This window comes from Babylonia areolata, chromosome 10, assembly GCF_041734735.1.
Source record: "Babylonia areolata isolate BAREFJ2019XMU chromosome 10, ASM4173473v1, whole genome shotgun sequence".
NCBI classification, from domain to species: Eukaryota; Metazoa; Mollusca; class Gastropoda; order Neogastropoda; family Buccinidae; genus Babylonia; species Babylonia areolata.
In genome coordinates this window covers 34,609,168-34,681,256 of record NC_134885.1, presented here as the reverse complement: position 1 = coordinate 34,681,256, position 72,089 = coordinate 34,609,168, and the positions used below count along the sequence as shown (strand labels likewise).

Genomic DNA, 72,089 nt, shown 5'->3' with positions numbered 1-72,089 from the left:
GAAAGATTACCTTTGACTACCGTCTGGACCAGCTACACCTTTAATCAAGGGCTTCATGTGAGCCAGGTGGTCGTTGAATTCCACCAGCATCAGGCTTTGACACACGATTGACTAAGCATGGTGGAGGAACGTGGTGAACTCTTTTTCTGTGCGCTGCTCCAACGAGTGTTCACAGAGTTATGGGAGGAGAAGGAAGAAGAAAAAGCAGAAGAAGAAGATGAGGAGAAGAAGGGGGAGAGGGAGGAGGAAGAAGAAGACGAGAAGAAGGAGGAGGGGGAGGAAGAAGAAGACGAGGAGAAGAAGAAGTAGAGGAGGAAGAGAAGAAGGAGGAGTACGGAGGAGGAGGAAAAGGAAGAAGAAGACTAGGAGGAAGAGGAGAAGAAGGGGTAGTAGTATATTCTGTCAGGTTTTGCCCCCTTTGTTTTTTAATAAGATTCGACCAGACGCTAAACTTACAGTGCTTTTGTCTTTTCTCATAACTATCAACATCTATTTGTTGATTAATTAATGGTTTTCGTGATCAACAAAGAAGCTTGTCTGTAGCATCATTTATATTGTTCCTTTTCTTTCTTTCTTTCCTTTTTTTTTTTTTTAATTTGCTTCTTGCTGTGTGCAGGCGAGAGGATGTGTCTGGGATACCACCAGGCGGAGATCGAGCTGTTCCTTTTCGTAACCAAGCTGGTCGCCGAGTACCGTGTCCGAGCAGAGGACCCCTCCAATCCGCCCCCCTTCGACACCCACATGAGGATCGTCCGTCGCCTCAAGCCTTTCAACTGCGTTCTGGAGCCTTGGGACACTTGAGGCAGCCAGTCATCGTCTGCAGAGTTTTTTTCCCGCCTTGATTTTGTTTGGTGCATGGTGTACCGAATTTGATTCTTTTCTCGGTACATGGTGTACTGAATTTATTTTTTTCAGTGCATGGTGTACTGAAATCTTTTTCAGCACATGGTGTACTGAATTTATTTTTTTCAGTGCATGGTGGTCCGATTCCCTGGTTGAGGGAGCCATTGCATGACAGGGAGCTATTGCAGAGTTTTGTGTGAGGAGATGGCGTTTCTAACGGCGATAGCCTTGTATATACTGTGCACGGGATGTCATGTCTCTGATGACTGCAGTATTTTGTTTGTATGGATTCCAAAGACTTTGAAGGACTTTTGTTGTTGTTGTTGTTAATTTTTTTTTTTTTGTTTTGTTTTGGGGTTGTTTTTTTGTTTGTTTTGTCTTTGTTTTGGTTTGTTTTTTTGTTTTGTTTTGTTTTTTTGGTTTTTTTTTTTTTTTTTTTTTTTTTTTTTTTTGTTGTTTTGTTTGTTTGTTTTGTTTTGTTTTGTTTTGTTGGTTGATGATGGAGTTGTTTACCTTCACTTGTTGATTGTTTCCCTTGTTGTCAGGACTGGACTGTATGAGGATCCCCTTTGGTCGAGTGCTACACTTTCGTACTGTTAAGAACTCGGTGTCTCAAGTTTATGAAGCTTGCCTAGTTAGGAGAATTTAACGCTACGTAAACTTAGCACCACTAAAATCGCTCATGCGACAAACCAGTCCTGGGTTTTGGTTGCATGGGTAATCTTTGCATTAAGAATGTTCATAACTCGTCGCTAATTCTGTACATTTATTGTGAAAAATCTGAACGATTTAAAGCACACTCGATCAGCTCTGCTGTGATTTCTTATGCAACGCAACCCAGAGACGGGTTGTATGATCGATCTTGGCAGCGGTAAACTTGCTCAGCGTTAAGAATGTCACGTTCCTTAGTCGATGGGATTAGAGTCAGGAAGATTCTGAATGCTGGGGAAAACTTTGCGCCACTAAGCAAGTACAACTCTCCAGCCAGAATGTTTTAAAATCAGGTTTTGGAGTTTGATGAAGGATTGTAATGATGGAAGAATTGATTGCCTGTACTTCATTTCTATCAGTATCATGTTCTTCTCTCTCTCTCTCTCTCTCTCTCTCTATCTCTCTCTCTCTCTACGCATGTAAACGTTGTAATGTAATCGAAGATGAAAACCATTTTATAAACAATTGTGTCCTTTACAATGACCTGCGGCAAAAACATCTGAACTCTGAAGGTCAATCGTATGTTCACTTGCTGAAGAATGGTTCTGTTTACAGTATTCGTAAACTATGCGTTTATATATTTAATGCCCTGAAGATACGACAGGAATTCTGTGACAACAATGATGAAAGTTAGAATTAATTTACAATGCACGAGAAGCACTTTTGTTCTACAGGTTAAGTTAGTACGTATTTTACATTTTGTTGTGGTTGAGTGATCACCATATTGTGTACTTTTGACCTCTTTCTAGGGGCCGGAGGCCTGGAGATTAAAGTTTTGTTCTTGTTCTTGTTCTTGTTCTCTCTCTCTCTCTCTCTCGATCTAAAAAAATATTTATTTGATTTTACCGTTTCCAAATTCAGATCGCCTTTCATTAGATTCAGATTTGGAGTAAACAAACTTAAAGTTTATGAGCGGTATAAGTATAGCCTGTACCTTTTGTGGATGGTACAAAGACTAAATTCATGTACTGGCAATTTGTCCACAATATGATATTCTGAAAAAGAAATACTTATCTAAGCATATACAAAATTTAAGGATTCCCATATTACCCCCACTTACTTCAAAATGTCAACAGCATTGTGTCAAGAGATGTAGCAATGTTTATTTTTTTATGTGTTAAAACAGAGAGCAGAAAGCGCTCAGTCTTAGATGAAAGATATGTTTATAACTTACCCATACTTATTTAGTTTTGTTATTTTATAAGTTTGTTCTTTCTAACATTTTGTTGTTCATCCAACTCGAGGTTTGGTTTTCATTTGTGTATATGTACAACATGTGCATTTATATGTATACAAGTCGGTGGCCTTACATTAAAACATTTCTGAGTTCTGAGTTCTCTGTCTGTCTGTCTGTGTGTGTGTGTGTGTCTCATATATATATCACTCTCAATGTCGCCTCCCTCCTCATATATTATGTATATATGAAAATATACAAGTGCAAATAAGCAACTTTCTTAATTCAAAATGCTTGATATACACTGTTATATACAAAGACTGTTAAGAAAGATTTTTTTTTAACCAAACATATTTGAAATAGCGTTGGCTGGCAATGGGGTAACAGTCCATCAAAGACAGCAAGTGAGAACCATCAGAATTCTAAGGGAGATAAGCATTTCTTCTGCGTCCCTGATGGGCCTGCAGTTATGTTCCCTGTTGAACCGAATTAATTTTCCCCCATATCCTTTTTATGTGAAGACTACTTTTTTTTTCTTTTTTTTTCTTTTTTTTTCTTTTTCTTTTCCTTTTTTTTTCTTCTTTTTAACCCATCACAAGCTGGAGCTTAAGCTAGCTTTTATAAAACAGCATTAAAATTTGTACATTTGTAAAACGTTACCATTTAATACATTCCAGTTTTAGTCAATTATAGGACTATGATTCTGCTATGTGTGTGTGTGTGTGTGAATACATTTTCTTCAATTAAATTGAAAATGATAAAACACAGTATTAAAATTTGTACATTTGCAAAAAAGTTACCATCAGTACATTCAGGTTTTAGTCTGTTACAGCACTGTGAGTTTGCTGCATGAGTGTGTGTGTATTACATTTTCTTTAATTGAAATGAAAATGATAAAACATATGACAAGACCATTGCAAAAACATAGCATGGCACTAACAGACCATAGCCTTAACAGACTGTAACATTAACAGACCCATAGCACTGGCAGACGATAGTGCTAACAGACCATAACACCAATAGACCACAGTATTAACAGACCATAGCATTAGCAGTCCACAGCATTAATGGACCATAGCACTAATAGACAATGATAGCACAAATAAAAAAATAAAATAAAATTCATCATTCTTGTTTCTTTTATCTTGGAGTTTTTCTCTTATTTATTCCTCTCTTTTTTTTCTCTTTTTTTTTTTAATTCCTTCATACTTGTTCTGCGATTGCTTTCCCAAAACAGAAATCCCTTCTTTTCGGTTGGTTATATAAAATCTGTTTTTCTCATGTCCAGAGTCTGTTTTGTGTGGCATGTCATTGCTGTTTATCAATTTTGCATTCTCTTGTCCACTTGAATATTGTGCTGTTTAATTTAGAATTGTAAATAAATTGAGGGAAAAAGACAGAAAATGTTTTTTTAATTATTATTGGAAGGAGAAATATGTCATGCAAATTGTTGAGTGGGCAAGGGGAAAGATATAGGAGAGACAGACAGACAGAGAGAAAGATGAAAGGTTGTGGGTGTGTCTGAAGTATATGCAAGATGTGCATGTGTGTGAACAAACATATATGCGACACATGCATTCAAACAGGCAGGCGGGCAGAGACAGAGAGAGCATAAGCTGGGGACACAGTGTGCTGTACCAAGTATAATACAATGTATTGTGTTGCATTGTATTGCATTGCATTGCATTGTATTGTAATGCAGTGGATTGAATTGGATTTTTTTTTTTTTTTTTTTTTCTCATCACAACAACAGATTTATCTGTGAAATTTGGGCTGCTCTCCCCATGGAGAGCATGTAACCCCAGTGCAGGTCACCATTTTTTTTTTTTTTTTTTTTTTTCCTGTCTGCAAGCACATTTGGTTCTCTTTTTTTTTCTTTTTTTTAAACCAAGAACAACCCTTCTGTTGTGAAGCGTTCTTTCACGAGCACTATGTGCATGCTGCACACACAACCTTGGTTCATCATCTCATCCATCACCCCAAACCTGTGACAACCATTTCTGTAAAAAAAAAAAAAAAAAAGTGATGACAAAAACAAAGAGAAACAGAAACAAAAACATTCTGCAGCAAGCTGACTCCATTCATTTTTCAAAATGTCATGGCAGTGTCAGGAGACTAGACACTGTTCATTGATCATCTCGGTTCAAGGGTAAACACCCGCACACACACACACCACAATAAAAAATAAAATAAAATAAAGTAAAAAGTGCAAGTGACAGATTAATCCCTTGACTGCTCTTCAAGATTTGCTTCACAGCACACTGATAAATTGACTGAATAACTCATGTTTTTTTTTGATTGTTTTTCTTTTTTTTCTTTCAGTACTCAGTGTTAGTGCCGTATTGTTTTGTTTTTGTTTTATATGTATGTGTATTTTCTGTGGAACATTATATACGTGTAATAACCATTCTGTTCTTTGTTTATTTTTATGTTTGACTTTGAACCATTCTTTTCTTTTTTTATTTTTATGTTCGATTTTGATAAAAACAGACAGGGTTTATCAGATCATGTACAGAGGGGTAGATATGAAATCTTTAGACTATAATTAATGTCTAGTCTTTCAATAATTTCAGCTAATGTTCAGGGCCTAGGTGACTTTCAAAAAAGACGTGATGTCTTTCAGTTTCTTAGACAAAAAAATACGTCAATATATTTCCTGCAAGATACCCACTTTGTAAGTAAACAAGAGAGACAGATAAGAGCTGAATGGGGATATGAATGCTTTTTTGCATCATATACATCACAATCAAGAGGCTTAGCAATTCTGTTTAATAATAATTTTGATTTCAAAGTAAAAAATATAATTAAGGATGTTCATGGGAACTATCTGATCATATCAATTCAAACTATGGAAAGAAATATCGCACTGGTAAATATTTATGGTCCGAATAGGGATAATCCTCAGTTTTATGTAGAATTAAGTAATAAGATTAAAGAACTGGAATCCGAAATAATAGTAATTGGAGGGGACTGGAATCTAGTTTTGAATCCACCATTAGATTACAGTAATTACAAACATGTTAACAATCCTAAGGCACAAACAGAAGTTATTAAATTGACAGGTGATCTAGAACTGGTAGATATATGGCGGGAAATAAACCCAGAAATACATAGATTTACATGGAGAAGATTAAATCCACTGCAGCAAGCTAGATTAGACTTTTTCTTAATATCCGAAAATTCACTAGCTAATGTAAAAGATGTAGACATTTTGTTCGGATATAGGAGTGATCATTCTTTTATTTCAATAAAGTTTGAGTTTAGAAAAGATACTCGGTCAAGGAATTTTTGGAAATTCAACTCATCACTTTTAAAAGATAAAGAATATGTAGATATGATAAATAATACAATTGAAAACATAAAAGAACAGTATGCTGCACTAGTATATAATAGATCAGAAATATGTAATATTCCCATAGAACATTTACAATTTACCATATCGGATCAGTTATTCTTAGATACCTTGATAATGGAAATAAGGAAAAAATCAATAGAGTATAGTTCTAGAAAGAAGAAAAAGGACACACAAACAGAAAAGCAACTTGAAGAAGAAATTACAAGCTTAGAAAGTAAAAGTTGTAAATCTGAGGAAGATTTACAGCAAATACAAGAGAAGAAGAATAGTTTAATTACACTAAGAAAAACTAAAATACAAGGAATATTGTTAAGAAGCAAAGCTAGATGGGCAGCGGAAGGAGAAAAGGTATCAAAATATTTTTGTAACCTTGAAAAGAGACATTATGTTAGCAAACAAATGTTTAAACTAGTATCTAAGAATGGTAGAAATTTAGATAAGATAGAAGATATGCTGCAAGAAACGAAAGAGTATTACAACAAATTGTATGAGGAGCAGGAAGTAAAAGACATTAAGTTAGAAAAGTACGTTAATAATTCGCCTAAACTAACAGAGACAGAAGCCAACTCGATAGAAGGTAAATTAACTTTGAATGAGGCATCACTAGCACTAAAAAATATGAAAAATGGTAAAAGCCCAGGAACAGATGGAATGACAGTTGATTTCTTCAAATTTTTCTGGAAACAGATAGGTGGTATTGTTGTACGATCTTTAAATGAAGGGTTTGAGAAAAAAGAGATGTCCATTACACAGAGAGAAGGTATCATAATTTGCCTACCAAAAGGAGATAAACCCAGAGAATATCTTAAAAACTGGCGTCCAATATCTCTGTTAAACGTAACTTATAAAATTGGCTCTACCTGCATCGCAAATAGAATGAAAACAGTCTTGGATAAACTTATTAATGAAGATCAAACGGGTTTTGTATCTGGCAGATATATAGGAGATAATCTAAGGCTTATTTATGATATAATCTATTACTTGAAGGAAAAAAATCTACCAGGACTATTAGTTTCAATAGACTTTGAAAAGGCTTTTGATTCAGTTAGTTGGAAATATATGCATAAAGTTTTAAAACATTTGGGTTTTGGTGAGGATATTCGTAGATGGGTAAAAGCGTTCTACACCAATATGAAATCCTCAATAGTAGTTAATGGTAAAGTATCTACAAGTATACAGATTGAACGAGGCTGTAGACAGGGAGACCCACTCTCGCCATATTTGTTTATTTTGTGCGCAGAGATAATGGCTTGCAAAATTCGTCAAAATACAAACATAAAAGGTATTAAGATATCAGAGGTAGAATTTAAGATTAGCCAGTTTGCTGATGATACGTCTTATTTTTTAGAGGGTGACAAAAAATCATATGGAGAACTGTTCAAAGAACTAGAAGATTTTGAAACAGTCTCAGGACTCAAATTAAATCACGAAAAAACATGCAATGTATGGCTGGGAAATAAGCGTAATTGTGATACAGTTTATTTATCAAATTTGAAAATGAATTGGAATCCACCACAGTTTAAAATCCTTGGGCTCTGGTTTACTAATGATTTAAGTAATATGATAGATTTAAATATAACTGATAAGTTCAATGAAACAAAAAAACTGTTTAACGTGTGGATAAAAAGACCAATTACACCTCTAGGAAGAGTAGCTGTCCTTAAGTCGATTATCTTGTCAAAATTAATTTACTTATGGATTATGCTTCCAAATCCACCAGATAACAGTATTCAAGAATTGCAAAAAATGTGTTTTAATTTTGTATGGGATAAAAAGAAGGACAAAGTTAAAAGATCAGTGGCAGTGCACAGTGTACAAAACGGAGGTATAAATATTCCACATATTCTATCATTTATAAAAGCTTTAAAACTCACATGGTTGAAAAAATGCTACAATATGTCGTATCGTCCAAAATGGAAAATTATATTATCAAAAGAATGTCCAGAAGTTGAAATGTTACAAGAATATGGCCCAGTAGTTCTTACAGTTGGAAGACGTATAATAAACCCCTTTTGGAAAGATGTGTTTCGTAGCTACACAGAATTTTATGACAAAACTGATATACATGTTGAGCAAGATATCCTGATGGAACCTTTGTTTTTCAATAACAAATTTAAGATTGATGGTAAAGTCTTGTATTTTGAAGACTGGGTCAGAAAAGATGTTTATTATGTGAGAGACATTGTGAAAGGGAATGGACATTTTTTCAATATTCAAGAAATCCAAGATAAAATTGAAAATCGAGTCCCAATGTTAGAATTCTTTGGTTGTGTTAATTCAGTTAAAAGTTTTTTAAGAGAAAAAAACATAACATTTGAAAACAATGATCACAATGGAATCAGCTTTAATAAAGCATACACTACAATGATAAAGGCACCAAGAGGAACAAAATGTTTCTACGAAATAATAATTGGAAAACCAGAAAAGCCAAATGCCTGTAAAAATTGGGACTTGATTTTTGAAAACAAGCTTGATTGGAAAAACATTTTTTTCAATACAAAAAAAATCCATGAAATAAGGTTGAAATGGTTCCAGATGAAAATTAATTACCATATTCTTGTGACAAATTCGGTTTTGATGAAGATGGGAATACTCCCACATAACATGTGTAATTTTTGTAAGGATGAAAGAGATACAATTCTGCATTATTTATGGGAATGTAACCATGTACAACATTTTTGGAAGGAGTTTGTGAGATATTTAAAAGAAATGTGTTTACATTGTGATAGACTTAACCTGAATGACACACTGGTGCTTTTTGGACATAACAAAATGAAAACTGATGAATGTTTCTCATATATCTTATTGACAGCTAAATTCTATATATACAAATGTAGAATCAACAAAGTAAAACCAACATTACAAATGTTCAAAAAGGACCTCAAACAGGCATATGAAATAGACAAGTATGCCTTTAACATAACTATGGAATATAACAAGTTTGTGGAAAAATGGGCACTTTATAATTGTTTGATACAAGATTAAGCTTTTCAATGATACCTTGGAACTTTGACATTGAACATATATTGTTTTGCTGTTATAGATTTGTCAGTACTTAGAACTTAATTATATGCCTACCCTATACTTTCTAATGCACAAAACATATAAATTCTGTATCTGTAAACCTTTGTCTGAATAAAAAATGTTGAAAAAAATAAAATAAAATAAAAATAAAATAAATAAAATAAAGTAAAAAGTGCAAGTGACAGATTAATCCCTTGACTGCTCTTCAAGATTTGCTTCACAGCACACTGATAAATTGACTGAATAACTCATGTTTCAGGGACAGGTTAGCGTTCACATTAAACAGTTTAAAACAAAACACAAACTGCTGAAATAAGACACTGCGTCATCTGATCATTAAATGATGTCATGATCACTTTGGGTTTGTTTTTACCCACGAAGCATCCACAGTTTACATACATGTTCCATTCTTTATCTCAAGACCTGAGTCTGCAACACTATCAAAAGCAACAAACTGAAATATCATTATTTCTTCTTTATCTTTTTGGGCCCGTCTTTTCACTGTTAGCCGCGCGAAATTTGGCCAAGCAGAGCAAACCAATAGGCCTAGTTTGCATCAGTTTGACATGGTAAGTATATTTAACACCAAACATGGAGTATAATACAAACTCCTCCTATTTCTTCTTTATCTTTTCTTCTCTCTCTTTTTTTTTTTTTTTTTTTTTTTTTCCAAGCAGGTGGTGTATGTTTACAAGGTAATGTACCCCACACATTTTTTAACCCACAAACACGGTTGGGTTTTTACAAGGTAGTTTACAGTAACTGCACTTTAGATTCACAGTTTACATTTTCTGCACTTCAGATTCACACACACTGACCTCACTTCACCAGTGTGTAGCAGTTAAGGGGTTAATGATCAATTCCACCCTGTTATAAAAAAACAAACAAACAAAAAAAAACCATCACCCACTGCCATTGTCTCCCTTCACAATGAAACGCATGTCCAGTTAATTCCAAAAGCTTTATTTCTCACAATAAAAGTTGCGTTCACACCTCATCAACACCAAGGTCTGTTGCATTACAAAGGTTACCGGTAACTCCTGCATGTCTGTTTCTTCACTGTTTGTCTCCTCTAGAACATGATTACTGACTGTCTAAAAAAAAAATTTTTTTTAAAGAAAGAAAGAAAAGGAAGGTGAGCTTCAAGACAGTATACATGAATACAACTGCTTTTGTTTAGTTTTGATTTGTTTCGCTTTTCGTAGCAGAAATGCACTGCTGTATGTATATGTCAAGATATGGATCAATATATACACGCCTCGAACAAAACCCAAATCATCACCAAACTGAACAAAAACCCAAATCATCATCAAATCATTTCCAGTCCCCTCTCCCCCACCCTTACCCCACCTAAAATCTATTTCATGAAAACGTTACAATGATAACAGGACAAAAGCATTCAACGGACTGTCATGCTGTGGGAATTTACCATTTTAAGAGGAAAAAAATTTAGTCAATTACCTGCTACAAACATAATTTCGTTGTTCAAATTTAAATGTAACTGATTACCAACTGAAACAGGGTGGGTGAATGGAATTCCAAGAGAACACCGTATTTGCAGAAAATGTGACATGAATACTGTTGGTGATGAATTTCATTTGATCATGGAGCGTCCACTTTTTTTCTGATATTTGTTTGATAAAATCTGTATTCTCATTTCATAAATTAGTTTCTGCATGTAAATGGGTTCTGTAAAATAATAATAATAATAATGAATTAATTAACACTTGCAATGTCACAGAGGACACTTCTGATGCTGATAAAGAAATATAAACCTTTATTTGATCTTAACTGATGTAAATGTTATTATCAAACCCAATTGTGTTTTTGATTATGTTGCTTTCTGAAATCCCTCATGCCCCAGATTAAAGAGGTCTAAAGGTTAATCAAATCTTGACTTTTGTAACCTGCTTCTTTCCATACAATACATGTGCTCTATCCTTCAAGCATGGCTGCTTATTTATCTCATACTGTGCAACCATTCTCACCTCCGCACCTCCACATCCTCCCACTTACACCTTTTTTTAAATTTTGAAATAATTTTTTTTTAGAGTCACACACACTGCTAGTAAACATTTCAGCAACATAAACCCTCATTAATAACATCTCCAATACCCATGCAACCATCATTTCTCAAAATGTCACATACGCTGTCAAAATCTCAACTGAAATAAACGAGAAAAAAAAGAAGAAATGTACAAGCAGTTTTCTCTATACACTGCAGGTGTAGAATATACTGCAAACAAAAGATCGAATTAAACATGTAAAGACGCAGATCATGTACTCAATGTACAAAATTCTATGCAGTTGTGGCTCTGCATAAAAATTTTAAAAAATTTAAGCGAAACAACAACACACACACACACAAAAAAAAAAAAACACAAAAAAAAACAGCAAAAAACGGAAAAGAGGTTGAGTGCCTAACCTTAAAACACTGTACCTCAAACCCAAACAATCTGAGTGGGGAAATTTTGGAGTAATTCGCCTTTTCCAAGCACAAAACACCGCGAGGAAACAAAGCCTTGAACTCGGATCACTGGATCGGGAGTTCAACACCAAATCAGTTCATCCACGGCACCTCCCACCAAACAACGCATGCATGCAAATTTGTAAGCAGCCATCAAAATTCTGCAAAGCTTCATCCTCCATCGCTGGCAAAATCATAACACACTCTTTTCTCCTTCTTCTTCTTCTTCTTCTGCGACATTTGTGGCATCAGAATTCTTACTGTGAATTGCCTTGTGGAATCATCATTCATACCGTGATTTGCCTTCACGTTGTTTTGTTGGTGGTTTTGTTTTGTTTTGTTTTGTTTTGTTTTTTGTTGTTGCTGTTTTTTTTTAATTAACTTGAGGCATTTGCCTGACATGATATTATTCTAGTCAGAGTGGACATTTTGCCCAAATCTGGTAAGAAAAACATCTTACCTCTCACTATCTTTTAACCGATCTCTTTACAAAGATAATAATATAAAACAACAACAACAACAACAACAGCAGCAAATCCTGCTGCTGAGAGATTTTGTTCGTGTTTACACATGCACATGATTCTGTCCTACGAATATCAAAAACAAAAAATTTATATAAAAAAAAAAGAAGAAAAAAAAAAGAAACAACCCAAAATCATGAACACACTTAACTGTCCAAAAACCAAGGAATGCCGTATGGAACATGCAAAGTGAAGCTTGGGAGTTGTTGTTGTTGTTTTTAACTTGAACCCTCCCAAAAATGTCTTCATGTATTAAAAAAAAAAAATTATACACAAAAAAGGGAAAGCTGGGAGAACTTAGACAAAGCAGTGTCAACTATGAACAAACAAAATAATGGCAAATAAGCCATTATGGATTTAAAAAACAAAACAAAAAACAGAGAGAAAGGCAGGAGGAAATGAGTGTCAATATTATCATATCCTATCTCCAAATATTCTTCTTTTTTTTTAAAGTCCAACAAAGATTGATTGAACAAACCCTTTCCAATATTGTTGTAAAAAAAAAATGTACTTGTTCTTACCTTCAATCAATATACATGCATTTGAAAAACAAACAAAACATTCCAGCAAAAAATGCACTTTTAAAAGTATTTTTTTAGCATAAAAACTACACAACATGAGCACGCTTTATTTCCAATAACCTTTTAAATTCTAACCAGAATGAGCTTAAAAGAACACATGATTGAATCTAACTCCAGCTGATACAAGAATGGTATAACATACCATTTTTCCTTACAAACACATGCACTGAAACCAGGAACATTATGTGAAGCTGTGAATGTGATGTGCAAGATTTTCTAAGTATGCAATCACATCAAAAAATGTTCCGCATGCTCTCATGATTAACAAATCTTGACAATACTAATCAATAGTCATTTACTTAACCTTTACGAATAACAACAACAATTTTCCTATATTCAAAACAAACAAACAAAAAATGATGATATGAAAATGGGGAGTTTTGTATTGTGCTCCCTGTTTGGTTTTGAGCAAAACGATAGCCTAGTTTTCACAAGATTGACATGATACAGTACATGACACCAAAACAATCTTTTATTTTAGAAATATGCCACTGAAAAGTGTTTTCTCTTCTCTCTCACAGACACATCAGTGAGCAATGTCTGAACATACTGGTGTATAAATGTCGCATGTCAAACGAACAACTTAACAGAGCGCAAAATATAAGAAAGCAAACCTGTCAAAAACGCTGAAAGCCATTCTAATCTATGAATAGCCATTCCATCAATCCCTTGACCTGTCTCTCATGCCTCCTGAATGGAAGCAAGAGTTTCGCAGGTTTCTGTCCCATGTGAAGTGATGGCCTAGAGGTAAAGCGTCGGCCTAGGAAGCAAGACAGAATCTGAGCGTGCTGGTTCGAATCACGGCTCAGCCGTCGATATTTTCTCCCCCTCCACTAGATGAGTGGTGGTCTGGACACTAGTCATTCAGATGAGACGATAAACCGAGGTCTCGTGTGCAGCATGCACTTAGCGCATGTTAAAGAACCCATGGCAACAAAAGGGTTGTTCCTGGCAAAATTCTGTAGAAAAATCCACTTCGACAGGAAAAAAACAAATAAAACTGCACACAGAAAAAAAAAAAAAAAAAATGGGTGGCGCTGTAGTATAGCGACGCGCTCTCCCTGGAGAGAGCAGCCCGAATTTCACACAGATAAATCTGTTGTGATCAAATAAGAAATACAAATACATTATTGCCAACTCTTCTGCGCCACCACACCTAAAGCAAATTTGACCACCTTTAAAAAAATCATGACATATTTACCTTTATTGCTCAACAAAAAGATGATACGTTTTACAAAGATTTATCAAACCTTCAAAGAATCACAAAATAAAAACAAACATCAACTGCATCATCTGTTGTTTTTTTCCTCTTCAGATGATTATGTCCGAGATACTGATGAATACTTTTCGTGGAGTTTTATAACAACTCCTTCTACGAATGTCGTCAAAATGGTAGAAAGGAAGTGAAATATGACACTGATACTTAAAAGACAAGCTGACCACACAGGCCCATGAGTTTGAGTGTCTGTGTGTGTGTGCGCGCGCGCACCCATGCATGCATGCACCTGCACATAAACGCACACATTCGTTTGTCTGTGCCTGCATGGGTGCTCAGTATACTGATTTCTTGGAAGATACATAGACGTTCACTACGTGGTTGAAGTAACTGTATGACATACGCATGTGGTAGTTATAGAAATTTTACTTGTGATTATGATTTGTGTGTAAAATGTTTCTCTTTATCTTTTGCTCATGTGATGTGTCTTGAGCATTAGTGCATTCTTATGAAAGGCGCAATAATTTGTATCATTATCATTATTATTATTATTACTAATTATATGAAGACTGCAAGAAAGTGACAAAAAACATTGTGTGGTGTGGATGTAGGTTGTTGGAGAGCTAAAGACTGCAAGAAAGTGACAAAAAACATTGTGTGGTGTGGATGTAGGTTGTTGGAGAGCTAAACTATTAAATATGAAATTTTAAAATTGAAATCAAAAGGGGTGGAATCATGCTGGTGAGGAGAAGGGTGGAGGTGGGGGTGGGGGAATAAAACAGAAACAAACTCTTTAATAAAACTTCTTCTTTGGGTGTGTGTGTGTTTTGGAGGGGTGGGGGGGGGTGTTTGTTTTTTTGTTTTTCAAATTTCCAGACAAGCCATCACACAATGAAAAGCAAGACTGCTATCAGTTTTCAAGCAAAATTGGAATACTGGTATTTTCAACATGGCAAAAATAAAACTGGCCAATGATTTTTTTCTCAAATGCAGTACTGGTATCTCTTGTCTAGATGTCCCAGACTGTATTATGTACACTCAAATTGTCTTTTGACCATCCATCCACACACACACACACACACACACACACACACCTGAACACACAAACACCTTAACACACACACACACACACACACACACACACACACACCTCAACACACACATACACACACACACCTCAACACACATATACCTGAACACACACACACACACACACACACACACACACACACTTGACTGAAGTCTTGAGAGTCTGTTTCTGTAGTTAAGTGTACAATAAGTTTCTATCATCACTCTTAGTCCAAACCCATTCTTTAAACCTTGAAGTTCCTACATCCTTTCACGACCATCAGGGCAGTGTACTATGGGGTTCAGCAAAGGAAGACAGAACCAAACCTTACCTTCCACCGTCTTAACTTTCCCCAATCAAAGTCAGGTTCCTATCCACACACCTGTCTGGAACGAGTAAAATCACAGCAAAGTGTCCTGTCTCACCGACACAGCACTATGCATGCTGAAACAAGGCACTTGAACTCTGATCGCTGGTGTGAACACTGGATCGGAAGTCCAATGCTTGATATATGATTCTGTCATGGCGCCACTAAATCCACTCCATCAAGACTTGTGTTAAAAAATAAAATAAAATAAAATAAAAAGTCTTTTAAAAAAATTTTTTTTTAATTTAATTGTGAGGTGAGATAGGTTTTGCTTTCACACACATCAGTCACTACACACACACACTCACCACCATCCTATCTCTCCCCCCACCCCCCATACCTTCCCGCTCCCCAACTAGTTCCCACCATGACGTATTTCAAAATCTAATACTCAGTGTCTTAACAACAGAATGCATAAACCAACCTTCTCCTAAAAAGAGAGACAGACACAGAGAGACAGAGAGAGAGAGAGAGAAAAAAAAAAAATCCTTGAGACAATGATGTAATCTACTGTTCATTTTAACTCAGAGATTGCAGGGTTTTTTCAATCTTGTTTTTTTTTTCAAATCAGCTGCCATGCAGACAACTTAAAAAAAATATATTGGGAATGTGTTGTTGTTAAAATGAAAGAAAGAAAGAAGTTGTTTCGATGGGGTTTTGAAAGCATACTTTTTTCAATCGTACAATTGTTAATACATGGAGTGGTTTTGGATGTACACACTGCATGTCTGCATGTGTTTATGTGTGCATGTGAGGGTACACTTGTCTGTGTGGTGTGTGTTGTAGTCTGTGTATCTTTATGTCTGTCTGTCTGTGCCTGGATGCATGTGTCTGTGTGTATGTGTATGTGTTTGTGTGTGTATGTATGTCTGTGTCTGTGTATGTGTACACATATGTACGCATGTGTGTGTGTCTGTGTATGTGTGTGTGTGTGTGGTGTGTGTCTGTGTGTGTGTGTGTGTGTGTGTGTGTGTGTATGTGTGTGTGTGTGTAGGTGCATGAGTAGTGTCATGAGTTCGTGTGTGTGTGTTTGCAAACCTGCAGGCATGTACTCTTAATTATACCACATTTTCAACCACATGTATTATCAAAATGAATGCATCAAGTGTTGATCACAGCCAGACAGCAACTACATTACAAACTGTCACCATCATCATCATCATCATCATAATTACTATCATCCTCAAACATGTTCCAAACTGAACACAAAATATCATCTCTACTCTTTACACAAGACTCTTTTTTCCCTCCCCAAGCTCTGAAATTTCTTAACCCTGTTCTCTCTGCCAAAGATAAATCATGCATCCACATACCGACATGTGTCTCTTACAAAATGAGTTTATTCATCAAAGCAAGCCGTACCATACGCTCCATGTCACTTTCTCCAATCTTTCTCCAATAAGCAGAATATCTTGGTCACCACTGCTAGCTTTCATACATTTCACACTCGACATTGTCGCTTTTCTGTCCAGCCAACTGAACAGGGCCATACATATCAGTACTGCCCAACTAAATATTTTTAAAAATCCAGCCACGTCAAACACAAAACTCTGTTACATATTGGAGAAAAAAAAAAAAAACAAAAAAAAAAAAACACCTGCAAAACAACACAATTCATGACATTTTGTCTTAACCATCAAGCTCCTTAAGACAAATATGATGAGGCTGTGCTGAGGATGTCAGCCCTTCCACTTGTTTGTTTCTTTTGTAATCATCCCCAGAATACAACAACAAAAATTGTTTAAAAAAAAAAAAGATATAATGAAATAAAATAAATACTTCAATACCACACCAAAAAATACATTAAAAAGGCCATGGCACAGGCAAATAACACTGCAGAACGGACAGTTAGTGCCTATCCCAGCGCTGACAATATCGCAACCTAATCACCAGAGCAAAACAGCACAGATAGTTGTACAACACAGACTGTACCGCCTTCACACAGAAAAAAAAACCCAACAAAACCACAAAAACGTGTCAAGAGACAGCTTAACCCATTCAACCCCTGAAGCGTCTACAGCCTCCCTGTCATACTGATACAGAAGAAACGCAGAGAACACACCGAAATCAACCAGGTTTTTTCCAGCCATATTGACACCAAGTGGACACAGCTGGAAATACTGTAAAAGTTAGTTCCCTTCACATACGTTGTTTTTGCATATATAGGAACATGGAAACAGCTTTAATGAAACGATTTCCAACGGCAGAGCAGTGCCCAGGTGCAGGGTTCAGGCGCTGGGTTCAATGGGTTAAAGCAGTAAAGCATCAGTCAACTGCCTCACTTGCACACCGTGTACTGGATCAAAAGAAAAAACCTTTGCAAAAAAATTTAAAAAATAAAAATAATAATAATAATAATAATGATAATAATAATGAAATAATTTTAAAAAGAAAAATAAAGAAAGAAAAGAAAAGGAAAACTGTAACACTTCTCAATCTTCCTCCTATATTAAGAAGCCCTGAAAAAAAAAAAAAAAAAAAACTTGTAAGATTTCAGTGGCATGCATTGTGTACTCTAAGGTCATGCATGGCAAGTTAGGACGAACAAAATTCACTTCATCTTCTTTCCATTTCTTGCAAAGTGGGCATAATAAATCAGATTTGTTATAATTATACTCTATAATGGTAACTATGTTCTGCAATTTCCGAAATGCCAAGTCTAAATCTAGTCATTGAATACTTAAAATGTTTATCAGACCCATCAGTAAATAGGTTTTGACATAAAAAAAAATAAATAAATTTAAAAAAAAGAAGCCCTGAAAACAGAATGTTTAATGATATAAAAACAAAACAAAAAATTTTTTACCAAAAAAATCACAATGTGCATTTTTCTTTTTCCCCAAATGGACTGTAATAGTGTACAATATTCTTCCCCATTGGATTGTAATATAAACATTACAATCTAAAAACAAAAAAAATCAACAAAGAACATTACACTGATACAATCACCAAAAAAATTACTACAGGTGTATTGTTGAATGTAAACCACCACATATACTTACAAGAGTGTAACAGCAATGTAGTGGATTGCTACATATTATTTAATCAGTACATAGGAGTTTCAATGGAAGCAAAACAAACCCCAAAATATAACTCTTGTACCGTGAATAAAGAGAAAAAAATCATTCTGAACCTGTAGCAACAGGCAACACTTATCTCGCACAAAACATTTTCGGATGTGAAAGCGGACAGTCCAAGGAATGATGCAATAATAATCATAATAACAATAAATGAATTTATATTGCTCTAAATCTTGTTCAGGGACAAATCAAGACACTAAAACATATGAAAAAGTCATAATGCCCTTGTTTTTCCTTCAAAATAACCGGTATTGAAGTGGGTTGGAATCACGCATGAAAACATTCAAACCATCATATTTCATCAGGCTGAAGTTAACAAATTAAAACAAACAAAGCACGTCATTTGTGTATCACTTAAATGCAGTTTGCACATTAATGATAAAAACAAATTACCATACATTTTACCAGTAACCTCCACAGCCCACAGAACAAAAAGGAGCCAAAAATTGCCAACATAGCACGCAGGCAAAGAAACACAATTTTTCAGTTAGTAAAAAAATAATAATAATAATAATAAAAAACTGCGACTTTGTATGCCAAGCGATATGGAAGGAATGGAAGCAAGTCTTCTCGATCTAATATTCATCTTGTTTCTACCTCCTTTACGTTTTGGCTTAATAGATATTCAAGAAGACAAGATTTCCAAATATCTCCCCATCCCCATCTTCTACTTATTTTCTTTTTATCCATTTTTTTTAAGCATGTATAATCATTCAGAGAGAGGGAGGGAGACAGAGAGACAATGTGTGTTCTTTTATTTGTCTTTCCACTTTTAGTGATTTTTGTATAGAGTGTGGGTTGGAAAGGATTTGGGAGGAGCAGAAGGGTGTGCATCCATCAGGGTAAAAAAAGAATATTGATGTGTGCGTATGCGTGTGTGTGTGTGTGTGTATGTGAGAGAGAGAAGGAGAGAGAGATATATATATTTCCTTTCTACCTGATGTTATATCTTATCATTAATACAGCACTGTTGAGAATGGTAGACATCATAATATTCTGTGTGATTTGTTTATTTATATTACCAGTGATGTGGGTGTGGTTGGAGACAAATTTCATTTTATCATGGTATCCCTGAAATTTGCAGTACCGGTACTTCGAAAGGAGTTTATTCATAAGAAATATTTCCATCCAAATTTGTTAAAAGCAGGGAGGAGAGTGTGTTTGAAAGTGGGGAAATTCATCAAAATGGGAAAGATCACAGGATGATAATAACAGATATGATCACTCTATATCTGCTTTTATCATTAATTTCAGTGTTTTAATTGCTGTTTATATTTTGATTTAGCTGTATAATTCCAATAAGTGTTACTTTATATTCTCCATGCCCCAGCAGGCTTCAAAGGATTAAATATTCTTGATTCTTGTATGTGGGATGAGGTAATGAGGGTGGGGGTGCGGGTTGGGTCTCATTGTGTCTGCATTATATGCAAGTAGGTCTATAATTTTCTCCAAATTCCTTAGGACAGTGGAAGTTCTACCATTCTAGTTCCTACCCTATCGTCTTTAAAAAAAAAAAATCAAAAAAAAATCACACACGTATAAAGACTAGACTTAAAACAACTGAAATTTCGGCAGATTTTGAAATGAGCCACAAATTCAGAGGACTGACATGATGCCCACAAGCATGCTCCGTTTCACACACACACACACACACACACACACAAACGCACACCTAAACACACACAAATGCATGTGTCCACAAACACATCCATGCTGACGCACACAACAAACACAATAAAATGAAATCTCACATACAAATCAGTCATCGCCTGCAATACAAAACACAACAATGGGAAAAAAAAAATGTCAGGACAAAATTTTAATCTGCTCCCACTCTCTAACTTCTTTCCCCGCCCACATCTTCAGAACACTGAAAGACTTTTTTTTTTAAACCCTCACACCGATTTTTGATTTTATCTACATCCCTTTAAAAATAACAAACATGTAAAAATAAGATCAACATAATAAAAAATCTAAAAAATCTAAATCAATACTAGTATCAATAACAATAATGGTAATACTTTTTAAGTGCTAAATCTAAATCAAATTATGTTGCTTTGAGCCTCACCAGCCACTAAGGCCATCTCAAGGCTATCACCATGTTAGCATCTACTTCAAGTAAGTGCTAAATCTAGTTTGAAAAACAAAAAAACAAAAAAAAATTTAGAAATAATGGTCATGATAATGTGTGCACGTGTACATGCTTCTTCATCCTGCATGGTGTGCTTGATGCATGCATATCTGCATAACAACGCCACAAGCTCTCTGCCTGGGAAGCAAACAGCATCAATCCACATTGCAATCATCAATGCGTTGCACACAAACTGACCATTTACAAGCACACACATACACATTTCAGCACGTTATCACCATCAGGTTCATCCCCACAAACAGTAGCTACATCATCTCTCAGTGCATCTGCACCAGATTCAATGCCAAGAAAACATACTTTGCACCAATAAAACAACAACAAAATCTTTCCATCTGATATCAACAAAATTAACAGACAGTGAAAAATGAAGGAATATTTCCATGGGTTTTTTTCGTTTTCTGGTTGTTTTTTCTATGTGTTTTTAAAGTATAGTGACACCTATCTTTGAAAGTCATTTCCAGTGACAAAACATCTACAGCCACACAAGAAATCTTACTGACAGCTGTCACTTTCAGGCAAAAATTCCTTGTTGAAAACAGACAAATATCATTCTGTCATGGGAAAAAAAAAAAGTTTCCTCTCTGAAGCACCTTATTAGTTAGACACACACATACACACACACACACACCAAACTCACAAAGAGACATACATCACACACACAAAACACACACTGGCTGAAAAACAACGAAAGTGGAGCTTACAGTGAAATGAGAATCACCGCAACAAGTTGTGTAAAAGATCACTTACTTTCTGTTCTTCTGTTTGGGAGAAGTCTGGAATAATTTCCTTTTTTTTTTCACTTTCATCTTCAGATTATCTTTTTTAAGCCAGCATAGTTATCCTATCATCTCATTACACCAAAAGCAAACTGTCTTTCTCCAAGTTTCTTCTTTCAAAAGCCACACCCCCTTTCAGTATGCCAACTTCAGATGAAAACGTCCATATTCAGCTACTCAACTCTATGCAAAATTTTAAAATATCACACATAAACACTCCAACCAATGCAAACAACAACAACAAAATAGTCGAGAGCCATGATATACTCAAACACATCTAATGGTACCCGACTTTGATAGCTCAAGCTCTTTCTACCAAAATACCTTGGAACTGCCCACAATCTTGCAAGTCAGCTAGGATAATTTTATCAAATCACTGGTAGGCTTGTTGGTTTCTCCTGCCTTCTGCCTGAATATGTAGAATGTTACGTTTGCTCTTTTCATTTTAGTTTTTTCTATTTTTAGAATTTTTTACTGGCATTTTTGATGCACGCATGCATTATGTTAGGGCTAGCTTCTAAGTTTGTGAGAGGAGTACGGTCTGAAGGTTTTCAGGCTTCCCTTTCACTCCTTTGCTCCCCCCCACAAAAGAACGACAAATACGTCCAAAAAATACTTCCAATAAATCCCTTACAACTGTGGCCCAACGGCAAAATATTAACCTCCCCCCCTCCATCCCCCTGATCCTCATATTTTTGTCAACAGATTCAAGGGCAATCCCAAGAGTTCCGGTCTTCTAATGGACAGGGCAGGACATTGTTACTTATCGTCCAGCCAACCTCCTCCTTCTTCTTCTGCGTTCGTGGGCTGCAACTCCCACGTTCACTCACATGTACACGAATGGGCTTTTACGTGCATGACTGTTTTTACCCCGCCATGTAGGCAGCCATACTCTGCTTTCACAGGTGTGCATGCTGGGTATGTTCTTGCTTCCATAACCCACCGAACTCCGACATGGATTACAGGATCTTTAACATGCGTATTTGATCTTCTACATGCGTTTTACACACGAAGGGGGTTCAGGCACTAGCAGATCTGCACATATGTTGACCTGGGAGATCGTAAAAATCTCCACCCTTTACCAACCAGGCGCCATCACAGTGATTCGAACCCGGGACCCTCAGATTGAAAGTCCAACACTTTAACCACTCGGCTATCGCGCCTGCCGTCCAGCCAACCAAATAAGGCCATATCAGGACTGCCTTACCAAACAGATTCAACCGCATAAAGCACAAAACTCAATCACTTCTGAAAGAAAAAAAGAAGAAGAAAAAAGAAAAAGCACACACATAATATCTTATGATATATGACAAGCATCATCATGAAATATTTACTTAACCATTAAGTTCCCCAGGGCATGTAAGACTAGGCGAAGCGGAGGACGTCAACCTTTCAGTTTAATTTCACAAGCCATTCAGCTTCCAAACCAAAAAAAAAAAACAGTATCATGCCACCATCAGCCAATCCTGGCAATGATAATGCTAAAAATGTTGTCAAACTAAAGCCATAATATGCGACTAGTTTCCACACAGGAAAGTAATCAGCCTACAACTTACTTGCACACAAAAAACAAAAATACCTGAAGTCATGGCATTTCGACATCACACGTCAAGCATTTTCAAAACACATAATTCATGATTTGTGGCATAAAAATACACTTTTACTTTGTCGTAATAATCAATAGTCCATCACCCGTGGCCTGTCGCGGATAGTTCTTCTTTCAACAGATACAAAAGACACAACATAGTGCATATGTCCATGTGCTGCGACCGTGTGACGAGAAAACACAACCTGCTGAATATTCCTCCCCAACACCCCAACCCCACCCCTGACTAGTTTACAAGAACCATTTATCTCATCAGTATCATTTCCCTCTAAACAGCTTTCGAACACACGCATTGTGCAATCCTATGTTTTATGACAATACTTCTTCTTCTTGTTCTTCTTCTGTTTTCACTCGTATGCACACGAGTGGGCTTTTACGTGTATGACCGTTTTTACCCCGCCATGTAGGCAGCCATACTCCGTTTTCGGGGGGTGTGCATGCTGGGTATGTTCTTGTTTCCATAACCCACCGAACGCTGACATGGATTACAGGATCTTTAATGTGCGTATTTGATCTTCTGCTTACATATACACACAAAGGGGGTTCAGGCACTAGCAGGTCTGCACATATGTCGACCTGGGAGATCGTAAAAATCTCCACCCTTTACCCACCAGGCGCCGTCACCGTGTTTCGAACCCAGGACCCTCAGATTGACAGTCCAACGCTTTAACCACTCGGCTATTGCGCCCGTCATGACAATACTTCAATCATCTATTCTTAGAAGAAAAAAAAGTATGTCAATCTGAAAATAGTGAAATACCACAATGCTTCATTTGTGCTTACATACACACAAAACAGCACATTATTTTATGACACACATACACGCATGCACGCACACACCCATGCTCACAAACATGTTCACACAAATGCACACTAACAGATACACATGGAAGGACACACGCACACACATACGCAAACACACACACAAATACAAACACACTAACACAAACAAAATTCTGGCAAATGCAGACATTATAGATGAGTAACGGTCATCTAATTAACCTACAAACAGCTCCTCAAATGTGGGAGGGGAGTGTGCCATTTTATCAGCCTACTTAAATCACAAAGACATGCAGGCAAGAACAGTTGTGGACAAACATCTGAAGTCACTCTGTGTCATGACTAATACAAGAAAAATCATCTTTTGTTTTTCAATAAACCTGGTTCCTTGAATCAATCTATCTTCCCTCTGTTGACCAAGCAAACATATGTATTCTCTCTCTTTCTCTCTGTGACACACACACACACACACACACACACACACACACACAGAACAAAGACATACTTGTTAGAAAATTTAAAAAATTAAAAACGTATAACAACCCCCACCCCCCACCCCCCTCCCCTCACACAAACCAAACAACAACAAAAAAACAAAAAAAACCCAGAAAAATGCGAGTTAGAGCATGAGGAAGACAAAGTACAAATTGTAAAGAAAAAAATATACCATTACCAAGCAAGGGAGAAATACAAAAATCAAGTATTAATACCTCCTCCAACTTCAACATGTATGGTCTCTGTGGTATCATTTCACCACTAGTCTTCGTCACCCATGATATCTAGGTTCGTTTCTTGTTGCTTTGCCCCCCCCCCTCTCTCCTCCCCCGCCCCTGACCAAATTCCTTTGTCAAGCTGATTCTGACCCCACCCACCTACCCCCACCCCTGCCAAATGTTCTGCCCAATCTCCTGCTTCTTTTCCATCCCTTTATACTCAAGGACAATCCACAAAGAAATGAGCGAAAATGTGGAGCATTTGGAGCAATGGCCTAGTGGTGTTGTACTGCACTGCACTGCATTGCATTGCACTGTATTGTATTGTACTGCGCTGCTCTGCACAGCACTCTGCTATATTGTATTGCATTGTATGGGTATTGTATTGTGTGGGTATTGTATCATATTGTATTGCACTGAACTGCTGTGCACAGCATTGTACTGTATTATGTTGTATTGTACTGTATAATATCACTCTTTTGTCACAGCAGATTTCTCTCTTGTATTGTATTGTATTGTATTGTATTGTATTGTACTGTGCTGTATTGTGTTGAACTGCATTATATTGTATTGTTCTGTACTGCACTGCACTACTGTGCACAGCACTGTACTGTATTGTGTTGTGTTGAATTGTATTATACTGTATTGTACTACTATTTTGCCACAGCCGACTTCTCTCTGTGTGAAACTCAGGGCTGCTCACCCTGGGGACGGCACACGAGAGCAAAAACGTATCCTTGTTTGCGGAGCCAACACAGGTAGATGGGACCAGTGTGTGCTTCATTCTTCGCTGTTCTCTCAACCCATAAAGGTAGAATTTTGTCTTCACTTCACCATGTTCAACAAATACACTGTACTCTTGTTTTCTCTATATCTTCAGCTTTTCAAATGCCATTTAGCTTCCCTGCTTAACTAAGACTGATAATGATGAAACTGAACACACAGTACAGATCATAAGAGCCGCAAAACCAACCATTGTACTGCCCGTAAAAAAGTTTTTTTTATTTAAATCTAAAAAAAATAAAATAAAAAAAAAATAAAAAAATCTCAAACATTCTCTCTATTCTTCTACCATTCTTCTGTCTCAAGAGGTCTGTTAAGATCAGCAAACGTACATACAAGATCAAATCATTTGGGGTCAGTTGAATGCTGACCTGTTTTTCCCACTATACACATCCAATTGTTCATGAACTGGATCAGATTTATTGCTGTTGTTGCTGCTGCTGCTGCTGCTGCTGCTTTCTACTTTAGCAAGTTTGGGTTTTCCTTTCCTCTGTACAGCTCTGTTTGTATGCATGTCCATGTGTCACAGGATACATATGGAGAGAGAGAGAGAGAGAGAGACAGAGAGAGAGAGAGAGAGAGAGAGAGAGAGAGAGAGAGCCATGCATGAGCAAGTATATGTGGATGATTGTTTAGATATGCAATGAACTTGTGTATGCATTTTGAGAATTTTACATTGTATTTGATGCACAAGTATTGTTAGCACACTTTAATTACTTATGTTTCATGTCCATTTTTTTTTTTTGTTTATCTGTTTCTAATCCTCCACACCCTTAAAAAGGAGCGACAAGGAAATATGAAACCTTGAACCTTGAGGTGTGATAAGAGTTCAGGCATGCCTTCATCGCACAAACTGCACACGCCGTGTAGTGTGTAGTATAGTAGCATACGCATGCCAGCGTTCGTCACCCACGTCCATGCAGCACATGCACATCAGGGCCCACAACTTCAGCAGCAGAACACAGGGCAGGGGACACCACCACCACCACCAACGGCCCTCCCTCCCTCCCTCTCCTCTCCTCCTCCTCCTCCTTCCCCACGTCAGTCAGCATCACTAGAAGTTGTTGGTGCTGAGGCGGGGGCGGGGTCTCTCCCCAAAGATGTAGCGGTTCTCATCAGGAATGCTCTCTGCGATCACCATGATGTTGTTGCAGATCGTGTTCATGTCCAGCGGCTTGTTCGGCTGTGAAGTATAAAACCAACATGTAAAACATGTATAGTAGTAATGGTTTGATTCATGTTGCACTCTTCTTTGTGAAACATGCTGAACTGCGCAGTACAGTGTAAAAACTGACGTGTAAAATGTGCATTTAAACACAAAAACAAAAAAAACTCACATGCAACTGTACAGCGCCACCCCAAGTTTTGCTAACATTAACTTATATAACCCATTCCATTTTAATTTACAGATATAAACTGACAACATGCACTAGTATACTGTTGCCGGTTTCAGTTTCGCAAGGAGTCACCACTGCATTCAGACAAATCCATATACACTACACCACATCTGCTAGCCAGATGCCTGACCAGCAGTGTAACCCCAACACACTTAGTCAGACCTCGAGTGTGTGCATATATATATATGTGTGTGTGTACATATCAAAGTCAATTTCTTCTACTGAATTTTGCTCAGAGGACAACATTCTCTTTGCAATGGGTTCTTCTTTCAGTGAGCCAAGTGTGTGTTCTGCACACAGGACGTCAGTTTTATGTTTCACCCAAATGACTAGATGCTCAGTTTGATTTTCCAGTCAAACTTGGGAGAAAGGGCGAGAGTGGGATTCAAACCCAGACCCTCACGGACTCTGTATTGACAGACGAGCATCTTTGTTCATTCTACTGACGGGCGCAATAGCCGAGTGGTTAAAGCGTTGGACTGTCAATCTGAGGGTCCCGGGTTCGAATCACGGTGACGGCGCCTGGTGGGTAAAGGGTGGAGATTTTTACGATCTCCCAGGTCAACATATGTGCAGACCTGCTAGTGCCTGAACCCCCTTCGTGTGTATATGCAAGCAGAAGATCAAATACGCATGTTAAAGATCCTGTAATCCATGTCAGCGTTCGGTGGGTTATGGAAACAAGAACATACCCAGCATGCACACCCCCGAAAACGGAGTATACACATAAAGGCCCACTCGTGTGCATACGAGTGAACGCAGAAGAAGAAGAAGAAGTTCATTCTACTCCAGGTACTAGTTTACTCGTACCATGATTACTTCCCCTGTGGAGCAGGTATGAGTATTTTTTGTACCAAGAGACTATTCAAATTTCGTTTATTCTTGCTTGTACGGTTCACATTCTAAACTGAGCCATTTATGGATTCCGGAAGTAAGAAAACAAAAGCTTTGCTTGACCGATTAAATCCAACGATTTTTCACTGTTTTAGTGAACAACCCTACTTTTTACTGCAGTGGTCTCATGTAGTGCTGGTCCAGGTGAGTTGTAGCAGGCATGATGCTCTGGGGTAGAATGAATTAACCATCCTGCCACCTCCCCCCTCTGCCAGCACGACCCATCATGGACACTGTATTGGCGGATGAGCATCTTAACCATCCTGCCATTTCGTCCTCTGCCAGAACGAACCATCATGGACTCTGTATTGGCAGATAAATGTCTTAACCATCCTGCCACCTTTGTCCTTTGCCAGCACAGACCCTATCTGACTTTGTATTGGCAGATCAGCATCTTAACCATCCTGCCACCTTCGTCCTTTGCCAGCACAGGCCCTATCTGACTTTGTACTGGCAGATCAGCATCTTAACCATCCTGCCACCTTCGTCCTTTGCCAGCACAGGCCCTATCTGACTTTGTACTGGCAGAAGAGCGTCTTAACCATCCTGCCACCTTCGTCCTTTGCCAGGGCCTTGTCCTTTGCCAGCACAGGCCCTCACGGACTCTGTATTGGCAAAAGAGTGTCTTAACCATCCTGCCACCTTCGTCCTTTGCCAGGGTCTTGTCCTTTGCCAGCACAGGCCCTCACAGACTCTGTATTGGTGATCAGCTTCGGATCCACTCTGCTTACACATACCCAGATTCAAACTCTCAACTGTTGGCCGCCGTTCTTTCTCTGTCTCTGGACCTTGCAACTGGAATGAACTTCCTCTTTTGCTTCGTCAAGTCTCCAGACTCAGCTCTTTCAAGTCTGGCCTTAAAACCCACCTCTTCCCAAAATAGCCTCCCTTCCCTGCCTCTTCCTTGCCTTCAGTTTCTCCAGTTTTAAAGTTATGCATGCATGTGAATGACAGGTGTGAAAGCGGTTTTTTCGTCTATGCACAAGATTCAGTGCTATATAAATACCATTATTATTATTATTATAAGAGCGTCTCAACCATCCTGCCACCTTCGTCCTTTGCCAGGGCCTCGACCTTTGCCAGCACTGGCCTTCACAGACTCTGTATTGACAGAAGACCGTCATAACCACTATGCCACCTTCCCCCTTTGCCAGCTCAGGCTTACCTCCTCGTCACTGTCACTAGAGTCCAGGTGGTCGCTGCGTCGCGCCGCCTCGCTCCAGTGGGCCCCCATGCCGATGTTGACCGGCACCGAGGCAGAGTACAGAGAGTCGCTGCGTGACCCTGCCTGTGAGGGCCGGGACTTCACTGCAACGATAGATAGTGGTGAGGTTTTTAGTTGGGTTTTTTTGTTGCTTTTTTTTTTAGCATTTTTAGCATTATGTATTCTCTTTTTTTTGTAAAATACAAGTGTAAGAAAGAAAGGAAGAAACCCGGTCTGTGAGGGCCATGACTTTTACAGCAAAGATACAGATTGGGGTGGGGATTTTTAAGAATTTTTTGCATTTTTATTTATTCTTTTTTTGTGTGTGTAAAATACAAGCATAAAAAGAAAGGAAGAAACGACACGAATAAAAAATTAAAAAATCTGAACAACATGACGCTCAGGACTTCACTGCAACGATACAGATTGTGGTGGGGGGTTTTTTTGTTTTGTTTTGGTTTTTTTAGCATTTTTAGCATTCTTATTTATTCTCTTTTTTTTTGTAAAATACAAGTGTAAGAAAGAAAGGAAGAAACCTATAAAAAAAAATTAAAAATCTTCACAAACAAATTTTAACAACATGAGGGTCGGGACTTCACTGCAAGGAAAAAGTTGGGGTTTTTCTTTTGAGCATTTTTACTTCTTTTTTTAAATTTTTTTTTAAATACAAGCATAAGAAAGAAAGGAAGAAACCCTGCTTGTGAGGGCTGTGACTTTGACAAGGATACAGATCATGTTGTTGTTGTTCTTAGCATTCTTATCTATTCTTGTTTGTAAAATACCTAGCATAAGAAAGAAAGGAAGAAACCCTATCTGGAACTTGTGACTTTTACTACAGGAATACAGATCGTGGTAGGGTTGGGGTTTTGGGGGTTTTTTTTAGCATTTTTAGCAGGTGTTTTGGGGTTTTTTTTTGGGGGGGGTTGTTTTTTTGTGTAAAATACAAGCATAGGAAAGCAATGAAGAAAAATACACACATAAAAAAAATCTTAACAAAAGCATCTACAAAACATGAGGGTCGGGACTTCACTGCAAGGATAAATCTGGTGCTTTTTTGGGCATTTTTTTAATTCAAATTCTTTTTTGTAAAATACAAACATAAGAAAGAAAGGAAGAAACTCTGTCTGTGAGGGCCATGACTTTTACTGCAAGGATAAAAATTGGGAGTTTTTTGGGGGGGTTTTAATAGCATTTTTACTTATGCTTTTTTGTAAAATACAAACATAGAAAAGAAATAAAGAAAAAGACACACATAACAAAATAATCTGAACAACATGACAGTTGTGACTTCACTGCAAGGATAAAGATTTCTTTCTTAAATCGCTTTTCTTTTTCTTTTTTTTAACAAAAAGAAAAAAGAAAGAAAAAGACACACACACAAAATCTGAAGGACACAAACAAAATTGATTTACAAACAAAATTACACACGAGTTTCAACCCTAGCATCCTCCCCACCCTTCTCAACACAAAGTTACATTTATGCACGCCTAACATTCAGTTTGTTCAGTATCAAAACTTGCACATGTAATTATTTAAACAAAGTGTTGTACATCAAAGTTAATTAACAGTGATGTTTTTACCTGCATAACAGATACTCACTCTGACAGAAAAAAAAAAGTTTTCCTGTATAGAAGAAATTAACAATGGTGTTTTCCATATCGAACATGTTTTTGTAACGAGCCCACTGCATGCTTCCTGAATACAAGGAAATCTAAATAAATCTGTATTTATATTTGTGTACCAATCACAGTGGATTTCTCCTACAGAATTTTGCCAGAGGACAACACTTCTGCTGCCACGGGAACTTATTCAGTGCATTAACTCACTCAGTACGGCCAGTCCTCTCTTCTCCTCTACACAGACCCCTCGGATGTCCAGTGGGTGTCTGAATGACCCAACTTTTAGCTTCCGTCGTCAGAATTGTGGTATTCTTTGTCAACATTCACCTCTTCAGTATAGGAGCCTTCCGCTTGCAATATTTTGATGATGGTAATTGGGGTGAAACGCTGTTAACGTCGTCTCTTTCGCCGTTCGTATGGAGAGAGTTAAGTGCATGCTACAAGTAGTGTAAGAGTTTAATGTCACATATGAATAACTAGATGTTCAGTCTGATTCTCCAGTCAAACTTGGGAAGAAAGGGTGAAACCTGGATTCGAACAGACTCTGTATTGGCAGTTAAGAAGATCGTAAACCATTCTGCCACCTTCTTCAAGCTTCTGGGGATAACAAACATGTTCGGTACAGCACAAACACTCAAAGAAATTTAAAAAAAACTGATACCACTCACCGGCCGGGACTTCATCTTCATCCTCGCTGCTGGAATGATACGAGGCATAGTCATCGTCCAGTCCATCAATGGTGAACAACTCTGCCCACAGGAATTTCATCCATCTTGCAAGAAGATACACTAACAAAAACTGGGGCTCACTAGGGAAATTCACAGATTCACACATGTAGACATAAGAGCAAAAACAGGACTCGCACAGGAAATTGTCTGATTCACACATGTACGCATAGTAACAAAAACTGGGGCTCACATGGGAAATTCACAGATTCACACATGTAGACATAAGAGCAAAAACAGGACTCACACAGGAAATTGTCTGATTCACACATGTACGCATAGTAACAAAAACTGGGGCTCACAAGGGAAATTCTGATTCATACATGTAGAACAATAGCGAGGGCTCACACAAGAAATTCAGATTCACACACACACACATAGGAACAAAACCAGGGGCTTACACAGCAAGAAATTCACTGATTCACACAAGTAGACATAGGAACCAAAACAGAGGCTTATAATGGAAATTCAGAAATTTACACGCACGCACACACACACACACACACACATGCACACATGCACACACACACAATCATGCCCTCAGATTTCAAAGAACCTTACCATCTCTATCAATGTCAGGCACAACGTTTTCAGTCTGGCGAGATCTTGGCATGGCTACGGGTTGAGAGACCTGCATCAAAAAGAATAAACAACATAATATCTGTACCTTTATCTATTTATATATTCATTCGTTCACACACTCGTTACTTAACATAATGAGATGATAGCACAACACCGGCAGAAACATCTGAACAAAAGAGATCAAGATTACATTTGTTCAGGCTGAATATACTTCTTCATAAACAATATGCATGTATGCAGAGCACAACAATGTGCTATTCCACAAACTTAACCAACAGATTCTTGTATCAAATCGATCCCCTTATATCACGTAAAAAAGAAATTGTTTTTTGGGGAGGTTTGGTTGGTTGGCTGTTTATTTTTTTATCGTCTTCATCTTTTTCAAGACAAAGTCGTTGTAACCATTTTGAAAGAAGTTGTGCAGCCTTGAAAAACAAACAGAAAGAAAGAAAGACAGAAAGAATGAAGAAGAAACAAAATCTGGAGAAATGTACACCAACTCACATGCTGTCTTGATGATTCTGTAAACACACTGTTGGTCTTTGTGAGCACTGCAAGTTTGAATGGAAAGAAAACCAAACATCATATTAGCACAAAAGCATATTGCCCACTATCATACAAAGAAATTAGTAAATATTCTCGAAAAAAAAACCAAAAACATATGTGCTTCCAACTCAACTTTAGAATCTCATCAGAGGGCTCTCTCAGACTTCAGTTCATTTTGCAGACCTGTTATATTCAGATCAGTTCAATTCACAGACCTGATTTAAGTTAAATTTTCAGACTGTTATAAAATTCATGACAAGACTAAATAATGCCCAAATAAGAAGCACATTTACTTCAGGGATATTACCATTAAGCACATCATTTTTGACAGTGAATCAAAGAAACCTTACTAACATGAAAGTAAACAGAAAAAAAACACAAAACAGCTAACAAATAAGAAAGGACACACACACACACACACACACACACTTCACTACACTATATATATGATTGTCGTTTTTGACTATGACCATCAGAACAGCAGTTGAGGTAACTGCTGTCCCCGACTATCTGGGCTAGAATTTGATTATAGTGGCCCAAGTTACATCCCCACTCTCTCGGCCAAGACGGTTTTAGGACAGTCGGCATTGGGATGGTTCCCAAAGGCCAACTAGCCCCCAAGACTGCAGCACTAGGAGCCAGTGCAATTTTGCCTCCTAGTCCAAGTCATAGTCTTTCACAAAATAATAAGCTGTTAGTGATTTCCCATTATACTACACTGCAATACACCACACCACACCACACCAACACACACATGTACCCCCCCACCTACCCATCCACCCCTTCCCCCACCACCCCCCAACACACACACTTTCTCTCCCTCCCTCCCTCTCAAAAACATCTCTCAGCAGAAAACACAGAGAAACAGATTGGGGGGGGGGGGGGGGGGAGAGGGGGGGGAGTCAGTCACACACGATGGCGTTCACTCACTGCGAGGTCTTTGTGCCCGTGCTGCTCCCGACTGCTGTTCGTGGGGGTCTGACCGTTGCTGAAGCAGCAAACTGTTCAACACATCACAGAAACTAATATCACTCTCCTCTTCTTCTTCTTCTTCTTCTTCCTTCGTGGGCTTTAACTCCCACGTTCACTCGTATGTATATGAGACTTTTATGCGTATGACTATTTTTACCCCGCCATGCAGGCAGCCATACTCTGTTTTGGGGGTCTTTAACTCATTCTACCCCACAGCTACAAGCCTGCTACAACTCCCCTGGACCAGCTATACACGAGACCACTGCAGTAAAAAGGATGGTGATTCGCTAAAACAGCAAAAACTGATGGAGAACTGCTGATTTAATTCTTAATCCATCGAACAAAGCTTCATTTTCATGCTTCCGGAACCCATAAATGGTTCAGTTTAGAATGCCAACTGTACCTAAGATAGAATAAACAAAATTAAAATTGCGTATTGGTACAAGAATACTTGTACCTGGTCCACAGGAGAAGTAATCATGGTATGAGTTTACTCATAGAATGAGTCAATAACTTTTGTTTTACATTTCTTAAAGGTTAAAGGTCCCAGAGCTTTTTATTGCCATATCCACTGTGTCTTGGGCTCAGCACAGGGAGGCTGGGCCCAACCCTCTCCTTCCGTCGTTTTAATCTTCCTTACCTCTTCTTCTCCTTCTGCGTTCACTCGTATGCACATGAGTGGGCTTTTACGTGTATGACCGTTTTTACCCCGCCATGTAGGCAGCCATACTCCGTTTTCAGGGGTGTGCATGCTGGGTATGTTCTTGTTTCCATAACCCACCGAATGCTGACATGGATTACAGGATCTTTAACGTGCGTATTTGATCTTCTGCTTGCATATACACATGAAGGGGGTTCAGGCACTAGCAGGTCTGCACATATGTTGTCCTGGGAGATCGTAACAATCTCCACCCTTTACCCACCAGGCGCTGTCACCGTGATTCGAACCCGGGACCCTCAGATTGACAGTCCAATGCTTTAACCACTCGGCTATTGCGCCCATCTAATCTTCCTTACCAAAGTCTGGTACCTGTCACGAATAAGATTTCTGTTACACATAAAATTGAAAATGTAATAAATACCCAGGCTCACACCTTCCGCTATCACTTCTGACCACGGACAATGACGAAATCATTTTTATCTTCCTTTCTTGCACATTTATTCTTCTGGATATTTTGAAATGACAAACCCCCCTTCCCACAACAAATATAATCACGAACACATTCTTACCACCGGCCTAAAGCTCTCTCATTCATTTCAAATCCTAACCTACTTCAAAAATTCCACATCACTCTATATCTAGACATAACAATAAAAGACGAGCTCAGACGAAGAACCAAAACTTACATTTTGAATCCTGAGGAGGGAGCCAGCTAAAGAAAATGACACAAGGAGGGTCCCTGGTACTGAACAGCCTGGCATTTCAAATTCCAGATACATTCATCCTACTTCCATCCTACATCATTCTCTCTACAAATTTCATGCTTGCATCTCTCTCTCTCTCTCTCATAGCAAGAAGTGAAATCAAACCATTGACTCCTCATCCCAACGTCCGACTCTCCAGTCCGACCGATCAGAAGGGAGCACACAAAAATTGTGCATTTCGCTCCCTGACAGTACCCATTCACACCTGGGTGGAGTGAGGAAAATCAGAACAGAGTACCTTCCCCAGGGACACAGTACCGGTAATGCCAGCATAACAGGACCTCTAACCCTGATCACTGGTGAACATTGACGGAAAGTCCAGACCAAAGCCTAACCAATTATGCTGTGGTACTTCTGATTTCAGTATTGTTATTCTTAAAACAAAAAAACAACAACAAAAAAGAAAGAATTTCTGATGACATCTACACTGGCTGGCCACAGAAGTTTTACATCGTTTGATTTCATACGGCTACAAACTGGTATGTATTCAAATGACACATACTAGCAATAATTCTTCAGTGTAACTTCGGTTTATCAGCCCTTTCATGAGTTAATTTATGTTCTACAGTTAAGCCGTAAGCTGGTTGCTATTTTGTGTTTCACATATGATACATGTTTTGAACTTCATGTGTTCCAGTTAAAGATTTATTCAAACTTAATAGAGCGATGGCAAATAGAGCACCATTCATCAATTCATTTATCTATCTTTGTTGCTTACATACACTGAAGCCAACACCACAGCCGACACTCATGATCACAGGAACACCAGGACTCATCTTGCCAGCACTCCAGACACATAATTATTGACATTAGTTCACCAAGAGGACACACACAGGAGGAAGCCCTGCACTGCTCCAAAGTCACCTGCAGGAGCCCCTGAATAGGGAAGAACGCTGAAGAAGAAGAAGGGCTTACTGACCTGAACATTTTCTTCTTGTCTTCCAGGGCCTTGGCCTTCACCTTGGCCAGGTGCTCCCTCTGCTCCTCCTCAAAACGCCTGCCCAAATCCATGTGAAACAGCATTGTGTGAGTGTGAGTGTGTGTGAGAGGGTGAGATAGTTACAGAATGATAGAGAAATAACAGTGTGGGAGAATGTGTGAGTGTGTATGTGAGAGAGAGAGAGAGAGAGTGTACGAATGTGAGTGTTTGAGTGTGTGTGTGAGAGAGTGTGCGAGTGTGAGTGTGTATGTGTGAGAGAGAGAGAGAGAGAGAGAGAGAGAGAGAGACAGAGAGAGAGAGAGATAGAGAAAGCGAGTGTGAGTGAGTGTGTATGTGAGAGAGAGAGAGAGAGAGAGAGAGAGAGAGAGTGCGAGTGCGAGTGTTTGAGTGTGTGTGTGAGAGAGAATGTGAGAGAGAGAGTGAGAGAGAGAGAGAGGGGGGGGGGCACAGAGAGAGAGAGAGAGTGTGTGTGTGTGAGTGTGTGTGCATGCATGTGTGTGAATGTGTGTGAATGTAAATGAATGAGCCTGCTTGTGTTCATGCATGCGTGTGTATGCAAGCATGTACATGCATGCATGTATATATGTGTGTATGTATGTACTATGTACATCATGTATGTATGTGTGTATGTATGTACTATATGCATCACGTGTGTATATCTATATACATACAGTTTGCTAGGTGCATTTTTGGTATGCACATTCATGTAATATGTGGTGCAAAACATTACATGTTCTGCAAAGCTCCTGCAGCATGCAGTTTTCTGGACAGTGTTGTATAATAAAGCATCCCCTAAACGTTAATACCACCGAGCCGAGACACACACCTGATGCGTTCCTCCACAAAGTTCTCCTGTTTGAGGACAAAGTTGTTGAGGTGGTGGGTGATATCCTGCAGCTGCTGCTGCAGGGAGTCGTAGCTCTGAGAACTGGAGTCTGCAACCACACGCACACACACTGTACTGTGACAACAATAATAATAAAAAGAAGTAGACAAAGAAGAAGAAGATGAAAGATTTAATGATAATGATTTTTTTTAGAAATAATATTAATAATAAAATCATTGATACTGTACTGAATCATAGCTCTGAGAACTGGAGTCTGCAACCACACGCACACACACTGTACTGTGACAACAATAATAATAATAAAAAGTAGACAAAGAAGAAGAAGATGAAAGATTTAATGATAATGATTTTTTTTAGAAATAATATTAATAATAAAATCATTGATATTGTACTGAATCTTAGCTCTGAGAACTGGAGTCTGCAACCACACACACACACACTGTACTGTGACAACAATAATAATAAAAAGAAGTAGACAAAGAAGAAGAAGAAGACAGATTTAATGATAATGATTTTTTTTAGAAATAATATTAATAATAAAATCATTGATATTGTACTGAATCATAGCTCTGAGAACTGGAGTCTGCAACCACACACACACACACTGTACTGTGACAACAATAATAATAATAAAAAGAAGTAGACAAAGAAGAAGAAGAAGACAGATTTAATGATAATGATTTTTTTTAGAAATAATATTAATAATAAAATCATTGATATTGTACTGAATCTTAGCTCTGAGAACTGGGGTCAGCAACCACCCACACTGTACTGTAATAATAATTATAATAAAAAGAAGTAGACAAAGAAATGAAGGATAATGATCAACTTTTTTTTTTTTTTTTTAATGTTTACATAGCATTGAATCTTAGCTCTGAGAACTGGGGTCTGCAACCACACACACACACACTGTATTGTAAGAAGACGAAGACGACAAAGAAGAGGAAGAAGACGGCGAAGAAGAAGAAAAAGATGATTTTCTGAAAAACAAAAACAATTATAACAATAAAAGTACTCATATAGCACTGAATCTTGTGCAGAGACAAATCAAAGTGCTTATACACCAGTCATTCACACACTTGCGAAACTCCAAAATTCACAGGGAAAAACAACCTTACAAATTCATATGAATAGAAAACTGGAGAAACTGAAAACAAGGAAGAGGCAGGGGGGCGGAGTGGGTGGGGCCAGTCCAGTTCTCTTCCTGTTGAATGAGGCGTGTTTAAGAGAGAGAGAGACTCAGAGAGAGAGAAAGATAACGACACACACACACACACACAGACAATGACAAATAATTTACTGAGGGTAAAATGAATAAACTCAAAGCTTATTTACACCACGTACTCACAAAAATAAATAGAACAAAACAATATAAAAGTTCTTTTTCATCTTCTTTGTCTTCTCCCTAAACTCTGTGAAGAGTCATCGGGGCATCACACAGAACTATTCACCAGATTCTTCCAGGTAGAAATTTATTTTTTTTTTTTTTTTTTTTTTTTTTTTAAATAAAAAAATTCAAAGCCACAGGCTCACCTGGAGCAGCGAAGCAGTCCTGGTCGGTGAGGATGATCTGGAAGACGTGGGAGAAGTTAGGTGACGCTCCCAGGCGTGCCAATGCCTCGTCCCCACACTGCCACATATCATTGACATCTCTGGTATTTTTATCACGTTCAACCTTAGGGAGTTTTCAGCCTCAGCAGGCTTCCATGGCATACTGATGGAGAAAAAAAATGCATTAAGAATAATGCTTTTCCTCAAATACGTGTGGACACATTCAGAGATACTGCAGAGGTTATCTCCCTTCCTTTGCAATCTGTGCAAAAGTAAAAACGTGAAAAATGTTTCAGTGATACAAATTTTGATGCCAGAGTAATGCTCAGACTCAGGGCTCAATTAGTTATACAGCAGATATCTTGTGGGGGTGTTACCAACTGGAAAGTTATCACTGTTATTATCACTGATACTTATATGGTGCCTATCTTCAGTCAGACACCAAGACCTGAATGCTGTAAGAACAGTCATTTGCACAACAGATTGCCTACTTAGGTAGAGCTGACTGACAGTTGCCTTTAGTTGTCATCAGGATTGGTTTCTTGCCTTTCCCAAACACGACTTTTGACAAAAATGTGAATGTAAATGGGGAGAATGTGAATGTAAATGGGGAGAATGAGAGAGAGAGAGAGGGGTGGGGGCGATGACAATAACAATCATGTGTTACAAGAGAAGAAACCAACCCCGATGACAATGCTTTAATATAAAATAAAACTGTTGGGAGTCCCACCCCACGACCAAACAAAGAAGAAACACACCAGCACACAGGGGTTTTGTCCCGGGCTCTTACCTCCATGTCCTTGCTGACCAGAATCAGTTTGAGTTCTCTGTTGATGCAGTGGGTCTTCTTCCGGCAGTTGAGGCACGTGAACAGGGTCCATGATTTCACTGTTTCTCGCTTCAGCAAAAATCCGTACTTCTGCAAAGTGTCAGTTTCAAGGCGGCTTTAAAACACATCTGCTTTTCAAAAATAAATCAATATACTACTTACTTAATGATCACTGCACTGGTTTTGCTGGCTGGTGGAGAGTGGGGAGGGGTGTGGTTCTCTTCAATCAAATGAATGACAATGAAGCTCTGTGTTTATGTGTTTAGTCTGTGAGTAAGTGTGTGTGTGCGCACGTGCGCATGTGTAAGCAATTATGTGTTTAAACAGTTTCGTTATTGTAAAATAATTAACAAAACTGTTAATAGTTTAGACACAGAGGTGTTCAAAATAAAGGCACTGCAACTCTTGAAAGCACACACACAAACAAGCACCTTCATGCATGCACACACATGCACGCACAGAGGCATGCGCGCACGCGCGCGCACGCACACACACACACACACGCACACAAACTCTCAGAACACTCACAAAGTCAAATCCTCTATCTCCCAGTTCAATTTCAACCACGTCACTTCCCAATGGACTAGACTTGTTTACATCTGCAACACAGTGAACAAAATGAATAAATATTAATAAAGAGTATCATGCAGCATGAATCCAGTCTCAATAAAAATTAAAAGAATGATGACACCAACAGGCAATAACACAACGTCATAAGCAATGTCAACAACACTATAATTTCGATGTCAACTTTTCTGATCTTAACAGGTGCAAAGAAAAAAATAACGTAAAGAAGCTAGAGAACCTGAACCAGTCCCAATGAATAATTGTGTTGGCTATTTTTTTGTTTTTTGGGGGTTTTTTGGGTTTTTTTATTCCCTGGAGGCCTAAACGTGTTGGGTTACGCTGCTGGTCAGGCATCTGCTTGGCAGATGTGTAGATTACATGGATTTGACCGAACGCAGTGACGCCTCCTTGAGCTACTGATACTGTGTTGAGAAAAGAACAAGTTAACCCCTTCACTGCTGAAATGAGGTAAGATGAGACCAGTGCAGCATGAATTCAAAGTGCAGTAACTACATTGATAGAGCGATGGCCTAGAGGTAACGCGTCCGCCTAGGAAGCGAGAGAATCTGAGCGCGCTGGTTCGAATTATGGCTCAGCCACCGATATTTTCTCCCCCTCCACTAGACCTTGAGTGGTGGTCTGGACGCTAGTTATTGGGATGAGATGATAAACCGAGGTCCCGTGTTGCAGCATGCACTTAGCACACGTAAAAGAACCCACGACAACAAAAGGGTTGTTCCTGGCAAAATTCTGTAGAAAAATCCACTTCGATAGGAAAAACAAATAAAACTGCACGCAGGAAAAAAATAGAAAAAAATGGGTGGCGCTGTAGTGTAGCAACGCGCTCTCCCTGGGGAGAGCAGCCCGAATTTCACACAGAGAAATGTGTTGTTATAAAAAGAAATACAAATACAAATATAAATACTTTTGTGTACTCTTCAATGGTGTCACTGATTTTGCTATAGCAAATGAACTGCAAACCCAAGAGGGAGAAGTTCAAAATAAGAGTGGTGACGGACATCCTATTCTGTAAGCTCAGTCTTATCTCAGTGACGAGATAGCCTTTCACTGACACACACACTTGTCAGCAGTTAAGGGGTTACTCTTATCAGGCTCCTTACACTGTACACTTACATGTACACGAAAATGACAAAACCAGTCACATAACAAAATTACAACCGGCAAAGGTTACAAAAGTCATGTACATGTATTGTGTTTACTGGTGATTACGTGCTCTACAACATCCAGTGAACTTTGATACGTCTCTCAGTCTCAGATCATGATGACTAGACAAGACCATTAGCGTTAACTGTTAACACACGGTAAGTGTAACATTTCCATCTCAACACTTCTGCTGAAACTTGAAACAAATACATCCTATGGTGTGTACTGTTAACATCTGTCCATAATAGCAGTTTTCAATTTGTTTCTATTTATCAGTGTAAAAGTGAGCAGACTGATCCCATATATGCTACACATCTGTTGTAAAAAAAATTATATATATTTTTTTTTTAATCTTAAAGGAGCATATATATATATATATATATATATATATGGTAATTCAATGTTACTTTTCCCCACAATTGCCAGTTTCAAACTTCCTCATTAAGGTAATTCAAAGCCCTTTCTTTTATTTTTTTTTAATCAGCTATTAGTTTCATTGAAACAGTGGTTTCACTACACTTTTTTCACACCACTATCATTCTAAACATTTAAAAAATGATAGAATTTTCTAAACAAACAAACAAAACAAAAAAAAGATCAAAGTCATTGTAAAAAACAAAAAATCACAATACTAACTAGTAAATAAATATTGCTAATGTGCTATTGTATGTCATTATTTCCTACTGTATATTTTATTATGGGAGGCACTAGTATATGGAGAGTCTGTGACAAACAAATACCTTATACGTTATATCATCATTATAATTTTCACTGTTATCATTACAAAACGCAAAAAACTTTTTTTTTCTTCTAATTTTAAACAAAAATACGACTATCATTTCCAAGGTTGCTTTCAAACCTAAAACCAGTTTTTCACACACACACACACACACACACACACACACACAGGGAGGGAGAGAGAGAGACACACACACACACACACACACACACACCTTGCACTTTGATTGCGTCGGCAAAAATCTTGACATTGAGACAACTGCAGACATAAACCACCATGTCGGTTCACGCTCGCCCCTGGCTGCCAATCAGGTGCCTCTCGGAGATGCTGCCACACCCTGACCTGACCTGACCTGTCCTGGCCTGCACTTCACACACCGTCCCCGTTTGTTCACTAAAACCTGCACGCCACAAATGAACTGAGTATGAATATTAGTCCGGCTTTTGTGTCCGGCCATTCAGGACCATTGTTAACACAGAAGGAAGCAACTAACTGCTGTGGCAACTATCTGAGACTAGAATTTTCATCGTAGTAGAGAGTGTCTTGCCCAAGTTATATCCCCACTCTCTCACTCAGTCAAGAGGACTTTGGGACAGTCAAGAGTTAGGAACTGGGGGAGGCAGGGGGGTGTGGGGTGGGGGTGTTGAGGGGGTGTATGGAGGGGGTTTAACTCTTTCACTGCTGCTCCTTGTTGAAAATATCAGCATGAATTGAGTCTGTGAGTGCGAGGAACATGTTCCCCACCTGAACACTGTAATGTGTTGTGTTGTGTTGGGTTGGGTTGCACTGTAATGACTGCACTGTTTTGTATTGTAATCACATCAGTATTGTATTATACAGTATTACATTGCATTGTATGTTGCATTGCACTGTGTTGCATATTACTGTACTGCATTGTACTGTACTAGTATAATGCATTGTGTTGCTTTGCACTGTGTTGTGCTGTGTTGTAATTAGTATTGCATTGCACTGCATTGCATTGCGTTGCATTGTGTTGTATTGTGTTGCCTTGCCCTGCCTTGCCTTGCCATGCCATGCCATGCCATGTGTTGTGATGTGTTGCATTGTGCAGCGCTGCATTTTACTGCCATACAAATTTGCATTGCATTTTATCTAATTGTATTGCAAATTTACATTGCATCTTTTATTGTATTGTATTTGTAATTTGTATAACACAGCATCATATTGTGTTGTATTCTATAGTGTTGTAAAACACACACACACACACACACACACACACACACACACACACTAACACTAACACTAACACTAACAAATGCATGTTACATGCATCTCAGCACGTAAAGCATCACTCAGCAGAACTGTACATGTCAGCAAAGCCAAAAGGAAAAGGCCACCTGTGTTGTCACTTGAGTAAACATACATGGATGCTGATGATTCACCAAAGTCAATACATACAGCTGCAAATGAAAACCAAAAAAATTTAAGTATACGTACCTAGTAAGTGCATTTTTATTATTGACATTAGTATGTCATATGTGACGATTCTAATAATCATCATGAATGTTACTGGTACTGATGATTTTCTGTGTGTGTGTGAGAGAGAGAGAGAGAGAGAGAGAGAGAGAGAGAGAGATCTTGTTCTCTTCTTCACCTACGGGCTGCAACTCCTAACTTCACCTGAATACACAAAAGAGCTTTTACGTGTGTGACATTTTTTACCGCCACCATCAGACAAAGGCAGTCGTAAGTTTTCTGGGTGGTTTCATCTTTGTAATAAAATGTAAAAAAAAAAAGACATCCTACCTCAAAACAATTATCGTTACTGACATAAGTTTGTGATGATTCTAATAATCACAATAAATCTAATAGCGATAGTGTGATGTGTGATGTGTGTGTGTGTGTGTGTGTGTGTGTGTGCCTGTGTGTCTGTGTGTCTGTCTGTGTGCTGAAATACATCTTTGTAACTGAATGTAAGGCTCCACTGCAGCTGTTTATCAGCAATTCAATTGCAATTCTTTAGGCTCTGGGCGAAACCTGGCATAGTGAAATTGCATCACAACATGTATGTCATGGCATGCTTGCATCGTATTAGCTGTGTAAGGCTGAGTGAGCCTGGTAACATGTAAACAACTTATCCCTTGAAGAAGGAGCTTGATCATGATCATTCAGAAAATTTGGAATGTTTGACAGATTGATGAGCTTGTCTTTTTTCTTTTCTCTCTCTCTCTCTCTCTCTCTCTCTCTCTATGTATATATATATATATATATATATATATATATATATATATATATATATATATATATATATATATATATATATATATCATGAGTATAGCTTTGTCAAGCAGTCCAAAATCTAAAAATAGATCCCTACAGCACTAGCAGCATTGTCATCACCTCCATCAGAAACAAAACACAGAAAACAGAATCTGAGAATGTCCCAAAATTCTGTAGGGAAAATTTTTTTTACATATTTTCTTGAGTACTGTTTCTCTGTCCTCTTAAACAGATCCACAACTACCAATCTTATGTCTGTGTTTGCACTATGATTGTGGTTACAAATCACATAAGCACTGAATAATTCAACAAAAACAGCTAAAACCATTGACCAGTTCAAGAATCTTCTAGACAATGACTCTAAATCATTAATAAAACCATTCGATTTTGATGAATGAATATTCAAAAAATTTCATACGCATGTACGCAACCCTAAACTATTTCTATATTAAGGGGCATTGAAAAGCCAAAAAGGCTTTAAAAAAATAAATAATAAAAAAGTCCCAAATTCTGTACCTGTACCTGTACCTGTGAGTGTAAGCTGTCTTGTCAGCAGTTTCTTTTTGAAATCTGATGTTTAAAGGTCCAGGGTATTGAGCTGTTATTGCCAAGAAGCAACACAGTTTCTGTCTCTCTGTATCTCTCCCCTCTTTCTCTCTCTATCTGTGCCCAGAGTCCATATTTTTTTACCTCTCAAATGGATCTATACATATATGTAAAAAAATCAAGAATATATATATATATATATATATATATATATATTTAAACTATATGACAGCAGTTTTTGTGTCTGATGCAGACAGCAGCCAGACTATGCTTGTCTGCAATGGAACTTTCATTTTTGTGAAACATTTTTATTCTTTCTTACTCCTCTTGTAGTTTCTCTAGCCTCTTTCCATCTACTGATCTTTCATAAGTAGTTCATTCTCTCTCTTTCTCGCTTTCTGTCTCTTTTTCTCTCTTGCTATCTCTGTGAGTGTGTGTGCATGTGTGCACGCACACGCGCGCGCACGCATGTGTGTGTGTGTGTGTGTGTACGTGCGCGTCTGTGTCTGTGTGTCTGTGTGCACGTACGTGTGTGTGTGTGTGTGTGTGTGTGTGTACATACGTGTGTGTGTGTGTGTGTGCATGCATGTGTATTCTTCAGTTTTATATGTATCCACAGTGTGATTTTAGGGTTGTTTGCACGCGCATGCATGTGTGTGTGTGTGTGTGTGTCTTTCTCTCTGGCTCTCCTCTTCCGCTGGCTCTTTCTCAAGATTTTTGTTTCTCTCTGTCAGTCTCTCTCCCTCTCTACCTCATTCCTATCCATCTTGCTCTCTCCCCTCCTCTCTATTCTCTCTTTCCCCCCACGCCCCCACCCCCCTCTCTCTCTGTCTGACTCTCTCTCCCAGCAGGGCTCTCTCCTCCTCCTCCTCCCTACTCTCATCACCCTCCATAGCACTAGCAGTACTTAGCAGACGACACAGGTGCACAAAGTCCACAGCACCTGCTCACCTGCTGTCCCAGTGTGCACACTTAAAACTGGCTCGTTCAGACAGGAGGCTGGGAGGATGAAGCCAAGGGGGCCTGGGAGAATGGAGGGGGAGGGAGGTGGGGAATGGGAGGAGGGTTGGGAGTGTCAGAGACTGGGGCAGGTTAAAAGTCTGGCAAAAGGTGAGGGGGGTGGGGGGAAGAGGGGGGGGGGAGGAAGATGGAAGGGATTGTGGAGGAGGTATGGGGGGTTGGGGGGGGGGGTGGGGGGGTAGGGAGCCATATGTATATATCTGGGTCTTTTGGGACTTTGCCCAAGTCTGGGCACAAAGTGATCTCTCATGAAAACATGTACTAGTTGTGCTTGCAGTGGGGTTTTTTTTGTCTGTATCAGCAAGTTTGCATTCACTGGCTTTCAACTCTCTCTCTCTCCCTCCATTTCAACTGAAATGGATTTCTTTGCCAGCTTAGAAATAGGACTTTTGTTTGGCTCTGGTTCTTTTTTCTTCTTCATAATCAATAAACGCACATGACAGATATGCACAAATGTTAATCACAAAAAAATGTTAATAAACAGAACCAGTACAGAAAAAAAAAAGTTAGGTTCTGGCATCTTCAAGGTAGTCGTTGAATTTTAAAACCAAGAGGGAAAATCTTACTGTAACATACATAAACATCATATACTGAATGCTGGCAAGATTACTACATTAGATAGTTGAGCTTCTGCACACTACTGAGGAGGTTCAGGTACTAATAGGTCTACACATCTGGTGACCAGACTGGAAATTTCTCCACCCTTGTTCATTTTTTATTTGCCTTGGCTAAACCCACAAAGTACCATGACCAAGATTTAAACCCATGAGTCTCAGAGAGTCAGAGAGTCCAGCTCTTTTGTCACTTCCTTGTTGCACCGTACCATCATGTAAATTCTTCAAATTACACTTGCTTCTGTCTTGCAACAGGCCTGCTGGATGCCAGTGTTGTTTTCCTTCTTGTCGCCCAGCTTATGTATTCATGCAGTTTTGACCAACTTTTGTTTTGGGGCTGTTTGTTTTATGTTTACGCTGCCAGGTGTTAGACAGCCCCAGATTCCCCCCACCCACACCCAATTACCAATCCTAGGCTCTATTTTAAATGTTCTTTCACCAGGGGTGAAGGAGCAGTGGAATGCCAAATGATGATTTCGCTGCCAGTGTGTGCAATGTCTGGCAAGACTGTTCATAAATCATTAAAAGAAATGCTTGTTCAGATTAGCATCAGCATACAATCTATTATCCACAATCACTCTAACAGATCAACATGTGCTCATGCACATATACACACTCACTCAGATAAAAAATACTTATTTATTCCCACCTCACCCCAGCAAACTTGATAGCACAAGTGTGCACGCGCGCCTGTGTGTGTGTGTGTGTGTGTGTGTGTGTGTGTGTGTGTGTGTGTGTATGTGTGCGCGCACGCGCACATGTGTACTGCTCTGTGTGTCTCTCATCATTGTGTGTGTGTGTGTGTGTGTGTGTGTGTGCATGCGCGCGTACGTGTGTGTCTGTGTGTATAATGTATGTGGGTGCACACGTTTTCTACTTTAATATCAGTCCAATGACATTTCTTAATTTAAGAAATTGGGCTTCTTTTTCTCTATCTTCATTTTTAGGGTAACACACACACACACACACACACACACACACACACACACACACACACACACACACACACACAGATGAGAGACACACACAGCTGGACACGCGCACACACACACACACACACACACACACACACACACACACACACACACACACACACAGATCTGCATCATGACCACAATATATTTTGAATATATGCTAACTTTAGAGTTTCCACAAGCTTAATGACAACACACACATGACACAGTGAGAAATACACAAACACACACATTTAGTAATAACTACCAACTGAACACTGCACTATTCTATTTATTACAATGACAAAAAGTGTTTAACCATACCAACAGGAGCAATAATGAATATGAGACTGAACTTGCATCAATGACACAAACTGAAAGGACAGGTTATCACTGGTTAACATAACTTTTGATGTCATAAACACTAAAAATAAACGTCAAGTCATGCAGTTTTGCAAGTTAGCAACGAATCTATTTTTAGTTTTGTGTAAGTTTTACAAACCCTAAAAATAACATTTGTCGCTTTATTTTTCCACTGTTTACTCCCCCCACTCGAAGATTTACTCACGCGTGCTTCACTTCTGCTGTTACCAAGTGCTTGATTCAGCACACGCCTGCTAAAGTCCAGCAGTTCCTATCATTTCCCACAAGTACGCAGCTTGGCTGTTTGCATCTAACTTGCACTGTTCGTAAACGAAACGTGCACACCAGAACGTGCCTCCCAACAAAGCGTTGTTTACGATTGTGTTCCCTCCCAAGCCCTCCGTACGTAACTGTCATGAGGACACTTCGATAGCCTTGACCTAGCAATGAGACATGAGGCTGCCCCCTTTTTTCCCCATTCGTCAGCTGATTATATTTTTGCAGGTTGACCGACTTTTCAAAAGTGGGTTTGTTGACATCTAAAAGAATATACGCATTGATTATTCCCTCGTGGATGCCATTTCTTTACTGCACGATGACTGCCTCTGCGAATGAACGGTTGAATTTAAGTACAGTGCCTTATGCAGATCCTCCTTTGTTCGTCTGCTGGGCTGCCGGTCGGAAGATCTCACGAAATAGCGGAGTCCGATCACGAAGAAAATGCACAGCACATTTAAATGATCACAGATGCTCTATAACACTATAAAAATGAGACGATACGTGTACGAGATAATCCATATTGTCGTAAGACTGGTCTGCAGATCATGTGAGCACAAAATAACACTCACCGATATCGTGCGTTGCTCGCTTATCACTTCGCAGGCCTACCTTCTCTTTCAAGCACCTGAAATAAGCTTGGCCTCGTTGAGGAACACGCGATTAGGTTTACAGTCGCTGTGTTTTTTACGGGCCAATTGCTATTTGCACAGACTGTCAGAAGCCTTCTTCTTCTTCTTCTTTCCCTTGACTACCGCCTTCATCATTTTGAAGATTCTGTAGACTGATTCTGTTTGCGTGTTTTGTGGATTCATGAGGTAGAGGTTTCTGGGCCAGGGGATGGGGGGTGAGGTATGGGGGCGGGGGGGGGGGGGGGGGGGGGGGAGGTAATCAGATTCGGGATTTGAAGCCTTCCAGGGTTATGCTGAGAGCAGTCTCAGCAGGAAGGCTGTTCCAGTTTGATACTGTTCGAGGGAAGAAAGACTTTTGCCTGTACAGCGTCCTGCAGTTGGAGAGGTGGTATGCTGCTGGATGCGATCCTCGGGTCCCAGTGGATGCTGAAGGATTTTGAGAGGGCTTGTGGCATGTGTTGATGATAAGACTGCCGCTATGGGACTTATAGAAGTTAATCAGTCTCGCCTTTCTCCTTCGCTCTTTGAGGGGAGACCACTGAAGAGTCTCCATCATGTCTTGCACACTGGATGTTTTCCTGTGTCGATGGGTCGCCCAGCGAGCAGCCCGGCGTTGTACTGCCTCAAGTTTAGTAATATCCTTCTCTGTATAGGGGTCCCACACAGAGCTGGCATACTCCGAGGTTGGGCGGACCAGTGTTTGGTAGGCTTGCTGTTTGATGCGCTGGGAGCCTACTTTCAGGTTCCGTCTTAGTAGGCCTAAGGTCCTGTTGGCTCGGTTGGAGACATTGGAGATGTGGGGGGTCCATCTAAGGTCAGAGGTGATGGTGATGCCGAGGTATTTGGATTTACTGACTACATCAAGGGTGTGGCCACGAAGGGTGTACTCTGATGGTAGGGGGTCTCTCTTCCGGCTCACTCGCAGGGTCTGACATTTGTTTGGATGGAAGCTCATAAGCCACTTCTGCTCCCATTCTGCAAGGCAATCCAGATCCTTTTGTAGGGTTTGCTGGTCGCTGGTGGAGGAGATGGTTTTGTGGCACAGGGTATCATCAGCAAAGAGACGAGCAGTGGAGGACAGTCCAGTCGGCATGTCGTTGATGTAGAGCAGGAACAGGCAAGGCCCAAGAACAGATCCTTGTGGGATTCCAGATTCTACAGGAACAGGACTGGAAGTGGCTCCATCCACCACTACAGACTGCTGTCTATCTGATAGGAACTTCCTGATCCAGGTGTGAACTTTCTCTGTGATGCCAATGGAGTGGATCTTGTGGAGCAGGAGGGAGTGGCAGACTTTATCGAACGCTTTGGAGAAGTCCATGATGAGAGCGTCTGTCTGTTTTCCGGCTTCGAGATTTACTGAGAGCTCGTCTACGAGTCCGATGAGCTGGCTTTCACAGGATCGCTGGGGTCTGAAACCGTGTTGTGCTTCGGTGATGATTCCATACTTTTCTGTAAAGTTCATAATAGAACTTGTGATGATGTGCTCCATTATTTTGCATGGTATACTGGTCAGGGAAATAGGGCGGTAGTTTTCTGGGCGGTAGCGCTCACCTTTCTTGAAGACTGGGGTGACGTTGGCCATCCTCCAGTCTCTCGGAACTACTCCGGTGTTGAGGGAGCACTGGTACAGGAGTGTGAAAGCAGGAGCCAATTCTTCAGCAAGCTCACGTAACAGTCTCGGGCTGATGTCATCGGGGCCAGGGGCTTTGCTGGGATTTAGATCCTTGAAGAGTTTGGTTACTCCTGCTACTGAAATTTCTATATTCCTTAAGGTAGGAGAGTTTGATGGGGGGTCTGATGGTAGACCAGTTCTGTCGGTGAACTCCTCTTTGCTGCAGGTGATTTTCGCACTGAAGGCTGAGTGAAATTGCTTATTTAGTATTTCTGCTCGCTCTTTTGCACCTGAGACAAGTCTGCCGTTTTCCTTAAGTGGGGCAACATTTGCTGCCTCTGTACGTATTGCCTTAATGTATGCCCAGAATTTCTTGTTCGTCACTGGTCTTTCACTCGTGCTATCTTTGAACATGTTCTCAGTGTATCTCCAGTAAGAACGGCGCAGATTTCAAAGCCAACAAATTTTGTCTACTTATTTCATTGCCCGCGCGCTGACAATACTCTGTGATTACACACACACACACACACACACACACACACACACACACACACACACACACACACACACACACACACACACACACACACACACAGATATGTGTGCATGCGCGCACACGAACGACTGACTACTAACAACCACCAATGCACCGATGCACCACCAACACGCATATGCACATTAATGTGATCTTTCCACAGACACATGCATGATCTCAGCATTGGACGGCATATCATATTCCTCATGGAACACTCAAGTTCTTTTTTTTCTTTTTTCTTTTTTTAAGTAATAATGATAGCAGTAAGAAGAAGAATCATCATAATCGCAATATGATGATGATGACGACGACGACTACGACGACGACGACAACAACAACAACAACAACAATAACAATAATAATAATAATAATAATAATAATAATAATAAATGAATAATCATAGTCATAATAATAATAATAATAAGTGACGGTCATGCGAAAGCCAGTTCCTAAAATCACAACAATGGTCAGTGAAAGAAAAGCTGACATTTTTGTTATGGATTTAAGTACATGAACGCCTGCCGTTATTGAATAACGACCTGCATGCTGCGTGTCTGCCTTTCAGGATGCTACCCAGTGATCCAGCCAAGCACCTTGCCACGGATTCCGCTGATGAGCTTGTCGATTTTGCCAGCAGTCTATAGTGTGGTACTGAGTCCGGCGAAGACCTTTTGATAATACATGTTTATAACATCTTCACTGCCACCATGCAGCGTCCAGGATGCTGGTCTAGTCGTCCATGACTTCCAGTAACAGTGTCAGTTACACAGGAACGGCCTGGTAGAACGAAAGTCATGCCGCTGTTCAGCTCTTGCTGAGTGAGTTGCGCTGCATGTGCTCGTTTATTCCCACTCTAATTTCTCAATGATCTTCCAGACAATACAGGTAAGACAAACTGGACGGTAGTCGCTGGCTTGCAGTTAGCATCCCCGTCAGGTCTTCCAACCCAGTCCGTAATTGGTTGTCGTTGTTGTTTGGGAGGGCGGAGGGGTGGGGGGTGGGGGGTTGTTGTTGTTCTTTGTTGTTGTTGTTGTTATTGTTTGGTTGTTGTTGTTTTTTTGTTTGGTTGGTTGGTTTTGTGTGTGTGTGGGTGTGTGTGTGTGTGTGTGTGTGTGTGTGTGTGTGTGTGTGTGTGTGTGTGTGTGTGTCTGTGTGTGTGGGTGTGTGTGTGTGTGTGTGTTTTGTTTGTTTGTTTGCTTTACCTTATATAAAGATCCATAAAGCCTTCGGATTCGTCGTTGCCGCCTTCTTTCGCCACCTTGGTTTCCACTTTTCTATGTGCCTTTCGACATTCCTTTCTGGCCTTGTTCCTGGCTTTGGTGTACTCAAAGTATGCTTGATCGTCGAGGGTTTCTCGTTACTGCCTGAACAGGATTTTTGTTTGTTTGTTTTAAGTTTATGATCTTTGCACTTCTTCTGTATTGATAAGTACATTTTGCCAATAAGCAAGGTCATGTGACTTTATACGATTTCCAATTAAAAAATGTATAAAAACAAGCTTTTTAATCGAGAATTGTTGTATACCACAAGCAATGCATAATCACTTTATAATCACAGCGAATCAAATATGCAAATAATCTGTATGGTGAGTAGAGACGGTGTTAACAAAAATGAAAGTAGTTGATAATTGCGAAACTATAGCTGTCTAATTTAGCCGATATTCGATGAAATTGTCGTCTGCTATGCATCAGCTTCCCAGCACGGGACCAGCAAGTAATCATTGCTCCATCAATCCAACGGTGTCAAAGTGTGAGTGAGTGGATGCAGCATGCCCCATCTGCGCGCATACCACAGGAAGGTACCCATGTTAACAGCTGCCATGGAGCTATGCACACAAACCAACTGTGTGTGCACTTCAAACACAAACATGATGCTCAGGCATGCCATTTTTCTGATTCAACACTCGACCTTCTGAGCCGTTTGCTGAAAACAGTTAAAAGAAGACTGGATGATTTGCAACACCGGAATGAAGTCCGCTTCCACATCTTTCATTGGAAACATGTATGGATATTCAGATGGGAAACTGAACCAAGGGTCATCAATGAGAACAGCTCTTTATATAGTTCACAAAAACTTAAGCTTTGTATAGTAAGTTTACACGCGCGTACACACACACACACACACTATTTTGTAACTAAGTTGTGCAAGACCATTTACTGCTTATGTGGACAACCTGCACCTATAGCAAGCATAAATACTTAAATGTCGAAGTTTAAAATCATTCAGATCAGATTTTTCTTAGAGTTCAACTGATTGTGTTTTTGACAATTTCTAGGTATTGTCTGATATTGCAGAAGGTTTGCTGCTCACTCCTCTGACTTACTTTTGTATAAGACATCTGCTGTTTGATGTAAGGTTGGTTTGATTTTCCACCCCTTGATTTTGCTCATCTTGTTCCATGATGTTCCTTTTTCTTCTTCTTCTTTTGTTGTTGTTGAAAACTTTCTCCATTGGAACACACACACACACACACACACACACACACACACACACACACACACACACACACACACACACATTTGTGCAGAGAGAGAGAGAGAGAAAGTCCTTCCCCCATTCCCTCTCCCTGCCTCTGTCACCCTCAACTTCAGATACACTTGTAGTTTTGGTCAGGAAATATGAGCAACATGTACGTTCCCTCAGACATATTTTGTCAAGTGGGCGACATAGCTGTGTGGTCACATGCAGTCTTTCCATTTGTGCCAAACTATACTGCATGAGCTGTGGGAAGGGGTGCCATTTATGGACTGAACTTTCCCACAATGATATCTGACTGGGAGTTCAAACCCCCATCCTCTTGCATGCAGCTGTCCAGAGAAGTATTACAATAAATCAGTTCTTTTATGTGATGTAATTGTAATTGTGTGTCATTGTTAGTATTTGTTCTTAATCTGTACACCTTGATACATGTATGTGTTTGTGTATAATTATGTACATGTTCATAGGTGTTAGTGTGAATACTTGTGTGTGATCGTGTGCCTGTTCATCTCTGCGTGTGTGTGTGTGTGTGTGTGTGTGTACCTGTTATTCTTGTTTTTCTGGGGGGGTTTTTTTACAGATGAGATTGTGTGTTTGTGTGTGGGCATGCACACGTGCGTGTAGGTGTCCATGCATGTATCTGGGTGTGTTCATGTGTGTTTGTGGGTGTGAATGTAAAGTGAGCAGCTGAGCTGAACAAAATAACCTTGAAACAAATTCTTAACTCACTCAGTACGGCCAGTCCTCTCTTCTCCTCTACACAGACCCCTCGGATGTCCAGTGGGTGTCTGAATGACCCAACCTTTAGCTTCCGTTGTCAGAATTGTGGTATTCTTTGTCAACATTCACCTCTTCAGTATAAGAGCCTTCCGCTTGCAATATTTTGATGATGGTAATTGGGGTGAAACGCTGTTAACGTCGTCTCTTTCGCCGTTCGTATGGAGAGAGTTAATAATGCAATGCAGAAATACACTTGCACATGATACATCACAGTTGAGGAAACCATACACATACAGAGACACAGAGAGAGACACACACACACATGTATGCGCACACACACACACACACACACAATTAATAGTTTTCAGAGATGGATTTATTGATGTGGTGTCTAAAAAGTGTCTAAGCATAAATCTAATGAGGATCAACAAGAAGTCAGCAATCACAGCTTTGGTACAAATTATAATTCTCATTTCACTTCATTGAATCAAACTCCATTCTTCACAAAAACTTTCTTTTCTCTCTGTGCAGCTCAAACTGCAAAAGTTGTTATTGTTTTTTGTTGTTTGTTTTTGTATGTCTTATGCACACATTTCTTAATCATAATTTGAGTCTCTGCAAATGTTAGTAACTGATCATTTGATTGTAATTCAATCACTATTATGGTTTGGTTTTGTAGAATAAAGGAGAGTGTGATTATTGAATCAGCAGATAAGTGTAATGTGTGTGTGTGTGTGTGTGTGTGTGTTGTGTGTGTGTGTACGCTATGTGTGTGTGTATGTATCCACATTTTTTTTGCAAATGTTTTTGATGTGTATATGTCAGTATGTGAATGCTTATTCAGTTCAAACACAGTATATCAATGTCAATGTCATATTGAGTGAAAAAATCAACAGAGTAGTGTTAAGCACAAATGTTTTCAGTCTTCCTTTCTTTTTTCTTTTTTTCTTTTCTTTTTTTTTTTTTTTTTTTTAATAATTTTGTATGGATTGTTTCTGTGGCTGGCACTGTGTTCAGTTCATAGGTTGGACTTTTTTTTTCTTCGGTTTTGTTGTTGTTGTTGTTGTTGTTTTCTTACCCATCATCTACACCACTTCCATGGGAATACTCCTAAGCCGCTCATTATGAGTCTCCCCATACACAGCAACAACCTTATCTGCCATAATCTCAGTGCTGGCAGTCCACAGGGAACTATCTGTCAGGTTGCCAGAAGTCCACGCACCAGAGAAGACCCTGCACTACTGCGGAGCCACTTTGGTGGTTTTCAGTATGGCCTGTTTGAAGCCTGTTACTGTAGGCATCACATTACCTGCTGTTCTGACTTCTGTCCTTGACATGATTTCAGTGATGGTAGTGTATCCTGATAAAATTTTTAGTGTGTGTGTGTGTGCGCGTGCATGCGCGTCCGTGCGAGCATGCGTGTGTGTGTGTGTCTGTCTGATACTGTGTGCATATATGTGTTGAGTAAATATATACATTTGTGTGTGTATGAATGTGTAAATTTATCATGCACACACACACACACATGTGTGTGTGTGTGTGCATGCGTGCGTGTGTGTGTGCAGATGAGAATATGTGTCTGCGTTTGTGATTTGAAGCACTAAAAGATGTTTTCTCTCTTATTGTTATTATTGGTCATATCCATGTGGTAAGTTTTTGTGGTTTGTTTATCAATGGTAGCTCTTTCAAAACAGTTTTTATTTTTCTTTCTGTTTTTAGATTAAATTATCTGTCATTCTGAACAAGATACAGAGTTTGCAAAAAATAAAATAAAATAAACATAATACAAGTCACAGAAATTTTGCACAACAGACTGAACAATCTTTCGGTCAGATTTACAACTGCCAATTCAAAGCAGTACACTCATGAAAGCATCCATAAAAAAGCATTACCACAATCACAGTTCATAAATTACATTATACATTATCACAATTTGGGGAAATCAGATTAAAATCATATGAACTGCCAATACCAGTTTTTCACAGTCAACCAGGTTCAAATTAACCAGCAATGATTAAAACTAGTAACATGGCAGACACATCAAATCTTCACATCAAATATACAATTCAATATTTCCAGACATGAAAAGCATGAACCCCTCAGTCTCAGCATCATACCTATCATATATTGTGATGTGTGTGTGTGTGTGTGTGTCCCTCATCCCCCCTCCCCACCCATAATACTTCAGTGACAAGACAGCACACCTAAGTCATTGAACTTTGTGAAAAAGTGGATGATGGTTTGTATACTTTGTACTTGTATGATCTTTATGTATAAACTATATTATCTCATAAGTGAAATGTCTTGGACGTCAACAAATTCAACTGAATGTGTGCATATATAAAATCATTGTCTTTCTCTCTGCATCTATCTGTGCACAGTACAATCATTCACTCCTACACTATCCCCATGATGAAAGGGAAACAACAACAACAACAAAAATGATGAAGAAAAAAGAGAACCATAAACATGAAGTGTGAGCTAACAGCAGTAGTTCATTGAGGGCAAGAACAAGATGCAGGTTAAAGGCCAAAATACTTGCCTGGTTCAAAGCACCTGCTGAATTGTAATTCAAGTAATAGATGTATCTCAGATATCATTATCATACATATTTACACAAACAAAACAAAAAAAATCCATGTAGAGAACTTAATAAAGTTGTATCTCAGATGTGAGTAGCGCATATATTTAATTCCTTTTTCTTTCTTTCTTAAAGCATGTAGAAAAGATAACATATTTTCTTATGCGTTGTATTTCATTATTTCAAAATCACATATCCTCTGGCCTAACCCATACAGCTGCTCCCTTGCAATACCCAATCCATTAACGATGCCAGAATAAATGCAGCAACAGGTTTACAATTGAATATTCACAAACTGTAATGGGTAAATTTGTGTAATCCCTGGTCTAAAACTGTCTTAACCCCATGACTGCTGACCTTTGGTGAAATCCCGAGGTCCGTGTGGTATGAGTTTGAAAGGCACTCACTACTTTCTGTGCACTTGTCAGTGATGTCATTGATTTTACTGAACAAAAGTACTGCAGTCCTCTGAGTGATAGAAGTCGACACACAGAGTGGTGACTGACGAACACCCTGACTTGCAAGCTTTTGCCTGATCTCAGTGAGGTGGCAGCTCTTCAATGATGAGCACATTCGCCAGCAGCAGGCGAGGGGTTAAGCACATCCTCCCCCACCCCCATGTATCCTCTGAAAACATGTGCTTTGCAAGCTGCAACAGCAGTTATCTGGATTGCTTCCCTTTTCCCTTTCTTTTTGTGTCTTTGTGGAAGAGTTTTTTGAAGGATCAACAAATTGTTAGTACAGGTGCATCGAAATCAATCAAATTAAAAAGTCATTTCTCACCACATTCAGTCTTTTGTTATTCTTGTGGCTCTCTCACACAAGATTTTGAGATCTGTCTTTGAATAATTATTTTTTGACTGAGTGTCAATCACATACAAATTCATGCAGAAGCAGAGAAACAAAAATGCTGCATTTTTCTTTACAATGCTGTGTATAATATTTGCATTATTGCACTCTAATGCATCAAGTTTCAGTTCTGTGTATGAGAGTGTATGAAACTGTGTGATTATGAGTGCAGGAAACGGAGCTATAAGAAAAAGAAACATGTTTAAATCATACAGAAATATTAAATAATGCAGATATCAAGAAATATTGGTGAAAAAATCTGGTTTAATCATTTTAAAAAATTGTAAATAATGTGCGCATTCAGAAATAATTGCAAAAGTATGTAAACTTTCTCACAAAAAAGCATAAAGCAGTAACCATCAAATAAAAACAGAGGGGGGGTGGGGGTGGGGAGGGGGGCTTGGGGGGGGGGGGGGGGCAGATGAAATGTGTCCCATATTTAAAACTACAGTACCATCAGAACACATTTGCTTGTTCCAACAGTGCATTTTACCATTATTCATAATCAAAACACTCCTGAAGTCATGCATTCATTGAGGAAACATGTACAAAAAAAGCATTTAACTTCTGCTTTTACAAATGTGATGAATGAACATTTACAGATCATTCCACAGATAAATAGACACCATGACAAAGGCAGTGGCGATGTGGAGAGACCCACAGACATGCGTATGTCTGTTGTTGTCATAGCTTCGTGTTCAGACATGGGAAGGACTCGGGTAAAGATGTTTAATTTTGTACAGCACCATAAACACATTTTTTTTAAAAATGACTATTATGTGAGCTTCACTCTAAGTACATTATCAAATGCACCAAATACACATTACCATTGGTATGATAATGAAATCTTTTGGAAGGCTTGGGACTTCAATGACGATGGTTTTTCAGGCGCTGAAAGTATTGGAAATATATGTGCCAATCTGTTTAATTTCTTACAAAAAGATTTTTTTTTTTTTTTTTTTTTTTTTTAAAATACTTGGTGTATAATTTGGAACACTTTGGTCATCTTTTTTGCAGGTTGTGTGGCATGAGGAAAAACAGGACTTGGCTGGCAGGCATAATAATAAAACCGCTATGGTTCTGTTCTGCAGGACTGTGAGGTCTGGTTCAAACCCTGGCAGCATCAGGTGTGGGTTTCTGAGTGCAGGTTGTTCTTGTCTCCCAGGTCAACGCATAATGTGCAGACCTGCTATAGTGCCTTCAGTCTGATAATCAATGTGTACATGCATGCAGAAGATGGAATATGCATGTTAAGAGATCTCACAACCCACACCAGTGTTTGGTGGGTTATGGCTGCATCCGGTATGCATTATCCCCCAAAACAAAATGCTGCTGCTTTGCAAAATTGTGGCCGAAAAAAAAAGGGGGGTGGGCGGTGGGGTCGGGGGTCATACTTAAAAGCCTGCTCATTGAGACTGCAAGGAGGTGTGAGTTTTCATCAAAAAATGCAAATTTTACACAACTCACACTTTGTCTGTTTGATTCTCTTGCTTTTGGGACCTGCACTGTGTTAAATCATCATTGCCTAATGTTTCAGTTTACTATGGGAAAAAAAAAGCTATTTGAGACAAACAGGTCAACAGTTATGAGCATCACCTTATTCATCCAACCATTTGGAAAGTTGGAAAGTTACACCTGTGCAAACAAATATCACTCTGTAAAATAAGTCATTACAACACTTACACCAATAATGTCAATAAAATTATAATTGTAACAACTGCAATCTCTCTCTCTCTCTCTCTTTCTCTCTCTCTCACTATATATATATATATATATATATATATATATATTACAACAACCGCAATATGTATATAACAAAACCAAGTTTGTGAAAACAAATATCACTCTGTAAAATAAGTCATTACAACACTTACACCAATAATGTCAATGAAATTATAATTGTAACAACTGCAGTCTCTCTCTCTCTCTCTCTCTCTCTCTTTCTCTCTCTCTCACTATATATATATATATACAACAACCGCAATATGTATATAACAAAACCAAGTTTGTGAAAACAAATATCACTCTGTAAAATATGTCATTACAACGCTTACACCAATAATGTCAATGAAGCTATAATTGCAAGAACTGCAATATCTCTCTCTCTCTCTCTCTCTCTCTATCTATCTATCTATCTATATATATATATATATATATATATATTACAACAACAGTAATATGTATATAACAAAGCAAAGTTTATGCTATAACTGTTACATTTAAAACCACACAAACTGAAAATACTTCATGTAGCCCAACCACAGTTTTGTCTGTACAATATTCCTCTGTACAAATGTATTTTCAAATCATTCAACCACCTCTTGAACAGTGTGTAAAAAGTCAACTTGAATACAATCAATTAATACAACATATACCAACTTCACTCCCAAAGTATTCACTTTTCTTGAATTAATATGAATCAAATACAATCAAACATTTGTTTATGTTGTTGTTGTTTTATAAGGAAAACCCCACAGAATACAGATGAAGTCCACTATGTAATACATATCTTCATGAAAATATCCAACAAATCAAGCATAACTTGATGTTGAAAAAAAAACGAAAAACAAAATACAAATGGACCATGTTTCTTTTGGAATCACTGATATGATTCAATGTGATATATTCTGAGATCTCTGGGTTCAGTAAAAATGAATAAAAAAAAAATAAAAAAAGACGCATAAAGCATGTGACAAATATAGGTTTATTTCTAAACACCAGTCACCAGTTTTATCCTGATGATGAACAGCAGTTTCAATTTTTTTTTTTTTTCAAACACACACCACAAACCACATTATCAAGCAATTTTCCACTCAGACAGACATGGTAAAGCTACAATATGCACCACTCAGACCTGAGCTCTTTCTCCATCAGCTGTTTAGATAGACTTACTAGATGTCAGATATACTTGCTTCAAATCACTTAAGTATCATGCATGCACACACATGCATGCGCATGCACACACACAAAACCCCAAACAAACAAACAAAAAATTGTGCTCACACATACAACATTGTACTCGCACACACAACTTTAAGTTCACACATACACACAGAAACACACACACAAAGAGTTATTTAAATTCAATTTTACACCTCAGAAAATATCCTCTGATGGATTAAACAAAACAAAAATCGGATGTCCACAACTTTCACCAGCCATACTGCCAAGAATATATTATTTTCTATCCAGCTATTCCCCCATTTCATGTCATATAAACTTGGCATTGGAAGTAAGAGTTCAGCAACATAAATCAATCTGTGAAAAGGCACCCCCAATAAATGGCTCCCCCACCTCCCTCCCTTCCCCATCCTCGTTCACCACCAGTACTTTCATTACTAGAACTTCACACAGGCTCCGGCGCATCATCAAGAGACATGTAGGGATCCTCCCCCTCATCATCCATTCCTCTTTCATCTTCAAAGTTGGAGGAAGTGTCAGGGGAAGAGGGCTGGAACACGGTGGTCAAGTCCTCTGAAAAGGACACACGCTTCAAGGACCTTCCAGGGGTGTCCTCTGCCTCTGAGCCCTGCTGTTCCGGCGTGTTGTTGTCATCTCCCGTAACGTCAAGGTGCTGGAGATTTTCACTGCAGCTTGGCTCAGAGGCGACTGGCTGCTTTTCTAGCTGTTCTTCTTCTGTTTTCTCCTTTGCATCCAGAGTGACGCCATTTGGTGTTTGCAGTTCTTGGGTGGTGTCTGGTGCCTGTGGTTCCTGGCCAGAACCTTCTTCTGGTGATGGGTCCTCCTGCTGGTTCTCCACCACTGCTTCTTCCTGATCTTCACCTTGTGTTTGTTCTCGTTTGATGTCAACAGATTCTTCCGCTGCCTTTTTCTCTTCATCCCCTGCCTTGTCTCGTGTGTCCTCAGGTGTATCAGCACATTGGACAGGGTCAGCAGTGACCAGCTCCTGAGGTTCGTCACCGGATTCTGAGTTAGGAGGCTGCTTAACAGAACTGGCGGATGTCTTCTCCGGGATTACGGGCTTCGAGTCTTGTTCCGACTGTATGGCGGCTGCTTCTATCTCCTGCAACAGCACCAGGCTTGAACGTGGGGTGGTGGTGTCTGGTTTTGGTGAGGAGTCCAACCCTTTGGGGAAGGAGCATGGTCTAGGACCTTCATCACCTTTTGGGCAGGATGTGTGCTCCACTGATGCACAGCCCTGGGGCTCTGGACGCTTGTCACCAGACTGTGAAGGCGTGTGTTTGGAAGAGGACCTCTCCCTTCTTGCGTGTGAAAGAGCACCATATTCATCCGAGAACGGCAGCTTAAAAGGGTTCGGTTCCGACATGTGATCGACGTCCATGATGGCCCTGACCTTGGGGCTGGAGTCCCTGGATGGTTTGGCAGTCTGGGGTCGCCGGGGTGAAAGTGCGCACTGCGGGATGGGCATGCGTGTTTTAGCTGCTGTGGGTCTGGCGCGGCTGTTGAGTTCCACCAGCGTTGACGCAGACCCTTCCACTGCCAGGTTGTACAATGAAGGTTCCAGCACGCTGTCATGTTTCAGAGAAGGCTTGTCTTCATCCTTACCAAAGAGCCCTCCACCAAAACGTTTGTTCACATCATCATCTATAAGGTTCACACCAGTGTCAATATTTTTCTTGTCATTGTTGATTTTCTCAATCCTGCGAATGGCCAGCTCTGGAACCAGACGATCCACTTCCGGATCGGACTTGATCAGATCTTCCTGACGTTTGACCTCCTTGCGTTTCTCACCTTCCTCTTTTCTCTTGGCCATGAGCCAGGCGTCGTAAGACATACGCATTTTCTTCTCTTTCTCTTCTGGTGAAAGCTCTTCAAGTCTCTTCTGCTCAGCATTACGTGCCTTAGCGTTTTTCTCATTCTGCATCTTCATGAGGCGGACTCTTCCTGATACCGGGCGTTTGTAGACAAACTTGGTGTCTGGAGGCTTTGGACTCTTTGGAGCAGTGTAGGCACCATTCTCCAGCCTGGCAGCAGATTCTGGTCGCTTAATAGGGATGTGCTTTTTGCTGGCTGATGGCGCTGACTGGGGACGATCGATTCGGTTTCCTCTTACGGCGTTTTCGGCATTCTTAGCTCTGAGAGTTGCTTGCTCCTGCGCCTCCTGCTTCCTCCTGCGTCTCTCCTCTTTCTGATGTCTGGCGGCCTCTTTGCGTTTTAGGTCCATCCACTGCTTAACCCGTTCGGAGGACTTCTCTCTGCGGAGCGCCTTCTCTTCAAGTTCCGTTTGTTTCTCAAGACGCTCTTCACGCTTCTTGGCCCGCTCCGCTTTCCTAGCCTGACGGAATTCTGTGTTTTTGCGCCTGAGCCAGTCCTGAAGCTTGGGGTTGTCTGTGTACTTCAGGTGCATGTCTGCTGGAAGGTACACGCTTCGAGGACTGACGTTACCAAACTGGTCATCCTCTCCCTTTTCACTGGTGAGATGCGGATGAAGACCATTCTCCTGCAGCTTGCTGTTGCCGTCGTTCCCTGGGTGGGACGTCTCAGAGGTGGTGCTGGGTACGCTGTCTTCAGACGTTTTTCGCCGGCGCGGGACTGGGGGCTTGGCTGTCAGCTTGGTGTTAGGCTGAGACTGATGTGAGCCGTTCTCAGAATTGGAAGTGGTATGATGGTTGGCATTGCCGTTCAGCTTGCGTGGTCTGGAACCGGAAGTTTGCAGTTTGCGTAAGGTGGAGTAGGCCTGCCGGTCTGTGCCCTCTGCACACACAACAAGCTGTGTCAGTACATGTGTTATCTATAACACACACATTCACACATGCGCATGCATGCACACAAATTATCTGCAACATATAAACCATCTAAAGAGTGTTCACATGATGCACTTTTCAGAAGGACCTGGATACTATGACACCAACTCCCAACAGGCATGAAAAGAGAAGGAGAAATCAAAACACCACAAAATAATAGGCAGCCATTAAAATTAAACAACAACAAACTTTTAGGATGATTGGGGAATATCATTTTGGGTTTGTTTCAGGATGTACCACAGAGCTATGATTTTTAGTTTTCTTTTGTTGTGTATCTACGTGTCAACAAGATTCAAGCAATACATATACAGCCACAGCGGTGGTTGGGGAAATCTATCCAGTTCACTCTCTTAAAGATGCATCTGTTATGCTGACAATACTACACTGTGTAGTCCTGTCTTTCTATATAGACTTGTTCAACTCTGGATACAATGTGGCTGGGATCCCCACATGCCTTTATCGTATTTTGTTTCTGATGGTGTTAAAACCCAAGACCTCCCAATCAGCAAGTCCATGACATTAACCTCTGGACCCTGTGTCTTTATTGCTGATTGAGTGGTGTGTGTGTGTGTGTGTGTGTGTGTGTGTTGTGTTGTGTTGTGTGTGTGTGGTGTGTGTGTGTGTGTGTGTGTGTGTGTGTGTGTGTGTGTGTTGTTTAGTGTTGTGTGTGTGTGTGGTGTGTGTGTGTGTTGTTTTGTGTTGTGTGTTGTGTTGTGTTGTGTTGTGTGTGTGTGTTGTGTTGTGTTGTGTTGTGTGTGTGTGTGTGTGTGTGTGTGTGTGTGTTGTTTAGCGTTGTGTGTGTGTGTGTTGTTTAGTGTTGTGTGTGTGTGTGTGTGTGTGCGCGCGCGCACGTGTTGAGGTGAGAAGAGAAACAGAACAAGGTGGGTACACTTCAGAGAGAGGCACCAGTCTTCCACTACTGATTAACCCCTTGACAGTTGAACCTTGGTGACAGTCTTCAGATCAGTGTGGCATGCCTTTAAAGTGCAGATCACATGCACTACTTTTTTGCTGGGCTCAATGCTTGTCTTATATCATAGACTGTCATACGATTACAGTAGGGCCAACAACAAAGTGAGAGCTATATGATCAGTAGTTTATCCACTGCAATGGGAATTCACTTACAGCTTAGTCTTTAGTGAAGGACTATAACATCTCAAACTTGGACTTTTTGGAGGCAAGATTGCACTGGCTCTTAGTGCTGCAACGTTGAGGGCTGGTTGGCCTTTGGGAACCATCCTTATGCTGACTGTCCCAATGCCCTCATGACCAAGAAAGTGGGGATGAACCTTGGGCAAGACACTCCTCATTGTAACCGAAATCAAATTCTAGCCCAGATAAATGGGTCAGCAGTTGCCTCCTCTGCTGTTGTGATAGTCTTAGTCAGACACAACATACATACATACTTAAATACTCTTCTTTTCAGTGATGTAAATTATTTTGCTAAACAAAAGCAATATGAAAGAAATATGTCCCGAATAATGGATGGTGACTGACATCCTGACCTACAAGATCAGCATTATCGCAGTGAGGTGGCAGCCCTTCACTCACTCACACACACACACACAAACACACACACACACAAACACACATACACACACGCTTGTTAGCAGCATTCAAGGGATCAAAAACATATAATAATGGTTCACAACACTGAATGAACAAAATAATGAGTCATACCTCTGATTTAAAAACAAATAACACTATAACAATGGTCCATGCCACCACTTACCGTCTTCATCCAGTGTACTGTTACTGATCCAGGCTTTCAGCCTGTGCTCTGGATCATCTCCCTTACGTCCCCGCCTCCCCTCCTGCAGCTGCTGCTGCTGCTGCTTCTTTGATGCCCCCTGCGTCTTCTGCAGTGCCGGTGGCCCGTACACCTTAAGACTGTCCACCACCAGGGGGCGGGACATGAGCTCCTGCAGCTCCACAAACTTCTGCTCCAGCCGATCCTTCCCAGCCTGCTCCACCGCCTGCTCCAGTGAGCGGTACTTCTTCATCTGCCCTCGGTGCTGAAGCTTCCTCCCACCACCCCGCCGCCTCCTCCCTTCCTGGTCGCTCATCGTCTCCTGCTGCTGGTGGTTGAAGGACAATGAGCGGTCCCTGGAGTAGCGGAGGTGGTCTCGGATCTGATCCTGGTAGAGGTTGAGGGGAGGGGGTTTATTGCTGTTGTTGTTGTTGGACCCTGTCGTCTTCAGCTTCCTGGCTGCTTTCCCGCCTTTCCTTCTGGGTTTGTAGTGGCTGCTGGTCTGGCTGTCCGTGTCGTCCAGTTTCTCCATGGACGTGTCCCTTGAGGAGGTGCTCAGGTTCAGGGTGATCCGTGGTGTCTCTCTGGAGTTGTTGCCCTCTTCGTCGTCATCGTCATCATCGTCGTCGTCCACGTCCTCAAAATCGTCATCGTATGTCGCTTCGTTTTCCACTTGGATGAAAGCCTTCTCCGGTCCTGCTGCCTTCTGCGGCTCTTCTTTTTCTTCAGTGTAGAAGTCATCCCACACTGAGTCTGACTCTCCTTGTGTCTTCAAACCCTCCACGGCAGTGATTTTAAACTGAGACATGGTGTGGGATGGTGAGTGTTGTGATCATGAAGATTTATTTTCAGCTGAATTCACAGTTTATGCTGGTTTTGGGTGAGAAGTCGATCTTGGGGGAATATGTATGCAGGTCACTTTTTTTCCTCTTTTGGTCAAAGAGTCTGAAACAACCAAATACAGTACTAAAATTGATTACAGGAATTATTTGTTTTGAAAAAGTAAACCATTATTACTGTTAGGTATGTGTGTGTCTGTGTGTGCGTGTGTTAGTTAGACAGACAGACAAACAGACGGAGAGAGGTAGGTATTTGTGTATGTAGGTGTGCATATAAATAAGTGTAATTATAATCAATGGAATACTTAAGCATCATCTGCAGTGATCACAATTCATGTACATCACAACTTTTGCTTTTTTTCATACAAACCTGCTCACATGCAGACACACACAAATGCGTGCACACATGTACACACATGCACATGAACACACACATACATGACCTGTGTGACCTGGCCCAAATGAAAAGAAATCAAATTTTATCATTTGTCATCAATATCACAAAACGTGCAAATAAAATAATATTTCCACAATACATGGTACAACAATCAACCTTAGCAAATGTAAAACAAAACTACACACTAATGTCTACATTTTGAGTAAATAGGGGAAAAGAAACCTGAAACAACTCAAAAGAAACCTGAAACAACTGAACCCTTTGAAATCATTTTAAACACAGCTATATTCATTATTCCCCAGTTAGAATAGAATGGAACAACAGAACAAAATAGAATAGAATGTGTTTTTATGACCAAGTGTACCAGCATCACAAGGAATCAATAATGAGAGGGATGGTATATAAAAAAAAAGGTACTAACATGAATCAGACATCATATACAAACACAAATACAGGTGGATTTAGACACATACACATTCAAATACAACTACAAGTGCTTGTGCATGTGGTGCTTGTGCATGCGCACACTCACTCACACCAACAGATCCAGCACATACATATAAGTGCCTCTGCATGTGCACACTCCCTCATGCGCACAGGTCCAACATTTACATGTAAGTGCCTGTGCAGGCGCACACTCACTCAAATACACAGACTGCATGCATGGTGTTTTATCACTCACCATGGAACAACAACATATTCTAATCCATCTGTAGACTCCACAGCAAAACAGTCTAACTATTTCTGCTTTGACTTATCCGAACTGTCTGGGTACATGACATTAACTTCACTGCTGCTCAGAGCCTTCCAAAGTGGTATCAATAATGATCAGAGACCTCTATTTATAGAGCATTCGATCGTCAGGAACGATATCATATCTAGCTGGCCTAACGATTCACAGAGCCATAAATCACTCCAGGTGATCAGAAAATCTTTCATTGCCATGGTTGGAAACCTTGCCATTAGCATCATGAGTCGATAAAGCTCTGGACCCCCCTTCAGACAAGCTCATGTATGTGTGAGGACACATATCAACTTGCCTGCATATGGGCATGCACACATGACATATGCAAATATGTACATGTGTATGCATTTGCACATACATGCAAGCATTGAACACAAAGACACACACACACAAGACACACACACACACACACACGCACACACACACACACACGTGAAATTTTTCTAATTCTATTCATACACATATATACATATGTGCACAGCTGAATGGTTGTGTGTACGTGTATATTGTTTATACATATCTGCATGTACAAATATGTGTGTGTACATGTATGTGTTGGTGTGTGTCGGCATGTATGCAAATTCACAAGCACATACACCTAACTGGCAATGAACACACTTTCCCAAAACAGCAAAGAAAAAAGAAAAAAAAAAAAACACACAAGAAAAACCTGTTCTGCATGATTCACACCGCAGCCCACACACTTACCCACAGAACAGATGAATAAAGCTTTACCCACAACAAAGGAGGAATTAAAACATTACTACTACAAGAACAATTCACCACCAATGAATATGGCATGCAGAAGCAAGAAGAGAAAAAAAGAAAAAAGAAAATGGTGCTCCATGATCTGAATGCAACTTAGGTAAAAGAAAAAAAGAAAGAAAGAAATTATTTAATGGAGCTGACAAGCGGTCTTGAGCAGAACTGGAAATACACAAGGGTGTAATGGGTGGTGGCTTTGAAACTACCAACTATTAAAATACCACTTTTAATTAACAGTTACCCGTTCCTTATATTCATTCTAAAACCTGCATACTTCTTGTTTTTTCAATCTTTGTTACATTTTAGTTCAGTGAAGTTCTGTTTAACTACACAAGACTTGAACTAAGGTAAAGTCCATGACTTACATATACGTACTAAACAATGGAAACAAATCAACAAACAAAAACAAAAAAAACCTACATTGAACAATACCCAACACTTAGTAAATCCACTTGACAAGGGTTGACGTTTCCAACAGTGAGAAATACAGTACCACAGACTGGTTCATGTTTCTTCCTGTTTTGTGTCTCTGCCTCACACGGAGCTGCTGTGCAATTGACTGGGATTAGGCAGGAACTCAACACTGGCATTAAACAAGCTGGGTAAATACTGCTTGGCAAAACATTTCTGGAGAGTGTTTTTAGTCCTGTTCCGTTATTCTATTATGGGCTTACACGTACTTCGATGTAGTGTACGTTTTGCTGGCAAGGATAATCTATCCATGCTGGTTATATTTTAAGGAAGGAAAAAAAGGTTGATGTTATCTTTGGGTTTGCATCAAAAGTGATTAAACACACACACACACACACACACACACACACACACACACACACAGAGATTCATACACTAGAGTATGTGTGTGTATGCAAAAGCATATCATACAAAAAGAAAGAAAAAATGCGTTTATGTGTGTACATCAACACTGATGTTTGTGTGTATCTATATATAGATAGTGTGCATGACTGATCATGCTTTCGTGTGTGTGTGTGTGTGTGTGTGTGTGTGTGTGTATGTGTGTGTGTGTGTGTTTGTGTGTGTGTGTGTGTGTATGTGTATGTATGTGTGTGTGTGTGCATATATATATATATATATATATATATATATATATGTATATATATATATATATATCATTTACTTGTGTGCATGCTTAAGAATTATATCTTTGTATATGTTGGTTTTTGTACTTTTTACATGAACATGCATTCATCTATTTGTTATCTACTTATCATTAAAACACACACACACACACACACACACACACACACACACACACACACACACACAAACCCCAAACATACTCATTCCAAACCCGTCCACCTTTTAGCCATCAGATATCTCAACCTTCTCCCAAACAAACACCTTGAAAGCAATGTCGAGTCTTTGAGCAATAATATCCTCTCTCCAACCTAAAGCGAACAGTCTGTGAAAACCGCTAGGCTCAGATTTTCTGATAAGCCATGTATTCTATGTATACACCAGCAAACTCTATAGAGCAGAGGGGATTACAATGTGACCTCCCTGGCTGCTGCATGCTGGGTCATGCTTTTGACAGGATCTATATACTTGTTGATAACGGCAACTGAGTGATGTATGGAGGTAAGGGTAACATTTATGTACCCAGCTCAGTCTCCATACAATGAATATGGATTTTTTTCTTCAACGTTTTTGTTTTTTTTCCAAGATTTACAAAATTCTAATATAATTTGAACACTGGTAAGTGAAAATATTGTACCACTTTTTCCCCAACAGTTTTTATTGAGACAAAGGTTTACAGATTCTCATATAATTTGAAAATTGGGAAGTGAAAATAGAAGACTACTCAACATTCATCAACACATTGATTCTGTATGACACTAAATATGGAATCTTTGTCAGCAACCTTTTTTTTAAAACTTACTTTTTCACTTTTCTCCTTTTTTTTTTCTTTTGTTATTAATTTTACTCATTTGCTTATGCTTATTTGTTTAATCAACTGTTTTGTTCAACTGTTCATTGGCAATCTCTCTCTCTCTCTCTCTCTCTCTCTCTCTCTATATATATATATATATATATATATACAAACATATTCATCAGTTTACTCCTCTTCCATTTGCTATTGCATTAATTAATCAATTCATTAATTCATTTAACTCTTTCTCAGGTATTTTTTACTTTTACATATTATTGCTTTCCTCAAGTTTAAAAGCCAAACGAAACAGTTAAGTCTAGCCAAAATCATTTGTTTCATTCTTATGATACTGGCAAATTTCTGAACAGTGAAAATAACTATAGCAAGTAATTTAGATAATCGTGCATTTCAAAGAATAAAAAGTTTTTGTGTGTGTGTGTTTTTGTGGGTTTTTTTTTAAAGCTGATCAGTGAATAGTAAAATATAGTTTTTGTCAACAGTAAGTTAGGTGAGGCACAAAAAAAAAAAAAAGAAAAAAGAAAAAAAAGAGAAAAAAAAAGAGAAATATATAAGAATACAGATTCTTGAGGTGTACTATCATTCATGAGAACGACTGAACGAGCTGCATGTTCAAAAGAATTACTTTACAGTATTAGGTGTATTTCTTTTATATGCCAATGTATGTCAAATTGTCTAATACTGTAGGTCTTTATGAGCTTCAAGCCCATTAAATGGGAGTTAGCACAAACATTCATTTATATTGTTATCATCATTATTATTTTAAACTTGGTGCTTATATATATATCTGAGGAATTTGAGATCCAAACGTAAACACTTATTTTGAGCATTTTACAACAATAAGTAAATGAATCAAGGCTCCAATACATCTCAGCTTCAGTAACATCCTGTTTTAGTAATATTCTGACTGAAAATATGGAAAATATTACACATGATAGTATGTGTGAAAATGCATGAATTCATATGTGTTTCTGTATGCACACACAATTTTTATTAGTTGTGTGTGTCTGGGGTGGAGGAAAGGCAATGACTTTGTCTCCATAGTCTAGTAACATCCCTTTATCTTGATTCATCTTCATTTTGTGAATATGTTTGTAAACCTGAATCTAACAAAGTGAAATTTCCAAAAGCTCCTTTACATGCTGCATACTAGATATCTGTTGATCACTTCATCTGACAGATGGACAACCAGACTTAAATTCGACTCAAGCAGTACGTGCAGTACTGTAGAAATTAGGAGAAAACAAACTGGCTTGCATACAATGAAGAAAATTTGTCCTGGACATGATTTTGAACAAGGAAATGGAATAGTATTGTTTAAAAGCGGACGCCTTCATACACAAACGCCAGTCATCTGGATTCTGCGACATTAATCTAAATCTACACACACACACACACACACACACACGTTTCAATGTATGTTGATTTTTTGTGTATGTTGTGTGTATAATTGTGCACATATATATGGCACTATACTGCTCCTACACTACCCCAGCCTATGCGTCTGCAAAACTGAACAGACATATCAAATCAAGAACTGTCACTGCACACTTAAAAGTTTATGATAAAAAATCTATATAACTGCATATATATGCAATGACGGAAAATAAAAGCCTTAAAACTATATAAATCACGAGTATTTCTTTCATGTGTAATTCAAAAACAGTAAACTAAACATATTTCATTACCAGAATGGCTATATTGACTGTTTTTCATTCAAGTGGCTGAACACTGTATATTCTGTTGTGGTTTTGGCTACATTCACGGAAGGCATCCTGTGACACGAAGCAGTGTGACAGCAATATGCACGTTCAGTATTCTAAAAAAAATCAACACAGAAGACGAATACACATCTTGTGTTCCCATAGAGCCAAATACAAAACAATGCACACACTCACATGCACTCATTGCAGAGTCACACGTGCCCTGACTGAAAACTGTTCCCAGGTATTGAAAAAAGAACGACTTACATAATCCAAAGTGGCACTTCAACTTTTCTTGCTGTGATCTGATGCCATTTTTTCCTCCCAAACTCTTACAACAGTTCAGTTTTTTCCGACAACAACACAACGTGAACCTTCCGCTGGAAACGCTGTATGTGTGGCGTCCATAGAAGCGCGCCAAATACCGCGAGAGTTACACCGTCTCCAGGGCAACAGCTTCAAAAATGGCGGCGAGCTCGTGAAGACGGGCATGTTAAAAAGGCACGAACTGTTGTCAAAATAGCCGGGATTGGTATGTGCGACTTGTTTGAAGGGGAAAGGGTAAGCAGACATAATGTTTTTATGTTGAGTTTATTTTGATTGATTCATTCTCTCATAACTGTCATGTGTATTGTCACCATGTATGCACTTACTTTCATACCATATACTTTGAGTTGAAATAGCAAATTTAGCTGTAGATTGAGATAATGTGGCAACACACACACACACACACACACACACACACACACACACACACACACACACACCACAAATACACTTGGTGACTAACACTTTTCTTTTCCTTTTTACCTTTTTTGTTTTGTCTGGTATCATATTTTGTGAAAAAACATAAAATCAAATAAGAACAACAGCAACAGAGATATACATCCCTTTTTATCTGAAAAAAAATTTTTTTTCACAAAATTTGGAGAACATGTTTGAAAAGGAATGAACAGGAGTGCCATGTTAAACAGGGACAAGTTTCGGTAATCAGACAGGTAATATGAAAATAAGCTTTTTGTGCCATTGTTGGTTCAGGAATTAGGTCTGTCTCTCTCCTCCTCACACACACACACACACACACACACACACACACACACACACACACACACACACACACACACACACACACACACATACACACACACACACACACATGCACATCTTTCTTACTACCCCCCTCTCCCCTCACTTTCTTACTTGTGCACTGTGAATGACCGCTTTATACAGTGACTATCCTTGGCACACAAAATGTTTAAAGAAAGAAAGGAAAAGGATTCTGAGAGTAATGTATCTTTATATGTGAAAGTCTGGTTGAAAAGAATAACATGCAAACTGATTTTGTATGCCTTTAGATTTCATCAGAAGAAACAGGACTAACAAAGCGGGGAAAAAACAACAACAAAAAACAAAAAACAAAAACAAAAACAAAAAACAGAAAGAACAAAAACAAATGTCTAAGTTTTAGGCTTTACTTTTTGTCCAGTATATGTGATCAAGGATGTCCATCATTTTTCATATGTTGCATTTTCATTGCATCACACAGTCTTTCAAACAGACTGGGATCACTCAGCCTCTGGGCGGACTTTGTGTTGTCATGGAAGCTGAAGAATAGT

The 72,089-nt window shown here is 39.3% G+C and overlaps 4 protein-coding genes across 6 annotated transcripts in view; 2 read left to right on the top strand and 2 right to left on the bottom strand.

Annotated features, from left to right (window-relative positions):
- LOC143286559 (cytochrome P450 2J4-like) overlaps window positions 1-1,196 on the top strand; it is a 37,435-nt gene extending 36,239 nt beyond the window's left edge. For both annotated transcript variants that reach the window (XM_076594173.1, XM_076594172.1), the window contains exon 6: window positions 617-1,196. In XM_076594173.1, the coding sequence (XP_076450288.1) occupies window positions 617-801 (185 nt within the window). In that variant the 3' untranslated portion in view covers window positions 802-1,196. The remainder of the gene's footprint in view (window positions 1-616) is intronic.
- A 24,254-nt stretch (window positions 1,197-25,450) lies between these two features.
- LOC143286558 (uncharacterized) lies at window positions 25,451-47,865 on the bottom strand. Of its 2 annotated transcripts, none has more exons than XM_076594171.1 (13): window positions 47,805-47,865; window positions 41,434-41,619; window positions 39,278-39,348; window positions 38,711-38,839; window positions 37,903-37,999; window positions 36,349-36,457; window positions 35,502-35,579; window positions 33,116-33,186; window positions 32,144-32,190; window positions 31,619-31,688; window positions 31,001-31,081; window positions 28,675-28,817; window positions 25,451-26,401 (listed from the first exon to the last, which is right to left on the bottom strand). In XM_076594171.1, exons 2-13 carry the CDS (start codon window positions 41,495-41,497, stop codon window positions 26,273-26,275), a joined length of 1,089 nt encoding a protein of 362 aa, XP_076450286.1. In that variant the 5' UTR covers window positions 41,498-41,619; window positions 47,805-47,865; the 3' UTR covers window positions 25,451-26,272. The 2 variants fall into 2 exon arrangements, with proteins under 2 accessions (XP_076450286.1, XP_076450285.1); XM_076594170.1 differs by lacking the exon at window positions 47,805-47,865 and adding an exon at window positions 47,162-47,760.
- Window positions 47,866-58,573: 10,708 nt separating this feature from the next.
- On the bottom strand, window positions 58,574-70,873 carry LOC143286557 (uncharacterized). Its single transcript, XM_076594169.1, has 3 exons — window positions 70,741-70,873; window positions 64,101-65,063; window positions 58,574-62,318 (listed from the first exon to the last, which is right to left on the bottom strand). The coding sequence occupies exons 2-3, from the start codon at window positions 64,924-64,926 to the stop codon at window positions 59,989-59,991; spliced, it is 3,156 nt and encodes a 1,051-aa protein (XP_076450284.1). The 5' UTR covers window positions 64,927-65,063; window positions 70,741-70,873; the 3' UTR covers window positions 58,574-59,988.
- Window positions 70,874-70,954: 81 nt separating this feature from the next.
- The window catches only part of LOC143286556 (testis-expressed protein 52-like), a 2,679-nt gene continuing 1,544 nt past the window's right edge, over window positions 70,955-72,089 (top strand). Inside the window, exon 1 of the mRNA XM_076594168.1 lies at window positions 70,955-71,034. Within this exon, the coding sequence (XP_076450283.1) occupies window positions 71,008-71,034 (27 nt within the window). The 5' untranslated portion in view covers window positions 70,955-71,007. The remainder of the gene's footprint in view (window positions 71,035-72,089) is intronic.

Bases quoted from the DNA above. Each gene is read 5' to 3' on its own strand.
- LOC143286558 (XM_076594171.1), bottom strand. From the start codon at position 41,497: ATGGTGGTTTATGTCTGCAGTTGTCTCAATGTCAAGATTTTTGCCGAC. The intron at 38,000-38,710 runs GTAAGAGCCCGG...GATATGTGGCAG, and splicing joins TGGTCAGCAAGGACATGGAG to TGTGGGGACGAGGCATTGGC. The intron at 28,818-31,000 runs GTGAGTGGTATC...CTATCGTTGCAG, and splicing joins TGAAGATGAAGTCCCGGCCG to TGAAGTCCCGGCCCTCACAG.
- LOC143286557 (XM_076594169.1), bottom strand. From the start codon at position 64,926: ATGTCTCAGTTTAAAATCACTGCCGTGGAGGGTTTGAAGACACAAGGA. The intron at 62,319-64,100 runs GTAAGTGGTGGC...TTGTGTGTGCAG, and splicing joins CAGTACACTGGATGAAGACG to AGGGCACAGACCGGCAGGCC.